Consider the following 72,089-nt stretch of genomic DNA (forward strand, 5'->3'; position numbering starts at 1 on the left):
CAACCATGTTGCTTCTTATTTTTGCCTCATTCTTTTGGTCTTTCTCAAATAGTCAAAGCCTCTTTGGCATTTAGAGAGGCCTTCCTTTTGATTTCACCAAAGAGTAGAGAACTAACAACGTCTTCCATCTTCAAGATGACTAAAGTGCTCTCGATAGCCATGACCAAGCTATCCCACGAGACCGACAATGAACATAGCAAATCTTCACCCCAACTAAGGCCAACTAAATTGCCCACATATTGAAAGTTTTTGGATGATTAATGATTTGTTTGCCTCCATTTTCAAGGAATACATTTTCTTCCTCAAAAAAATCTTATTTACTAGAAATTTGGCTTGATATATCTTACTCCACTTTGTCCATAACTTCTTTGAAGTGGGTTTTTTTGTGGACATTTATCAAAATTGAGTTTGCAAAGCATAGTCATATTAGACCTTTAACTTTTCTATCCATTACATCATATTTTACATCCAAAGTTGGACTCATAGGCCTCTAGACATTATTATCTACCACACCTCATTGATCTTGATCAATGAATAGATCTTCTATCTTTAGCTTCCACATTTCAAATCTTGTGCCAAAAAACTTCTCTACTTCAATTCTCCTAGATGTTGTCACCATCTCTAGCATCCTACAATACAAAACATGAAATACTTTGCACAAGCTCCCACTCAAACATTGATTATCTCAAAAAACCATGTACCCAAGAAATAGTACCACAACTAGCCAAATGCTTATACCACTTGTAAGGAAGCAAAGTTGTGTAGAAACACTTTTTACATTAATCTTAAAAGCAATGTTATGCAAATTTCAATTCAACTATTATAGGGATTTGAAGAAACAAATAAAATTTAACATCGTGAAAACCTTTTGAAGGAACACCCCCACACTTGAAAACCTGCACAATGTATTATCAAATATTGTTATGGATTGCAACACCCTTACAATACAAGTTCTTATACGAATGTACACCTCAACTAAATCTAGAAAGAATTTCAAATACATACTAAACTCACTAACATTGAATGTAAGAACCTTCTAGTAGTAAGGTTCGATTATAGAAACAACTAATAAAAATATAATGAAAATCATCATAAATATCATAATTATCTTGAGCATCAACTTGTGCATATCTTCATGCAATATGCTTTACTTGTCATAGAAAAACACCTATTTTAGTTTTTACTGTTTTTATCATATGCAAGATTGAGACGTCGTCTTTTTAACACGAACAACATAGCATTCACGTTATGAAGAAAACAATCTTACGAAATTTGAATTTAACCCGATAAAGACAGCTACATGATTAACAATTATTTTTTTTACAGTATTATAAGCTACTCATAATAAAGTACCAGTTTGAGTGCAAGATTTATTCATAGCATTGAAAGTTCAGGAATTTTGATATTCCTAAGTTATTCTCTAGAATGATAATAAGAGTAGTGTTCCTTATAAACACATAACTACAATGACAACTTGATGTTCCATTGGATGTCAAACTATAATGTGATATATTGTTCAAAGCTGAACCGCACAAATGTTTGATAATAACAGATCTCAACAAACAATATCTGTTAATTCTCATAATAAACCCCACATGTTACCATCTACAAACTTGGATTTAGTGGCAACATTACTTTTAAATACTGAGTAACACCATTAACATCTTAGTCTGTGTACTTGTATCTCTAGAAAGGTTGGTAGCTCAAATAACATTTGAGAAATATATTCCAGGGCAATAGCAGATTAACAGCTCTGATCCAAGGCCAAAAGGTTACCAAGGTATTCCAGCATCTTGCCAATGTGAAATTGGCACATATCAAGTCTATATGCCTCCACCAAAAACTTCTGTAAATTAACCTAGTCGGCATTTAGCACTATAAATCCTGCAACTTCTTAAAAGAATTCAATAAAAGATAATAAGTTGTGCCTTAAATCGTCAAGGTACCAATTTATCAAGCCCTGTGTTGTACCTTCTGCTCTTATGTAGAAAAAATGTTTACTTCTCGTAGTCAATAAGAGAGGAAATATATTGCTGCTTCTATATAAATCTCTACATCACTCATAGAGTCGTGTAAAATTAATCCAAATTCGTGGGAACGTCGTTTAAGAATAACAAGTAGATACTAGGCTGCTACTGCTGTACAACAACAGATGATCAGATCTTCCAAGCAGTCGTGACTGTAATGTATACAAATGGACTGTTTCAACTTTCTCTTCAATTAATATAATAGATGTGAAAAAATTGGTCATCATTCGTATGATTTGCATCCTTTCCAATTAAGAGTGCTAATTTTATTGCTAATATTTATGGATGTGACACACACATTAAGTCTTTACATAAATTCCAAAACTATAAAAATCAGAACTAATGTTCTTTTCTACTTTTAACCTGTGTTCCATGGGGACTCGTCCCTGGCCCTCAAACCCCCATCCCTTGGCCATCTCCAAAAATCGTCAAATTCTGAGACATTTTGGAAATGTGTTGCAGGAACAGGAAATGCCATGGGGACATTTAGATGCCCCCAGGATGGCCGGGGGCGGGGACATCTGAAACGTCCCTGATGGCAAGGCAATTTTTAATAATGTTTTAAGAACAAAATCTCTCCATAACATTAAGAAAATCCTTCATGAATCTGAAGAACTTATATAACTGTCTACTGTTATATAACTATTTTAAAATTTCTTCATGACAATTAAAAAATAGTGTTAACTGTTCATATAACTTATATCATAGCTATGAATCTGAATTATAATATATTATACTGCTATTACTGTCTTAATTTTATAGCTGTCATGATTAAATTTATTGCTATTATACTGCTGTTACTGTCTTAATTTTGATGTCATTTGAAATCTCTCTCTCTCTCTCTCTCTCTCTCTATATATATATATATATATATATACAAAAATTAGCCTCTGGGCTGCCATCCCACCGTCTCTGTCTCCGAAATGCTGTGAAACATATCTTTTAACAAGCAAAACTTACTATCTATTGATGGGCCTTAGATTTTCTATGATGAATATCTTTAATTCTAAGAGTTGCCATCTAGAATAATTTATATTTGAGCCTCAAGATCCTGCTTTTCATTTTAAATTATCCTGTCTGCTGAACCTGGTAAACAATAGTAGGTTTTTGCGTTAACATAAAGCTTGACAAAGACACTTGGTTGGCACATTAACTCATTAAAGATGACAGCAATAATTAACAGCAGATGATTAAACATGTGAGATCTATGTTAATAAACAGGATTATGATACAGATCATAAGGTAAAATCCTGGAAATAAGCTCATCAAGCAGTGATGTGCTTTAATTCAAATACCAAAAAACAATAGAAGATGAAAACTCTTAACCCAGCATAGCCTTATAGGTCTATTAATTTCAATTCAGTAACAATGAGCCAACAATTGCCAATCGATGCATTCATGATGGTTAAACTGAACCCTTACCATCATGCTGTAATAAAGATACCTCTTGACATCCCAGTGAACAAACAGTTATGCAGCATATAAAGCTTGAAGATCTTCCTTGAATACTAACCAAATATAAAGATCTCCTAGTGGATGATGCATTGTGTATTTTCTGTATCATTTAACACATGTCCTATGCATGCTGCACTGGTAAATGCTCTAAACATTACAAATTTGATGGTCAGAAACACCTATGTCTGAACTATGCTTTCATCAAGCACTAGCTTTACTAGTCAAACTGTTGTCGTAAATGCATCTCAGTTTCACTCTTCCATGTGGCATGACTCGACTGGCCTTTCATACGCTTATTTTTTTCTTTGTCTTTAATTGTTGAACCTTTTTTCTTTTCTTTGTTAGGATCCCCAAGAGGTCGGTCACCACAAACTGGGCATACTACACCTTCTCGTGCATTAGAATAGGTCTTTGGCACACCACACTGAAGACACATCCTTTATTTACAAAAGATAAAAGTCAATCATTATTCATTATTCATTGTTAAATTATCTGCTTCAAATGAACTGCAAGTTCAAAAAAAATGAAACAACTGACCCCAGTAGCTTTGCAGCATCTTCTGGAGGTGGCATGGTTGCTCCAGGAGTTCGCCGGCTATCAGTAGGACTTGATGCTGGAATAGTCTTGGGTGGTGGCATTTCTGTGGTGGATCCCTGTGATACAGTCCCTTCTACATCACTTCGCACACGTTCACGAATACCCACCAACTGAGCTTTAGCCTCCATAACAACACCTATAAAGCTCACTTGGATCATAATTAGTTAAATGCAAGGAATACCTCTTTCATTTTGTACAGTGTACATATCAAACAGGCAAAAATCATGAAATAGAAACTTCCAGATATTCAAAAATTACAAAAAATGAAAACAAAATCAAAACCACCTGCCATTTCAAGAACATCTAACATGACAACCTCATAGTGAAGTCTCCAAAAATTAGTCTAGTTGCCTCAGCTATTAATCAATAAATAATCTTTTATCACGTCTTTCGCACCAATTCTTTTGCTAATAGCAGTTTAACTTTTTTCAACTAAATAAATTGCTAAAATTTATCTCCAAAGCAGTTCACGATCCCATTTCAACAAATATTCTAAAATTCTTAACTAACCATCATCCCAAAAGATATAAGATCTTCTACAGTTTTCCCTCTAGCACATTTGCAGTTCATGACCTAACCTAAACACCTTTCAGGATACCTTAAAAAGACTAAGGCCAACATCCTCAGATGACATAAAAATACAGAGAAAACTGTTAAAAAGGAAATTGACAAAGATCTCTGGTTGATTCCAGCAAAGCCCAGCATACAAAATAAGCATGCAATTCATGCAATGAAAGTCAGTCCAGCATATAACCATTGGCCTGAAGTAGGTGCATGTAGACGAATAAAGCATGCGTATATCAAGGCATGGATAGATTGTTAGAGTACAGTGTATTAATTATGAACTTTGAGCATGAAGTTGTTAGTCATAATTTATCCAATTCATGTATAAATATATGTTATGTCTAATAAGAAAATCAGAGAACACGAGAAAATTTGAGAAGTGTATGTTTATTATAACTTATCCTCAGCTTATGCTTTTACTGCACAAACTCCAACTGTTACATATTTCATACGGTATCAGAGCTGTACGTCTCATTTTTTTAATCAACGAGCACACTTATAAGATTCCGAAGCTACAAGAACAAAGAGATGGCAGTATATGGTATGGGAGAATCACAAAGGGTTGTAGAGTAGTTTGATGTTAAAGGGTGTAAGCTTTGGAAGGTTAGAATGAAGATGTTCTTGCTGAATAAGGAATTGTTTGGGTTAGTTGATGGAAAAGAGGCCAAGCTTGCATGAGATGCAGATGCTATCCGCAAGTGGAAAATAAGAGATGCGGAGGCTTGCTCTTGGATGCTCTTGATAATATTATTCTACATGTCAGCGAGTTATATATAATAAACAGAGCTTGGGATCAGTTGACTCAAGTGTATGAATCGAAAGATGTCAGTCCTAGCACTCAAGCCATTCTGAATTTGCAGAATGTAATAGCATCACCACTCCATGGAGAAGTAAAAAGGAAGGATGTCGGATTGAGTGCTGAGATTTCTACAGCACTTTTTTCAGCAAAATACAAGGGCAAGGCAAAGAAGAAGATAGAAAATAAGTCTCAAAGTGCCTCTGAGAACAGTCAAGGCAGAAAAGTGGAGAAAAAGAAGCCCAGAAAATGTTCCCATTGTGGTCCTCAAAAGAATTTTATTAGCAATGCAAGAAATGGTTAGCATGGGTTGAAGAGGTATAAGATGAAAGAAGCAGAAGTCATTGTAGCTCATGTAGTGAGTAAGAGTAATTTTTGTAGGCACTACACCCACAAGCTCTTACTCGATGGAATGTTGGTATTTGGACTCAGGAGAGACACATCATGACGCCCATATAAGGTTGGTTACCAATATACAATGAGGTTTCCAAGGTAAGAATGTTATTCTTGGTGAAAAAAGTAGCATGAAATGAGTGGAGTAGAAAACATTTCCTTAATAACACCTAATAAATGGTGCATATCAAGAAGTCCATAATATATGGCATGTTCCAGCATTAGCTATTAATCTTCTAACAATTAATAAGATTGCAGCAGTTGTGTTCTAAAAGACACAAAGGAAAAGGTCATTGCAAAACCTAATCAAAAGGGTATGTACAAAAATTACAGAAGTGGCAAAATAGTGGCAATAAGTGATGATCAACGAGCCAATTTTGTGCTTTATCATTGCAAATTTGGAAATGTATATGTATTGGCAATAAGTGATGATCAAAGAACATTGTGCTTTGTCATTGCAAATTTGGAAATGTATATGTATAGCTGCTGGAAGTTCTGAGTAAAGAACATCTCAAAGAAGGCTTGGATCTTCAGTTGTCATTCAAGATGTCAATGCACGAACATTGTAACCTAGGTAAGCAACACAACCTTCCATACTCTACAAAGTTTACATGTAATGCCCCCTTCCTAAGCACTGACAACTTGGTGACTAATAGCCTATTCAGCGGGTTCACGTAGGCTAACGAGTTGTGGTTAGGGAACTTTTGGGGTCTTGGAGGTCGTTCAGTCTAGCTAATCCAGCATTAATAGGTGTTGCTTTGAGCTTAGTTTGGTAAGATTCGCTTTTTGACATTTTTGGAGTGGTTTCAGACACTTAGTCTGTTTTTACTATTTTTAGTGACAGCTTGGGCGCCCTGTTTTTACTATTTTTAGTGACAGCTTGGGCGCCAACTTGGTCAGTTGGCAGTTATCTCATTTTGGGTTAGTTGATGATTATGTTTAATGATGATATTCCAGCATTTGGCGTCCAAGGGAATTATTCTAAAATAACGTTAGTGTATTAAGTTAAATTAAATATTTAACATAACGTTATTTTAAATTATAAAGTGACTTTATAATGTGGCATCTAGGGAACATGATTTAATATTTCCTTAGTGTCTTTAATTTGCCTAATGTGGGGGACGCCTACATGGGGAGTCATAAGAAGGATTAAAAATTACATAGAATAAATTGTTTTATCAGGAATTACATTTCAAGACATATTGTTGATATTAATTAGGGAAGGGCGGATTCATATTGCCTTGGGCAACATTGGAATCCGCCCAAATAAGGTCTGGCCCCTCTTCCCTCCAACGTGGCCCTATCCCCCACGCTATATCAAATAAACACTCAGCGTGCTATCAAATAGGGCCGACCCTATTAACAAGGCAGTTAAAAGGAAATAATTAAAAGTTTAATTATTGAAAAGCCGACCTAGTTAAGGAGTTTGCTCCATATAAATAAAAGATCAAGATTCATTTGTTATTCACTCAAGTCAATTAGCTCCTTCATCTTATGCGAAAATCTTCATACTTGCCTAAGTGCGAACTTCAGTCATCTGCAACTACAGCAACCTTCATCTACCATTAGGAGGTGCGAAATTCATCTTGAGGTGTTGGCAAAATTCAGTGAATGCACAGCGAACTGATTGGAGGTCTGCCATTAATACACACACAGCGAAATTCATCTTGAGGTGTTGGCAAAATTCAGTGAATGCACAGCGAACTGATTGGAGGTCTGCCATTAATACACACACAGCGAATTATTGGAAGGACTACCATTTATGTATACCAAGCGAACTGCTTGAAGGACTGCCATCTAGGTTATAAACAGCGAATTCCTTGAAGGCCTACAATCTAGGGTAAGGGAGCAGCAGCATCTATCCTTCATATGACAGCAAGTGATTGTTGAAGGCAGTCACCTCATACCTCTTGTGACAGCAACATCTGAACCTGCAAATACATGAGATAAGCGTTGTAATGATTACATAACTATAATCCATAATCAGATCTAAGGATCTTTTCTGGCTGGGTTTTTACTCCTAGGAGGTTTTCCCAGGGTAACTGTGTCTTGCTGTTAATTTGTTTATTTCTATGTTGTCATTTTCTTTCAGTTAAACAAACTCATTCAAAACTAAATCTAAATTCTAAGTTATGTCAATCTGAAAGTGTTAAAATTAACATGGTATCAGAGCTATAGGCTAGATCAACTTTCAGATTTTAGAATTCAGTACTCCTTTATTTCCAGATTGTTGTCTCATTTTCAGGTTAGGTCAATGGGGTTGAAAGTTGAAGATAGGCTTGATGGGAATCTAAACTTTACTGCCTGGAAAGTTCGAATCAAGTTGGCTCTAGAGGAAGAAGATCTTCTCCAATTCATAGAAGCAAAAGAGCTAACTGAACCTACGGATGCAGCCGAGCTAAAACAATTCAAAAAGGATGTTGTCAAGGCCAGGAAGATTCTCATTGATTCAGTCAAAGACCACCTAGTCACCTCTATTGCCTCATTTACCACTGCAAGAGAAATGTTCAGCCATTTACAAGGTACATATGAAATTAACAATCTCAGTAGAGCAATTACTTTAAGGCAACAACTACTTAATATCAAAATGGCAAAAGAAGATTCTATTATTTCCTACTTTATGAGAATTTCAGAACTAAAGAATCAGCTAGATTTAATTGGCCATAACATGGAAGATAAAGACCTTGTCATGATTGCCCTAAATGGTCTACCTCACTCATGGGAGTTATTTATCCAAACCATAAGTGGTAGGACTGAGTTACCCACCCTTGATCGCCTTAAAAATGACTGTATCCAAGAAGAGTCTCGCCTCATCACAAGAGGACAAACCAAAAGCCCCCATATAGATGATCATCGCATGCTTGCAGCTCAATGCAATAAAGGGGGAAATTGGAAAAAACCTTATCATAAAAGAAATAGGGAATTCAGACCATTTAGTTCCCAACACCCTTGGAAGAAACCAAGAGATACCTCGCGTGTCCGTTGCTTTAGATGTGACAAATTTGGTCACTATGCTAAAGAATGTCAGCATAACCCTAACCAAAGTGAAGCCAACCTAAATGAAGTATCAGAACAAAATGATGATTTTTTATTCATCTTCGCTCTGTCTAGCAATGTTCCTTCAGATAGCAATACTTGGTTGATTGACAATGGTGCCTCCAGACACATCACAGGCTACTGTGATCATCTTTCAAACTTAGTAGAAAAGGATACCAGCCTTCATGTAGTAATTGGTGATGACTCTCGTTATTCGGTAAGAGGTTCTGGCTCTACCTCTCTAAATTTAGTTTCTGGTATTTCCTTGCACCTCAGTGATATCTTGTTTGTTCCTGGAATTAAAAGAAACCTAATTTCCATTTCTGCTCTAGAAGATAAAGGTTATCAAATTGCATTTTCTGATGGAAAAGTTCTTGCATGGCCTAAGAAATCTTGTTTTAAATCTGCTCGTATAATTGGTCATAGATATGATAGTCTTTATAAACTCTCTACTAACCCTATCCAAGCACTCATTAATGAGGTTCCTGAATCCTGTGAGTTATGGCATAGAAGGCTTGGACACTTGCATTATCAAGCTCTTCCATCCCTTGAAAAGTTAGTCAAAGGTATGCCTAAACTCAGTCAAATCCATGATAACACTTGTAAAGGTTGTGCTATAGGTAAAAATGTTAAAAGTCCATTTCATAAAAGTGAAAATAGAGCTAAAGACAAACTAGAACTTGTTCACTCTGATTTATGTGGTCCTATGTCTATAGCTTCTCCTAGTGGATTTCTTTATTATGTAATCTTCATAGATGATCTCTCTAGGAAAACTTGGATCTACTTCTTGAAATCTAAAGAATCCGATGAAGTCCTAAGTAAATTCAAAGAGTTCAAAGCATTAACTGAAAACTCCTTTGGTAAAAGAATTAAATGTTTAAGATCTGATAATGGAGGTGAGTACACCTCCGGTAGCTTTTATGATTTTTGTGTTGAGTCAGGAATTAAGAGGGAGTTTTGTGTTCCATACAATCCTCAACAAAATGGTGTTGCCGAAAGAAAGAATAGGACTATTGTGGAGGCTGCAAAGGCTATGATTCACGATCAAGACTTGCAGACCTCCCTATGAGCAAAGGCCTCCAGAACAACAGTATATATTCAGAATAGATGCCCTCACCGTGTTCTAAAGAACATGACCCCTGAAGAAGCCTTCACAGGATCCAAACCAGACATCTGTCCCCTCAGAATCTTTGGAAGTCCTGTTTATGTTCATGTGCCCAAAGAAAAGCGAACCAAGCTGGAACCCTCCGGAAAGAAAGGCATTCTAGTCAGTTACAGTGAATCCTCCAAAGCATTCAGAATATACATCCCAGGTCAAAGATATGTTGAGGTAAGTAGGGATGTTACATTTGAAGAAGATATTGCTTTTAAGAAATCAAAAGGTTCTTGTGTTATTGATGAAACTAATGACAATCAAGATATAAATGTTGATTCTAACCCTGAGATTCAGAGAGAGCAAGTAGAACCTCCACCTCAAGATGATCATGATGATCCACCAGAGCCCATGAATCCCACTGATATTCTTAGTGACATCGTCGTTACCAAAAAGAGGCCTCTTTGGGTAAGGAACACCATTCAAGAAGCTGAAAGATTTGCTACTCCCAGTGGCACCTTCCGTCAAACTAAGAGACCTCAAGTATTCTCCAACTACGTTGATTTGATGTGCAATCTCATTGAAACTGAACCTTGCAATGTTGAAGAAGCCTTGATTCATCATGCCTGGAAGCTTGCTATGGATGAAGAATATCAGTCAATCATCAAGAATGATGTGTGGGACATTGTGCCCAGACCCCAAAGTAAATCTGTTGTTTCCTCTATATGGTTATTTAAAATTAAACATAATGCTGATGGTAGTATTGAAAAATATAAGGCTAGATTTGTAGCTCGTGGTTTTTCTCAAAAGGAAGGCATAGACTATGAAGAAACATTTGCTCCTGTTGCTAGATATACCTCTATTAGAACTATAATAGTCATTGCTGCTACTAGGGGTTGGAAACTACATCAGATGGATGTTAAGACTGCCTTCCTCAATGGTGTCATTGAGGAAGAAGTCTATATTGAGCAACCTGAGGGTTATGAGATTCAGGATAGATTAACTCATATGTGCAGGTTAAAGAAAGCTCTATATGGCCTTAAACAAGCTCCTCGTACTTGGTATGAAAGAATTGATAAATACTTGCAAGTCTAGGCTTTTGTAAAAATGATGTTGACTCTAACATATACTTTAAAGTAGCCAATGATGAAATGCTAATTCTAGTTCTTTATGTGGATGACTTATTCCTTACTGGTAAAGATGAACTTATTATGCAAGGAAGAATTAGCTTCAGAATTTGAAATGAAAGACTTAGGTCTAATGCATTATTTTCTAGGTCTAGAAGTATGGCAAAGATCTAACGAAATTTTTCTAAGTCAAGGAAAGTATACTATTGACATTTTGAAAATATTTAAAATGATGGATTGTAAACCCATGTCTACTCCTATGGAATCTAACTTAAAGAAGTTAAGTGTTTCTGCAGCTAACTCTAAATTTGCAGATCCATCCGAGTACCGGCAGTTGATTGGATCACTGATGTATCTAGTTAACACTAGACCAGACATATGTTTTGCTGTAAATGCTCTCAGCCAGTTCATGAGCATGCCCAAACATGTTCATCTTGTTGCAGCCAAGCATATCCTAAGATACTTGCGAGGCACAGTTGGTTTTGGGCTGAAGTATCCACTTAACACTCCAATAACCTTGGAAGGTTATTCAGATGCAGACTGGGTTGGAAGTGTCAAAGACAGGAAAAGCACCTCCGGTATTTGTTTTAGCTTGGGATTCGCAGTAATCTCTTGGGCTTGCAGGAAACAATCTTCAGTGGCATTGAGTACTGCTGAAGCTGAGTATATTGCAGCAAGTGTAGCTTCTAGAGAAGCAGTGTGGCTTCGTAAGCTTCTTGCAGGGCTGTTTGGTCAGGCTTGGGATCCTACAGTTATTCACTGTGATAACCAGAGTTGTATTAAGATGTCCATCAACCCAGTGTTTCATGACAGGTCAAAACATGTGGAAACTCACTATCATTTCATTCGGGACATGGTGCAAAGAGGTGCTATTCAGCTGAAGTATGTCAGCACTGATGAGCAGGTTGCAAATATTCTTACCAAGCCTCTATCCAAAGTGAAGTTTGCGTACTTCAGGGACAAACTTGGTATTATGGAAAATTAAACCCTAATTGAAAGGGAATCTCAATCTCAGTAATACGTTGTGTTGTATCAAACCACCCTCTGCGGGCAATGTAAGGTGGTATTGCAAAAAAAAAACTTCTCAGGGAGAAGTATAATTATTAACCATCCTTTGCGAGCAATGTAAGATGGTATTGTAAATGTTAAACCACCCTCTGCGGGCAATGTAAGGTGGTATTGTAAACTTCTCAGGGAGAAGTGTAATTAGTAACCATCCTCTGCGGGCAATGTAAGATGGTATTGTAAAATGTTAAACCATCCTCTGCGGGCAATGTAAGATGGTATTAGTGTAATTGATTGACCATCCTCTGCGGGCAATGTAAGATGGTCGAAAAGATCCTCTCCACCCTCTGCGGGCAATGTAAGGTGGATCCAGTCTATGCTTGTGTGCAAGCTGGAAGATTGTATTATGTAATTCCATTCCTTGCTTGTGTATGCAAGATGGAAGATTATAGTTATGTTCTCCTCCCTAATTAAGAGGGAGTGTTGATATTAATTAGGGAAGGGCGGATTCATATTGCCTTGGGCAACATTGGAATCCGCCCAAATAAGGTCTGGCCCCTCTTCCCTCCAACGTGGCCCTATCCCCCACGCTATATCAAATAAACACTCAGCGTGCTATCCAATAGGGCCGACCCTATTAACAAGGCAGTTAAAAGGAAATAATTAAAAGTTTAATTATTGAAAAGCCGAACTAGTTAAGGAGTTCGCTCCATATAAATAAAAGATCAAGATTCATTTGTTATTCACTCAAGTCAATTAGCTCCTTCATCTTATGCGAAAATCTTCATACTTGCCTAAGTGCGAACTTCAGTCATCTGCAACTACAACAACCTTCATCTACCATTAGGAGGTGCGAAATTCATCTTGAGGTGTTGGCAAAATTCAGTGAATGCACAGCGAACTGATTGGAGCTCTGCCATTAATACACACACAGCGAATTACTGGAAGGACTACCATTTATGTATACCAAGCGAACTGCTTGAAAGACTGCCATCTAGGTTATACACAACGAATTCCTTGAAGGCCTACAATCTAGGGTAAGGGAGCAGCAGCATCCATCCTTCATATGACAGCGAGTGATTGTTGAAGGCAGTCACCTCATACCTCTTGTGACAGCAACATCTGAACCTGCAAATACATGAGATAAGTGTTGTAATGATTACATAACTATAATCCATAATCAGATCTAAGGATCTTTTCTAGCTGGGTTTTTCCTCCTAGGAGGTTTTCCCAGGGTAACTGTGTCTTGCTGTTAATTTGTTTATTTCTATGTTGTCATTTTCTTTCAGTTAAACAAACTCATTAAAAACTAAATCTAAATTCTAAGTTATGTCAATCTAAAAGTGTTAAAATTAACACATATCACATATAATAATTGGGTTAGATAGTTGCACCTTCAAATTTATCAGATTTCCACAGTCCATGCTATTATTGTGAAAGATTTCTGGATTAAACTGTGTAAGAATTTTTGCATCAATTCTTTCACAGTTTAATCAAGAAATCTTTCACAATAGTTGCACCTTGTTGAGTACTGTTATAATTCAACATATTGCATGTCTATCAAAATGTCACTGTTTATAGCATTGTACTAGTATGAAGCTCCAAATTTTATTAGTTTGCTCTTTGGGAATAGTAAAGTGCCTAAGGCAAGAGATTTGCTACAGGAAAGTCAGGACATCATGAAATCGCTGAAAGAAAACTTGCAACAGGCACAAAATCAACAAAAGTTGTATGTTGAACAACACCACACAGAGCATAGTTTTGAGGTGGTTGACATGTTATCTCTGAGGTTACAGCCATACAGGCAGCCCACTCTCAAGAAGAGTGGGTCAGAATAACTTAAACCAAGTTTTTAAGGCCCTTTCAAGATCTCCAAACGGATTGGAGAAGTGGCTTATGAGCTGGAATTACCAAGAAGTAGTAGAGTGCATAATGTTTTCCATGGCATTGGGGCACAATGTAGTTCATCTGAGTTGCCACCATTGGATGAAGAAGGAAAACTAATTTTGATTCCCAAGGCAATCATTGACACTAGGGAACACACTCTACGAAGAAGGACCATCAAAGAATATTTTGTTAAATGGAAGAATATGCTAGTTGAGGATGCAAAATGGGAAAGTGAACAGATTTTGCAACATCTAGAGTTGCAATTGCTTGGGGATAAGCAAATTTGGGGAGGGAGGACTGTAATGTCCCCTTCCCAAACAATGACAACTTGGTAACTGTTAGCCTATTCAGCAGGTTCTCGTACACCAATGAGTTGTGGTTAGGGAACTTTTGGGGTCTTGGAGATCATTTAGTCTAGCCAATCCAACATTAGCAAGTGTTGCTTTGAACTCAATTTGGCAAGATTCGCTTGACACTTTCTAGAGTTGTTTCAAATAGTTAGTCTGTTTTTACTATTTTTAGTAAGTGACATCTTCAGCACCAACTTGGTTAGTAGTGATCTCACTTTGGGTTAGTCAGTTATCTTGTTTAATGATGATATTCAAGCGTTTGGTGTCTAAGGGAATTATTTTAAATAACGTTAATGTATTAAGTTAAATTAAATATTTAACTTAAAGTTATTTAAATTATAAAGTGACTTCGTAATGTGGCATCTAGGGAACATAATTTAACATTTCAAAAGTGACTTTTATTTGCCTAATGAGGGGGGCCCATACAAGGGGAGTCATAAGGGATTAAAAATTAAATAAAATAAATTGTTTTCCCAAGTTGGGCATGGGACTTGGGGAGGAAATAAAAATCTGGTTTTTAATTTTTATTAATATAAATAAAAAGGAGGGGTGTCCCCAATTTCTCTAGACAGCACATCCCTTATTGTCCATGTGTCCTGTTGGTGTCTGTTTTATCATCTACCAAACATTAGGATAGGATACCCGAAGGTATTCTATTCTCTCCTGAAAAATCACTACTGATTCCAAGGTCTATATGTGCGAACAAGCGACTTTAGTGGAATAGCTTCTTGGGTAGTGTATGCTGAAATTTTCAAGGGGGACTTACGTTTGACAAGTATTCTTGAACTGCTGGACTTAGATGGATTTAGCAATTTTAGGCTCTTCTTCTTTTTTTGGGGGGGATTTTCTGGGATTTAGACTTTCAAAAGAAAGGGAAAAAGAGATAGGGTTTAGGAAGGCTAATCTAATCCTACGAATTCTAGAGACGATATCAACTGGGTGCTCTCGAGAAACCAAACCTTGCTTCACCACACTAGGGACAACTACACAAGGCCGGTGCAATCTTCAATGGGTTGTACTTATGATCGAGATGTTGGGATGCACAGGGGATGGGCTCAGACTAACTTTGCACGGTAGAATGGAAATCATCCATTTACCAAAAGTATGAGCGGAAATACACCATCAATTGATACTTATCAAATCCTTCATTCAAATTAACAACAATGAAAGCAAATCTAAATTATTTCTAACTAAGTGTTGAGGCAATTGAAACCATGCAAATCATTCAAATAATAGAGATTACAAAGCAGCACACATGCAATATATTATCTGGAAATGACCTTAAGCAACAATACATCAAAAACCTCACCCTTTTCAAATGAGAGGAGGCAACCTTATATAGTTTTCAAGAATAAATGAACGGCCGAGATCAAACAGTGATCAAGGGCCCAGATTGAAAGCTATAAACCCTAATTAGGATTTCCCAAAACTAACTACCCTCGACCAATTACATTTGGGACACTTGTCCTTCTTGCTAAATATGAACCATCAATGAAAATAGAAGGTTGTTGCATTGTGAAGTGCACCCTTCTAGAAGCTTCGGGATAAGTCAGGTTCATCGAACCTGGACATGCTGAATTGGAGCGATCTGATTGGTTGGAAAATGACGAGGCGCCACCTCAACGTGTTGGATGTCTTTCTTGAATTCTCCAATTTGTGTCAAGAAATCATCTAAGTATGGAAATTTGATTCCTTCTTGTCGCCATTTGATTCTGCTTGGGAGCTTGTCTTTTTTAATTCCTTCAGGAGGTGAAATTCTTCAAGAAGTTGGAAGTTTATCTAACTTTTCCATATTTTCACCAAGTCTGAGAACTTTTCTTTCTTGATGCCTTGAGATTCTTTCAAGTGCCTCAAATTTGGAGAACAAATCCCCTCGTGAAGTTTTTCTCATACTTAGCCAAATTTTGGCCCTCTCTATACTCGGATGAACCTTACTCGTGGTCCCGTCTTCAATTCTGAATTTGGCTTGAAACTCCATTTGTGTTTTCTGTGATGATCCTACCTTCAGTTGCCAATTTCTATTGCATGGGAGGAGGGTAAAAGCTCTAGATAACCCCTTGCAAATATGAAAGGATGTGATCAAGTTGTTCAGGCATTCGCTGTGATCATGTCCTTCTTCTCGATACCCTAGCATGCCTTCATCATGATTGAGGAAATTGGAATTTTCTTTGTGAAACATTTCCCATACTTAGCCAAATTTTGGCTATCTTCACGCTCGGATGAACCTTGCCTGTGAACTTGTCCTCAATCTTTCGTTTGGCTTGAAACTCCAACTGCGATCTCTATGATGATCCCGCTTCTATTTCCTCCTGCGACCTGTAAAACCAAAGGAAAATGAGTTAGAAATCTATCTTGGATTAAAGAAAATCAAGGCTGCGAAGGCCTAAGTGTTTGGAAAATTTCACTTCATTTTCATACTTAGCCATGAGAATGGGATTTTCACATGTAAATTCTCCAACCTTCAAGATAACTGTGATCGCAATCCAACACCAAGTGTTATAACTCCGAAAATTTCTTATACTTAGCCAAAAAAAATGATTTTCATTCTCTAGAAATTCGAACAAATTCACTAAAAATCATTTCTCAAACTCTGGAAAAACTCAGAAAATACATAAATCTGCATCATGAATTTAATTTCACCTTCAAAAATACTCAAAAATTCAGGAGAGATTCAATAATTCGTCCTTATACTGGTTGTCTTTCTCCAAAAATCTGTGAAACTTTTGTCAAAAAGTTTATCCAACTTCCAGCAATATCCAAAACTTTCTTCAGATGAACTCCAAACTGAGAGTATTTTACTATGCTCTCCTTAATATTTTCGAACTTCTTGGTGTAGAAATGAAGTTTACAACGAAGTATTTGTAAATAAAGTTAAATCCTCAATCAGAAACCCTTAAAATCTTCCAAATCATGTTTCCAATTTTAACTTCATTCTTTTGGAAAGTGTTGTCATGTTTCCAAATTCGAAGAAAATATCTTCCAAAAGTTTCCAATTTGGCTATAAGTTCGAAATATTTTTTAATCTTCCAATATTCTCTTTAAAAAAACATTCCATTTTGGATTTAAGTTCGAAATCCTTATCAATCTTCCAATATTCTCCTTTTGAAAACTTTCTATTTTGGATTTATTTCGAGGATTTTTAATAATCCTTAGATATTTTCTTCATTTTGGATTTAATTTTGAAATCTCAGTGGATTTTGTGACATCACTGGCATCTTGTTGATTTTGTTTGACTTTTCAATGCGTAGGTGGACTTTTGAAATTTATCTCCATCTTCTCCAAGGTATGGCAGACTTTGGAGACCTTTCCTCATGGCTCTCTTCAAGGCGAAATTTTTGGCTAAGGCATGGGGCGGACTTTGAAGGTCTCTCCTCATGGCTCTCCATCAAGGCAAAATTTTGGCTAAGGCATGGGGCGGACTTTGAAGGTCTCTCCTCATAGCTCTCTTTACCCTTGGCGGACTTTAAACTTGGCACCTGCTACCTTGCTCTCTTACTTTGGCGGACTTGGGAGGGCTCTCCACCTTGGCGGACTTTAGGCTAGGCTCCCACCTTGGCGGACTTCAAACCCATCCCCTAAGCGGACTTCGAGCAACCTCCCCTTGGGCAGACTTTGGTGTTAGCTCCCCCATGACCTCTCTAGCCTTGGCGGACTTTGGTGAGTGCTCCCACATGACCTCTCTAGCCTTGGGCAGACTTTAGAAGGCTCTCCACCTTGGGAGGACTTTAAGCATAGCTCCTACATAACCCTCCTAGCCTATGGCGGACTTTAGAATGTTGGCCACCTTGGCCTCTTTAGGCTGGGCGGACTTTGGAGAGTGCTCCCACATCTTCTTTTCTCACTCCACAAGGCATAGGGCGGAGTTTAAGAGGCATGACCACCAATTGACATGCTTGGGCAGAGTTTTGATGTCCTTACCATCTTCACCAACAAGTTTGGGTGGACTTTGGAGAGTCCACAAGACATGGCAGAGTTTTGAAGCCTCTCAAGGCGGACTTTAGGAAGGTCTCCTTGAGGGCGGAGTTCTATGCTCCCTCTTCATAGCCTCTCCAACATGCATGGCGGACTTTGGACACCTCTTAACATGGCGGACTTTTGGTCTACCTCCTCATGGCTCTCTAACCTATGGCGGAGTTTAGACTTGGCTTCTCATCACTTGGCATGCTTGGGCGGACTTTAGGCTACACCTCTATGCACTCTACACATACATGGCGGACTTTGGGGTGTTGGCCACCATGGCCTCTTCAACCTATGGCAAACTTTGGAGTTGCTCCATGCAAGGCGGACTTTAGGCAACACTCCCACCTTGAGCGGACTTTGGAGACACCTCCTAGGGCGGACTTTGGTGGTGTCCCCTACATGGCTCCCTAACCTATGGCGGACTTTGGTGGAGGCTCCTTCACCTTGACCCTCCTAACCTTGTCGGACTTGGCTCTTCTATCTCTCCACATGCTTGGGCGGACTTTGAAGGTGTCTCCCACATGACCTCCAAATGCATGGCGGACTTTTGGCTTGGCACCCATGTGACCTCCCAAAGGCATGGCGGACTTTAGACTGAGCACCCCCACAGCCTTCTAAGGCATGGCGGACTTCAGGCAAGGCTCCTTCATGGCCTCTCTTGCATCGTGGTGGGGTTTGAACCTGCAAAAATACTTCAAAAACCTTTGTTAGCCAGACTTAGCATAATTTTCAGAGAAACTTCAAAATTTCACAGTTTAATCTAATTTAACCGGATTAACTTGAAATTTGAAATCCATGCTTAGGTGGATCATCTGAAGCAGCAAAAAGCCTAAAATCTAGGGATTTAGCTTTTTAGATCGAAACTTGGAATTTTCAAGTTCCGGTCGAAGTTGGTAAGTGGTGCAAGTGTAAAGCCTAGGTTTGCATCCCGAAAAAGCAAAAAGCCTAAAATTTAGGGATTTAGATTTTTTAGGTCAAGACTTGAAATTTTCGAGTTCACGTCGAAGCAGGTCAGTGGTGCAAGTGTAAACCCTAGGTTCCCATTCCGAAAAAGCAAAAAGTAGGCATCCCTAAAAAATAGGGAAAACTTTCTAAAAATAGCCATACCGGGGATTGGGCTAAAAATGCCAAAAACGAAACTTCCTAAAAAATAGGAAAAAGCAAAAAAGCAAACTTTCTAAAAATAGAAAGTTGTCCAAATTCGTCCAAATCGATTGCGATCTTCATCCTTTGGCCTTTCTAAGCACTCTGGTGGTGTTCACACTTCGGAATCACATAACTTGTAAAAACTAACTTTCAATCGTCAGGGCCTGAAATGATCTGAACTGGACAAGGCTTGGTGAAACTGCAGCAAAAGGTCATAGGATACTAACAAAACCCTAGAAAGCAAGAAAAGAGAGGGTCCCCATTTGCAATGGGGCGATGTGTGAAAAAGGTCACAACATGTCCCTAGATGGCAGCAGGCATAGGGACACAAGGCTGGGAGGTGCGCATGTGCCCCCATGGAAAATAGTTTTATAGCTACGATATCGAGTTCTTCCATTGGAGGTTAGAATCTGAGCTTGATGTAGTCCAGGTTGGCACCTTCGTTCATTTCGGGTGTGTCCTTGACGCCTAGGTTCTCTATGGGTCCAGCTTAGCCAAATCCACAAAGAACCCGAGCATCAGGGACACACCTTGGACACCAGATCCATAGAGAACCTAAGTGCCAAGGATGTGCCCGGGACAAACCTAAACCAAACTCGAGTCTACTTGGGCATACCCGATCATGTGGGTGCCAAAAAACGGCCCCACCACTTTAAAAAACACATTTTTAATGCTTAAAACTGATGGCCAAACCCTAATTTCACCCATTTGATTAAATTTTGACCTTCTATTGCTCATTCATTGATTTCATTGCTCCATACTTGCATTTTTCACCATTTTTTTCTTCCAAGCTTGTTTTAAAGGTGGTTGCATTTTTAAATTTATGAAGTTTTGAATTTTTTTTACACTTTGTATACAGAATAGGGGGTTATGATGCTGAATTTTTTCCAATTTTTTTCAATAATGTTTTGAGTTTTCAATTTTAGATTCATTATTTATACATAATGGCTGCAAGTGGAAGCTCTACCTCTAGTTCAGCTGCCCAAGCTTGAATTGAAGCGAGCCCTCTAAAAATTGATGATTTGCCACTTTGGCAATATACAACAATGATCAAGTAAATGTTTGGTGGTGGGAGTTTCCTTTTGCAATGTAACCATTGTGGCACAGAGTATACCAGCTCATACTATCGAGTGAAAGGTCACTTTTGCGCCACCCTGGGCACGAAATAAAAGCTTGTAAGGGGCTAGCTAACGAAGGGCTGCCAAAAGCTCTAATCCTGCAATATATTAGACAACAAGAGGAAGCCGATAGGAGAAGCAACAAACCAAATATTGATCATCCTTTTGCCAAGGCAACCTCGAAGAGGCCTCCTAGTGGCTCCACAAGACTCGCTGGCCCACATCCTTTCATAGCAATGCCACCACCTTCTAAAGCAAAGGATGTTGTAGTTACACAAAAGAAAGGCCCATTGGATAGTGTTGTGAGGTATTCACACATCGCCCCATCGCAAATGGGGACCCCCACTTTTTTTTCTGCTCTCTAGGGTAGTGTTAGAATCCTTAGCTATTAGCCTTTGCATTAGAGGGGTATAGGTGGTCAAAAGCCAGGAGTCAAGTGGATATCCCTGTGTGAGGTGGGAAATGAGTAAGTTAGAACCTTCACTTCATGTGCATACCCTCAGGAGCGTACTTCATGACCATCACCCTTGGAGAGAATTCCCTTAAAAAGCCTTATTTGAATGTGAATTTGAGCATTTGAATGAAGATAGTGAGCATGGTTTTGATTTGAGATCACCTCTTCTTGGGAGCAAAGTTTACTTCAAGTGCTCCATGATAGGAGCAAATTTTGCATTTTAAGCCTTCATGAGGTAAATTTGACATGTTTTGAGAATGAAAGCTTGAGATATCTAAGGATTCACATTAAGGTAATGAAGGAAGGGTTCATTTTGGTTTTCACTTCATCTTCAAACCTAGGAGAAGCACCTTCATGAACTCAAGCATATGAGCGAGCTTTAAGATTCAAGGGAGATGAGCAAACTTCATGATTTGAGGTAGATGAGTGACATTCATGATGGAAGAGCAAAGGAGATTTGAAAGCATTCAATTTGAATAAACTTCACAACTTGAGCTATACGAGCGAACTTCACAATTTGAGGCACATGAGCGAATTTCACAAAATGGAGTATAAGAGCGAACTTCATGTTCTCAAGAGGATGAGCGAATTTCAAGAATGAAACTACATGGGCGAACTTCAAGATCCAAGACACATGAGCGAACTTCATGATTTGAGGTAGATGAGCGAAGTTCATGTTGGAAGTAGAGGAGTGAAAGGAATTTGAAAACATTTACCTTGAGTTGATTTAATTTGAAACAAACTTCATGAACTCAACAACAAGAGCGAACTTCAAAGATGAAGACACATGAGCGAACTTCACAAATTGGACTACATGAGCGAACTTCACAAATCAGCATAGATGAGCGAACTTCAAGGATCAGCATAGATGAGCGAATTTGCCCAAAACAAGATACAAGGCAGCTAATAGATCTTTTCCTAGAGCTAATTTGATACTTTAGCATGTCTAAGAGAGAACAATTTTGAATGATGAAAGACGAGTAAGAAGTTAACTTCATGAACTAGAAGGAATGAGCAAACTTCATGTTTTAAGGTACATGAGCGAACTTCACAACTTGAGGTAGATGAGCGAACTTCACAACTCAAGCTATATGAGCGAACTTCATGTCTTGTAGATGGAAAGTGAACTTCATGAGAATGAGTTTGAGAGAGAATTTCATGTGATGACCTCCAAGAGTGAACTTCATATGCAAAGAAATAGTGATTTTGAGTTGAAAGCGAACTTCATAAACTGAGCAGGGGGAGCAAATTTCTTCTAGTAGTCTTCCCTAAGGGCAATTCATCATATTTACATCAATAAATGGTGGAAAGGCTCAACAATGAAGATAAATGAATGAAAGTGAGTTCAAAGGCAAGTTAAGGGTAATTTCATGAACATCAGAGGGTGGAGTGAACTTCAGGAGCTCCTCTCTAGAAGCGAAAACCAACTTCAAGTGCTCCTTCACGAAGGCAAATTCTCTCTAAATCCTCATATAAAACCTGCAAAATGCATAAAATCAAGGGATATATAAAGTTAGAAGAACTATCAAGGTTATATATTATGTATTTAATATCATGTTTGTTTTGTTTTGCAGATGAGAGAGGATGGTGATTGCAAAGCAAAAGGAGAACGATTGTAAGATCTACATCACCATGCAAGGAAGAAAACTTCATTTACAAGCATAGAATGCCCAAGAGGAATCTCAACTCTCACAGCACCAGGGAGTCACAGAGAAGGAATTCCAAAGAAGAGAAGCAGTGGTGACATCAAGAGTTCATTCTAAGGCACACCAATACTTCAAAACCAAGATCTATAGGTTACACTTCCATGATTAAAGCCCTCAAGAGGATAGTTTCAGAAGAGTTAATCAAAGATTTGAAGATCATCATCATCATCGCTGAAGCTGGATAATGTCGAGTATCAAAAAATATTCCTTCATGATGATCTATCAAGCCTACAAAGTGCAAGTTAAAGGTGGAATCCTAGTCATCATCCCAGTCACTACCTCCACCAATCAGAGAAGTTCCACATCAGCACACCTAGATGCAATGAACTTGACTCATACATGAAGGCAAAAACTTCGAGGCACCTACCCTTATTATCAATTGGTCATGACAAAGTGTTGTAATTATTTCATTGGCCAATTTGAGTTTGTTGTAACAAACCCTAATTAGGGTTTTCATTGTAAAATCTTGGCCATTGATCTCAAATTGATCATAGCCATTGAATTGTACTGAGAGCATTATAAAATGCTCAAGCTCTTCATTTGTAAAGGTTAATAGTTAGTGAGTAGAGTAGTGAATAGTGAGTTAGAATTGAAGTTAGACTAGGAGAAGGCAAAGATTGTGCCAAACCTTGTTGTAAAGACCAATTGATTTCATTGAAGTCATGGTGAATTTGATTTGTCGCTTTAACAACTTGCATGATCTTTATTTCTCAATTTGCTTTCTTATTATTAGATTGAATGGAGGAATTTGTTGAATGCATTTTGTGTGGAATCTGTTTAGTCCATACCACTAGCCTCTTGCTGATTGTAAGTGTGCCTTGCGTGGTCAACTGGAGTGATATGAACTTAACTTCAAATTGTTATACATCCATTGTTTATGCATTGACTTGAATGGTGATCAATGTTTGATGGTAATGATTTGAACATCTTTGAAATGTCCTTAGAAGATTGCACTGAGCTTGTGTCAAATTGTTCAGTTTGATGGTGAGACCTCACCCAGTAGGATTCCATCTGGTCATTCACCTATCTTCTTACATTCTAGGTTTTAGAATAGAACTCTCTCAACCCTTCATCTTTTGCCATTTTTTTTATTCAAGTTAGTTTAGGAAAGAGAGCATCACAAGATTGCAACATCAAATGATCAAGTTCCATTGATTCAAGCATTCGACAATTCAATGCAAGTCCCTTTGTGATACCAGCAATCACATCAACCAACTGTGCTTATCCACACGCTGTGACCCAACATACAAGAACCTTGGAGTTGTCTCAAGTGATCCTTAAGCCAATCTTCACCATTTGAGAAACTTTGTTCAAGAGAGGATAAGATACTCTTGGGTATTTTATTCTGCGTTCGCATGTGCATAAAAAATACATCAACAGATAGGACATTAAAAATGAAAGCAGAGAGGTTGCAAATCAAAGTGTTGCTCGTTGCATTTATGGCAGTGGGCTTCCTTTCACCATCTTTAGATCACCTTATTTTCGAGAGATGGTGCATACCCTTTGCAATACAACTCTTAATTATGTTTGTCTCGAGAGAGAAAAGGTGCGAACCACCTTATTGGCAAAGGAGAATGCTTTTGTAGAGACACAATTGAAAATCATCAAAGATACATGGTCAGGAAATAGGTGTGTCATCATTTCTGGTGAATGGAAAGATTGCAAAAATAGGTTATTGATCAATGTTATAGTAGTGTCCACTAAAGGGGTGATGTTTTTTGAAAGTAGTGAATAGTGAGAGGGAAGTGAAAGATGCAAGTTTCATTGCCAATATCTTCATAGAATCCATTGACATGGCGAGGCCTCAAAATGTTGTCCAAATCATAATAGATAATGCTAAAAATTGTAAGGCGGTTGGGTCTATAGTGGAGGCTACATATAGTCACATTTTTTGGACACCATGTGAAACCCACTCATTCAATTTAATCATGCAAAAGATTGGCACACAAATTGATTGAGTCAAACAAGTTTACACGGAGAGCAAGGAGATTCAAATGTCTATGACTAATCATCACAAGCCACAAGCCATATTTAGGACCTTCTCCAAGTTGGAGTTGTTGAAGGTAATTTAAATTTTATTTTTTATAGTTGATATATGACGTGTATTTTTTTATGCCATTTTAGGTTGCCAAAACACGATTTGCATCACACACTCGTCTTAAAACAACTTGTGAAGGTGCAAGAAGCCTTGAGTGCTATGGCCATCAACACCTTGTGGAGTGTATGGAAGCAATCAAACACAAAAGGAGCCCAAAAAGTAAGAGCATTGATCCTTGATGATGATTGGTGGGATCATGTGGAATATGTTTTGAGTTTTACCAAACCCACCATGAGCATGATTAGGTATGCTGATGCTAATTGCCATGTTTGGATGAAATTTATGATGGCATGGACTCCATGGTGGAGAAAATAAGAGTAATAATAGAGGCCAAGGAACATGATCCAACAGAAACATTTTTCAAAATTGTGCAACAAATTATTGTTGACTGTTGGAACAAGATGACCACCCCCTTACATCTCTTAGCATTTACTTTGACACCAAAATTTTACAGCACAGAGATACTTGCCTTACCAAGGAGGTGCCGACATATAGAGATGCGGAGGTCGCTACTGGCTATATGGCTGCATTCAAAAAGATATATTCAGATGATGAAACTAGAAATATTGTCTTGTGGGAGTTTGGCCAATTCGTATCTTCAAAATATCATGATACTATAGTTCTTCATGCCAAATATCGGATGGATGTTGATGAGAGGTGATATGTACATGATAAAGGCCCCATTTTCTTGCAGCCTCTTGCAATTAAAATTCTCTCCCAAATATGTATCTTTTTATTCTTTATTTTTATTGTTTTCCATTGATGCTATCATATTAAACTATTTTTATTTTAGAATTTATGTTTTAAGTTTTAAACTAAATGTTGTATGCAAACTCAATAGATTGCAAGTTCTTCTTCAGCTGAGCAGAATTGGAGTACACGCTCCTTCATCCACTGGGTCAACCGTAATCGTTTGGATACAAAAAAAGCAAAGGATTTGGTCTACATACACTCCAACCTTGTCTATTGTTACATAAGAAACCTAAATATAATGCGGGTGTGACAAGAAATTGGGATCTAGCCCTTGAGTGTGCTGATTTAGATGCTACAGTTGCATGGCTTACCCAAGTATCTATAGACGAGGCAGCTCTGGAACTTGACACAGACATAGCTAGTGGGAGTGGCAATCCAATGGATTGTAGCTCAAATGATGACCTTGTGCTTGATGCTTCTGATGAAGATGAATATGTAGATTAAATCTCATATGGCTTGCAACTGAATTTTCATTGTGTCATGACATTTTGAGACTTGAGAATTAAATATTATCATTTTTCCAAATTATGAATAAGATATTATATATATTTATTGGTAATTATGAATTTATGTATGGGAAATTTACATTGTATGGATTGTAATAATCATAATTTTAATGCTTTCACACACACACACACACACACACACACACGTACAGACATACCTGTACCTGTACCCAAGGAAAAAAAATTGCCGTACCCCTGAATCCGTACCCGTATCTGTACCCAAATCGATAACGTAGATTTATAGGTTTCTGAAGTGTTCCTCCTAGAAACTTCCAAACTATTGACTGAATATTGAGAAATGATTCAAGCATTTGTCATCCCTGCACCGAAAGTTTGGAACTATAATTCCAGAATATGCCTTATGTTTCCAAGAGTTTCTAAACATTCTTAATACTATTTCTAATTATTTCTACGAACTTCTGCAGTTTCAAATACTGTTCCTGTCCTTTTCTTAAGAAGTCTACACCAAATTTTTGCACTTTCCTACTGTAGCCTTCCCTATTTAAGATGCTTCTGTTTCCTAGGTCTCTCCACACGTCCATTTCCAAATTTTCACGTAACATGAGTTAACAGTGATGTCTATGCAGATATCGTGAGTTTAATTGGGAAAGTTTGGAGATAATATAAGCAGTATAGACAGATTTTAGAAAAGAAGCACTAGGCCAGCAAACAAAAAAGGATGAATAAAAAAGCTCAGCATCTATTTGACAAAAAATAACACTGTCACTGAGGCTTTTCAAGTGTAGAAAGGCAATATCAGATTTAATTAAATGAATCTGCAAGATAGTGCAACTTTAGCTTCAGAATGACATACCAGCTGGGTGCTCTTTCTTTGCCTTGGAACCTTTTGCACCTTGCCATCTTCCAAAAGCATTTTTCCTCTGAGATGGCCTGGTTGGTATTGGCTCTAATGCACTATTATTCAGAAACTCAGGAGGCCCTGTAACCTGTCGGAACCTAGAGTTAGAAATTAAATCCAAATAATGTTCAGTAACTTTCAGTCCCCAGGGCCACAAAATTGAAGTTAAATGAAGTTACTGCAACTACTTGAGAATTGTATTTTCCACTGGGAATTGCATGGCCATGTATTAGTTACACTGAGGATTTTAGGAACCTTTTATGATAAATAGCTAATTATTCAGAAGTATAATCCATACAATAGACCCAGAAACATTAGCAGTATAGAGATGCGGCAGAGTAACTCGTAGATACAAAATGAAAAAAAGCTAAATTTTTCACAAGCGTTTCAAACATTTGAGTTGTCCAATCAGCAAATTATAATTATTATCCCATCAAAAAAATCATGGTGTAAGGGGAATGGGCGGTACTCCTAAGAGTATGAACGGAGTCCAATTTCTCCTCACCACAATAAGTAAACCCAACACTCCAGTGGACATGTAGTGAGGTTGTTGCAACAATTAAAGAGTACAATCCAGAGCGACCCAAATTCATACATCAATGCAGACAAGTTTTGGTGTATTTTCCAGAACTCAAGAGCTAAGGCTAAAGTTTGTGTTTTTTTTTCAAATATCAATTTACAATACAAATACTTCATTGTTCAAAATAGGAAAAAAATAATTGTCACATATTATATACTACCTAGGATGTTTCTGATGCTCCCTGGTTGGGTACTGCAATACTTTAGAAACTATAACGAAATCTGGAGTTGGATACCATGAAAACTTGACATGGGAAAGACAGACATTTGAAAAGGGTACAAAAACAATTACTTAAATGGGAATTTGAATTGGTTGCCCTATGATTCAATTCATTACATTTTTGTTGTGTTGTGTATCCCACAAATTTAAATTCACAAAAATGGTTAATTAAATAAACATTTGAGCTAGGCATCATTGAAAATTGAATTACTTAAGTCATAATAATATACAAAATATGTTGCATATGTTGTTAAGGGAAAACCAAACAGAATAGTTAGGTGCAGCAAGAACTGAACAAGGATTGAATAATATGCCCAAGGGCAAACTTTGTTGTGATGAGCTAAGTTCTGTGAACATATTAAACGTTGAAATTGAGTAAAATACAACATCTATTCTAAGTGTAGCGTGCCTGGTAAAAGTAACACGCGCCATAGTCGAATTTCAGCGCAGCTAAGCTCGTGCTCAAATCCACAATAAAAATATGTATACAATGAGTGATAAAAAAGGGTAATGTGTTGCACCCAACTCTAGATGCTGCATATCCAGTGGACAAACTAGGTGCCAGTACAAAATAAAATACCCAGCATGGCGAATTTTGCAGTAACAATAAATAAAAAGATAATTCATACCCTAGCTAATAATAATAATAATACAATTCGAAATTCAGTTGAGTTCTCATTTCAATTTTTTAAAAATGAATTGGATACCTCAGAAAATGCTTGAAAAGCCGAAGGCAATGAGGAGCCTGCAGATAGTTTTACAGTCAGTGGAGTGTTGTGGTTGGGGAATGCTTCTTCTTTTTCTGTTGGATTTTCGTCCTCACTATCAGACCAGATGGACTGCTGAGGCTGCTCCTCCTCTTCAGAAGAATATCCCTGCACAAGTGCCAGACTCATCTTCGCGCAATTAAAACTTATTTCAAAGTCTTACCATTTTCATACTAGTGCAAACTACACTAAGTTAATTGGATGGGGCACTTCTTTGGTTCAAAAAAATCAGTTTGATATTTGGCTATAGGTACATCAATTGTTTTGAAAATGTTTGTAATTTGAATAGGGTATAGATCGTCACGACTGAGAGTGGAACTCTCATCCTCCAGAGTATTTAGGGTTTTGACACATATTTTAACGTCCTATAATAAAAACAATCAATCAAAGCGTAACATGCACTTTTACATATTGAGAACGTCAATTTTACTAACAATGGACCCATGTGTTACAGAAAAAAAAAAACAATGGACCCATGTGTTCAATAGGCACGCTGCTGATATTCACAATCAGATTTTTTATCATATTAAAAGCAATGTAATACAAGTAGTTGATTAAATGTTTGTTTGTCTTTTTTCATTTAGGGGTGTTTCTATGATCTAGCTTGGTCTAGGTCTGTTTTAGTTTGACACTATTTTCCTTACGAATGATATTAATCATCTTAAGCCATTGTCATTTTATAAGTCTAAGCAAAGAGAATCAATCTTGAGATATATATGGGAAGAATCCAAAGCCTTTAGTTAGCTATGCACTTGTATAAAATAGAAATCAATATGAATGGATTATATCACGTCTAATTTTTTTAGAATGAATTTATATCATGTCTTTCAAATTTTGAATTTCATATAATAGTTAATCTAAACATGTACTTCAAAGAGGGTGTTGAATTGAAATACACTTCTTGATAGAATTTGAAATTTTCAATCATGAAATGACAAGTATCTTTGTCGCAGAAAATCTCACTAGCCACAAGTAAGGTTCTAAGTTTGAATGTTAGCCTATCTAATATTTTCATTAATGTTATTGTATTCCTTATAGAAAAAAATACATTCCTTATCACAAATTAGTAAAGAGATAATTAAAATGGAAATCTGTGTGAAAATCCTTGAAATTAATCAAATTACTCTTGTATGTGATGTTGTATGTGATGGTGTCCAAACACTTCAAGCTCTTAGAAATGAATCTAAACTTTTACATATTTAGTAATTTGAGCTCCTTTTGTGAAAGCTGGTTTATTCAATATTTAGGAAAGAAATGAACTTCGTTAATTACCACTTTTGGGTAAGGATGAAGTGTAAATTTGTTATTGATTATTTGACCATTTAAGAGTGTGTTGTTTAAGTAGAGTGTAGAGAGATGAAACACCTTGTGCACAAAACATCTATAAATAATCTACTATGTTTGTAACATGTTTAACATAATAACATGAAATGGCTAAATAAAATAAATGTCTCAAAAATGGTATTTTAAACTTGAGGTTCACAAATTGATAACATAAATTAAAATACTCTCATTCAATATTTTCAAAGAATATTAAATTTGAGAATATAATTAGTAAAAGTCAAAAAATCTTAAAAATGAGAATGAAAATAACATAACATCAATCAAAACATTGGTGAATATTTCCACATTTAAGAAATTGTTTGGTTGGGCACAAATACAAAAATTTAAAGAAAAGGACCTCACTCTTTTTACATTAGGCAACAAAGAATGGTGTTGTGGTTATCTCATCTTTGGTCTAATTATCTAACGTGAGAAAGGTCAATGTCACTAGGGAGATTTGTTCAAGAATGATGATCAAATCCATCACGAAAGTTTATAGAAGCTAGGATTAATACATATCCTCATGCCATCACATTGTCTTGCCTACGCAAATTAATTTCACTAGAAGATTTCAAAGTAAAATCTTGCAAAGACACTAAAGAAAGAAAAAATGAATAATTGAGGCACTCTTTCATTGGTAAAACCAAAGGCTTTATTACAATCTAATCAAAACATTAAATATATGTATCATTTTTATTATGGCTTTATGATATAGCTTAGTTGTATGAATATTTTTATTCATACTACAATATATCTCATCAAACAACAAATAATAAACAATAGCCATGCACATACTAACGTACCATAATAATAACACGTAAATCTTTGCAAGATGTGGGCTTAAGGTTGTTGACTGGAAAAATCATTAACAAAGAAGAAGACCCCATATATAGAACTATTGTCACAAAGTGGAAAAAAATAAGTTAAATTGCATGGTATTCATTGGTTGAAAGTTAATGACAAATTATAACAACAAAATAATTTTTTAAACGTTAAAGTATTAATAAAGCTTAGGGCATAAGGTTGTTGATTGATATAGACATTAACCAAAAAGAAAGATTTCATCTATAGAACCATATATATACTATTTTAAAGTAGCAAAAATTAACTTAAATGTCATGGTAACCATTGATTGTAAGTTTACTATGCGATGAGAAATGTGTGTGCTAAGGACTAAAAAGCAAGCTAATTAATCAAGCAAACACAATACATCATACACCTCAAGATTAGAATGGTAAAACTAAAACGGAGAACAAAATGATAAACAATGCAAATCATAATTTTTATTTTTATTTGATTATTCCGCGATTGGATGTGTGCTCATGACATAGCTTTGGATGCTCGATATTGCTCCATGATGTTGATGCAAAATGATGAATGATGAGTGATAAAAGATGAAGTGTGAGTTGAGTGATAATTTTGGCAGAGTGACGATACAGTTGAGTGAAAGTGGATCAGAGAGGATTTGGTCTAAAAATGGAGGGATTAAGTAGGAGATGAGAAGAAGGGAAGGGGAGGTGAAGAAGAGACACTTGTCTTCAAAAGGGACAAGTGGCTCAACTAGATGGAAAAGGAATGACATGCGTCCATGAGGACACATGTCTATTTTGGGCAAAACCACCCAAAAATAGGAAGAGTGATAGGACACATGTCCATTTTGGAAAAGGCCACCCAAAAATAGGATATTTTCCCCAAAATTAGGAATTGATTAGGATGTGCACACATGTGTGGGAGGTTAAAAGGGATAGGATAAGGTTAGTTGGGGGGATGACTAGGCTAGGGAATACGGTTGGAAGGATAGGGTTGGTTAGGATTGGATTGGAAGGAGGCTAGGGAGAAAAGTTAGGAGCCATGTGCTCAAATAGGAATTTGAACCAAATTAATTTTTTAAATTAATTCATTCATGGGCTTGGGAAGGGGATATTTAATTAATTAAAATATTAATCAAAAGGGATGGACAATAAGGATAATTAATTAATTAGGAGGAAACGGGTTGGGGAATTAATTAATTGGATTAATTAATTAGAAGAATAGGATTGGGAGATTAATTAATTAGAAGAAAGAGATAGGGAAATTAATTAATTAGATTAATTAATCAGAAGAATAGGATTGAAATTTGATTAAATTAATTAGCCAAATTTAGGTGTCTACATTTACAAAAAAATATAACAAAGCAAATTTTTAAAGGTTAAATTATTAATGTGCATGAATAAATAGGCCCACAAAGAAGGAGCCTATATGGTCTCCATGCTATAAGATTAAGGTCAATGACAAGAAGAGCAATGAACTATAACGAAAGACTCAATCTACAAAATTGGCTGCTATTTCTTGCAAAGTGATGAATAACAACTTAAATTGTATGATAAACATCATTTATAAGTCAATGACGAATTATTTGTAAACTTACAATCAATGGTTACCATGCCATTTAAGTTAATTTTTGCTACTTTGAAATAGATATATGGTTCTATAGATGAAATCTTTCTTTTTGGTTAATGTCTATATTAGTCAACAATCTTAGGCGCTAAGCTTTATTAATACTTTTATGTATAAAAAAGTATTTTGTTGTTATAATTCGTTATTCACTTTCAACCAATGAATACCATGCAATTTAAATTGGTTTTTTTACTTTGTGACAATAGTTCTATATATGGGGTCTTGTTCTCCCTCCTTATGCCCATCTATCTCCCTTATGCACTCTCTTATTCTCTCTTTCTAGTATATAGGTCATCACTTTTCCCTCCCACCCTATCTCTCTCCCCCATCTAGGTTTCTCCCTCCCTCCCTCTCCACCTCTCTACCTCTTCATCCATGTCTCATTACCCACCTCTCTCCTCTTCTATCTCTCTCACATTATTCCTCACCCTCTAGATATATCACCTCTCTCTCCTCAAGGTCATCTCTCCCCGCTCTCTCTCTCTCTCTCTCTCTCTCTCTCTCTCTCTCTCTCTCTCTCTCTCTCTCTCTCTCTCTCTCTCTCTCTCTCTCTCTCTCTCTCTCTGAACTTAGCTACCACAAGGAGTGAGTGAGAGAATTAGAAAGGGAAGGGGTAGTTAAGTAAGGGAGAAATAGAAGAAAATGAGAGAGATAAGTTCACAAAGAGAGAGAGAGAGGGGGGTAAGGAGGAAGGGAGAGAGGTGGGGAGAGAGGGAAAGAACTAGAGAGGGGAGATGTGAGATATCTAGAGGGTGAGGAATAGATGTGAGACAAATATAAGAGGAGAGAAGTGGGTAATGAGACATGGATGGAGAGGTACAGAGGTGGAGAGGGAGGGAGGGAGAAACCTAGAGTGGGGGACAAAGAGGGTGGGAGGGAAAAGTGATGACCTAGATAAGATAAGAGAGAGAGAGATGGGCATAAGGAGATAGATGGAGAAAGAGAGGGAGAGGAGAAGAAAGGTAGGGAGAGACCTAGAGAGGGAAGGGAGGGAGAGGAGGAGAGACAATTGTAATGGAGGGAATTTGCCACCTCAAGGATGATGTATCCTTGAGGACAAATTGTCCTTCCAATTATCTTTGCGAACTAGCGCTGAGATGAACCAATGGATAAAATAACAAACCAGGGCAATTACCCACGATCAGGGACTAATGGACGGCTTTGTCAAGCCTTTGTCTCGAGGACAAGCGTGCGAAACTGGGACACCATCGCGACACGTTGTCTCCTATACAGACGAAGTACATAACGTGTACGGAAAGTTTTGAATACGTGGATAATATAACGAAGTACATAAAATGAATGAACTAAGCTAAATTTTGTGAGATGCGAAATTACTGAAATAACATAAAAGGAAGGGAGAAGGATGAAAACACTCACAACCGGTCCATGATTGAAGCCTCCCACTAAATGATGATTCTCTCACCTCCACGAACCTACACACAAGCAAGAAGGGAAATGTTGGGGTTGTGTTTTGGAGTCTGCATAAGTCAAATCCCTGCTTTGGTGTTTCCACCTCCACAGACAACCAAAGAAGCCACGGGAATAATAGTATGATAAAGATACTTGACAGGATGCAACAAAAGTGATAAAAAGTATTGGAAAATGAAAGAAAGAGATTAAGGAAAGTCCCCTTTCACGGACAATTGTTGGAGATGATGGTGTAGTGTGCTTGAGGTGTTGCAACAATGGTGGAATTGATGGAATGATGTCCAAAGTGGTCTCCAAGAGCTTAACCTGCAAGAAGATTGCCAAACTTGCCAAAAGATCCCTTCAAAATGCCCCCAAAGTGAAAGATAAAGGCCCAAGAAGGAATTTGGACGTCGGTGGGCGCATGCAGAGGCGTTACGATTTCTTTCGGGCGCAAGCGTAATGCTCAAACGACCACCTACAGACTATCAGATTTGCGGAACACTAGCGCGCCGCGTGGACGTCTCTGTGTCACACATGTGTCCCCGAAGATGACAGGTTGGCAGAGTTGGTAATGCCTTGGCCAGAGCTGACATGGATGGTTTGAGTGGACAAAAGGACATGACGGTGGATCCTGACATCCGATGACATGGAGGAAAAGCGTCATTTGTCACATTAATTACAAGGGATAATATTTTTGATATTACATAAATTGCCCCCACTTTAGCGAGCATGCCTTTGACGTGGGATGTGAAGCTAAAGTAGAGGAAGATACAGAGAAAGAACAACTACGATAGGGAGACAGATTTTCGTTGATCAGATGAGATTGCCCCCAGCGAGATGATGTTGAGATTTGGTACAGATGTTGTTGTTTGGTACATCTCAAATACACTAGTTGCAGACTAGCGTGATGGACGATAAGATAAAGAAATGGATAAGATAGCGTAACATAAACAAACCTTGCTCCAGAGGAAAGCCCCTGGCTACAGAAAGATACGAGATAAGCAACCGCCATTGGTATAAGATATGTCGGTATAGGTAGCAAGATGTGTTATGGTAGATGGCCATATGATAGGGCGTGATATGCTGGTATGGATAACCATACAATAGGGAAGATAAAGATAAATTTTGACGGCATGGGTAGCGACACGCTGGACAGCCATGCGATAGCACAGAAAAAGATAGATTTTATTTGCATGGGTAGCGATGTGCTAGATAGCCATGCGATAGGGTAGATAAATTTGGTTAGTAGTAGATTGGCCCCTACAAAGGCACTTAAGGATGGTTTGGATCCCATGTAGGCGATCTTGGTAAAAGAAAAGACCAAGTGGTTTGGCCCCCACCTAGGCGATCTTGGAAAAGAAAAAGATTGAGTGGTTTGGCCTCCACCTAGGCAAACAAGGAATCGATAGAAGATACCAATGCAAAAGATGAAAAGATAAATGTAGATATGATGGCCCCCCCTTAGAATCATAGGCATGGAGGGCATGTCATTCTAAGGAGAAGAGCAATTGTGGCACGTCAACATAACGAGACGTTTTTGTGGAATGCCACCAATAGATAGTGACACATAAATTTCCACAACATCAAAAGATGCAATGCAAGAGGATAGGGGGATTCAATAGTTTGGCATCAAAACCCATAGAAGTGTCAAAAGGATATATAGTATCACTACGAGATGGGTGTATCGTCAGAGTGCCAAATTTCTCGGATCTGAAGAAGAGCACATGAAGACAAAGATAAATTAAAAATTCAGGTCAACATGGAAGAAGACAAAGAATGCCTCCAACACTTTGCATCGTTCCTGGATGTCGAAAAGCAAGATACGACAAATAGAAGGAGGTAGACAAATAGAGGACTGTATACGATAGAAAATCCCCTGTATCCAAGCACCTATGGAGTAACTTGGGTCCTTCAGGAGAGCACAACGAATAAAAATAGTCAACCTCCCGTATCCAAGTACCTACGGAGTGACTTGGGTCCTCCGAGAGGGAACAAACAGATAAAGCAAGCACGGGGGAACACAATCACACACACATGCAAGCAGATGTAGATATAAAAAAAAAGTCCTAATGATTAACCCTTAGGAGGGGATCGTACTGCAGGAGGTCATCGTCCTCAAGAAGAGCCTCGTCCTCCCAATCGAGGTCATAGGGAGAAGAGGCGCGAGATCAGAGAGGGACTATCACAAAGGTCGCACTGGGTGCCTCACCAACAACGAGAGCAAGAGACGAAGCAACAACAAGATCTTTATCTATAGGCTTAGAGGAGGCAAGGATCAACGATCACGTGAAGATCATAGATAAGGTTGGGATGTCCTCCAAAGAACCGAACATGCAGGCCTCCGTGGAGGAAGCAGGCGACTCACTTGGAGAGGATGAAACAAGAACATGACTGGAAACCTCTGGAAGAGGGGCAGTGACAAACTCAGGAGAAGGCAGGGCCTTCTCGATCATGCAAATATAAATAGTCAAACCAGTAGGCACTGAGAGAGGCAAAGGAAGGGATGAAGAACATACATGTGAAGACTTGCACCGTCGAAACTCCAAAACAAGGCCCTACTCAAATTTTCATTTACACGGGATAGGAGTGTCAGGCCTCCTATCAACCATAGCAAGCTAAAGGACCCCAGGACAACTCAGATGCTAGAGTGGTGGAAAAGCAGGCAAGGCAGACAAAGTTGCACTCAGCACCACCTATGTATGTTACATGTTAAGGGGTCGGGACAAGGGAGGCATGTTCGACAAAGAAGTGATAAGAGGCAGCTCCAAAGAAGGAGCAATGAAAACCTGCACCTGTTTAGAGGGAGGTTGATCGAAAGCCCTTGAAGCAGTAGGGAGCGAAACTGAAAAAAGTGCAGAGACGAGAGCAACTGAGGGAATAGGCTCTGAAATGGCAACGCTGGGTGTTGGAGCCACACTAGCGAACTGTAAGCCAGCGTCACGCTCTCGAGCTCGAGCCCATCGAAAGCATTTACGCTCATACACACGCTGATTTCGACGAAGGTGAGGATCACCAACCAGAGCCAAAGAGGATTCAAGAACATTGTGCTCCATAAAAGAGGCTTCCGGAATCGTGTCAAGGATAGGAGAAGGCCCAATCCATGAAACAAGAGGTGCATCCTGGAGAGGCACCACATTCACGGCAATGGGCGCCCTACCTCGTTTCACTCGAGGAGTGGTCAGATGAACAAAGGGTGCCGACACGGGCTATGAGGAAGGTGCATGAGAAGAGGATTTATTTTTCTCATAATGAGAGGGTCGAGGAATAGAGGCCATGATCGGGATCTCGAAGGGAGGGTGGGCCACGAACTTCAACGACATGGGTGCCTTTCCCTTGGCTGCGCTAGGCGCAGTCGCAGGAACAACAGACACCGCTAGAGGTTGTGTCATCCTAGGTAGACACGGAGGTCTAGTCGAGGGAGCAAGCTTAGCCTCGGCCCCCAATGATGAGGAGACATGAGGCACTACCCACTCCAAGATCGGAATTGATGGAGGAGAGGTTGATGCAAGTGGCAACGAAACACTAGGCTGCATAGATTTAGGGGTCGACTCCCCCATTTTATATTGATAATAAGCGTGGTACATTAAATCACCGCAAGGAAGCATGGGCCCCACCGTAGCAAGCCAAAAGTGGTCCAACGAAAAATCCCCACGGGCGATCAAGGGTCGGTATCTAGCACGTCCTAGATCACATGCATCGTGCCCTCATGGGAAACTTGAGACCTTTGTGCACAATCGAGGGGATTGCTTCCATAGCAATCAACCAAGGAATGTCGAGCTTAACTCGGAAGAGGTGCAACTGGGGAATGATGACGAATAGAGAGGACACTGCCTTAGGTCCTATGAGGACCGTCACAATGATACTACCCAAGGGGCAGATAGAGAACCCATCATGCATTCTCAAAGTTGCGCGACATTCATCATATGTCAGTCTATGTCATCCATTCACAAAGAGAGTCACCTCTGTGATAACATCGACTCTGCTAGATGGGTCAACCATCACACCTGTGAGAATTTGACCATTCAGCTTAGCGGGGATGTAAAGAGGAGTAGGCTCTCTACAATACGAGGCATCTAGAGGGGTAAATGAAAAGGACATATCAAATACCTTCCCCCTCTAGGTCGGAGGTGAGATAATGGGGGTGATGGTGACCATGTTCACATATGGACCATCATACGAAGAAGGATCTAATGCAGATCGCATGTAGAGGGAAAGGATCGGTATAAATCTGCAAGTCGCTATTGGTTTTATCAATAGACTTGCTTGATTTGTTCATCCACCTTGATTGAACCATTGTCAATGTGGTCTTGGACAACATGTTGAAGACGATAACATCGCTAAGTGTTGTGACCAGGCACACGATGATAATGACAAAACTTTGAACCATCATACCAACGCGGATAAGGTTGACTATTAGACAACGGTTTGATTTCTGGAAGGGTAATAAGGTTTTCTTTCAACAATCGATGCATTATGCTCAAGTAGGAGTCATTCAACTTAGTGAAGACTCTATTTTGTTGCGGGGCTTGCGTAGGAGCCATCAAAGGAATAATCGCAATATTAGCAACAACCTTATTCTTCCGGGACCCATCTATGGTCGTGCCTACAATAGACTCACTACGAGGGTTCGAAGAAGTATCTCTGAACTGCGACATAATGTACTGGTAATTGGTGAGAGTAGAGCACATGTTAGTGAAATTTTGATATCGATTAAGAAATAGTTTCTCCCTCAATGTCGGTTGCAGATTGTCGATAAACATCCTTTGCATATCACTATCTGGCAGGGCAAAGGGGATCTTGGTGGAGATAGCTTGATATCTCGTAATGAAATCAATGATCTTTTCATTAGGCTTTTGTTTACAATGAACAAGGTCAACGATAGTGACCCTGTTACCAATGTTCATCTGAACCCGCTTGAGGAAAAGATCCATAAGCTAATCAAAGGTATGAATAGAATGGTCAGGTAAGGAGCTATACCATTCTAACACTATCCCCTTGAGGGAACGCGAGAACAGTTTCAGCAACACGAAATCTAGACTATGGTAGTCTCTACACATAGTCATGAAAGAATCTATGTGCACATTCGGGTCCCCATCACCATTGAACCTATCTAACTTCAAGGATTCAGCGACAGTTGAAAGGATAGTATTCAGGATGGTAATGTCAAAGGGGAGACCAAGTACGTCAGTTGCAACTGCAACTGCCCCATGTTCTGCAAGATTGTATTCAGGACATGATTAGAAGGCAGAGGAGCTGGAGGTGGGCCAGATCGGCCGCCACCTCCACTAAAACTTCTAGAAGGACCAGTGCTACCGACAAATGTAGTGCTAGCGCTGATCATTGAAACATGAGTAGCGATGGAGGTCGAACTACTAGCCATGTCTGTGTAGCCCAAGGGAGTGAGTGAAGCACTGACACTAGGTATGGTGGAGTCCACCATGTGCACGCCCAAGCCTAGAATGCTAACACTAACCTGGGAACCGAAGGGATCATATTTATTATCCATAGTGGGTACATCTGCCAAGGGCACATGGATTTTAACAATCATGGACAAAACCCTCAACATCTCCAGGCCTCTCTTGTCGGAGATTAATATGTCTCTCAAGGTACCTACGACATTCTCGCCCTGGGGGAGAACATTCTCTCTGTTCAAGAAACCCTCAAAGTCTCTTAGATTCTACTCCAACATATTGATCTTCTCAAAGTCTACAGTGACCGCAAAATCGTGATTGACCATAGGAGGGGAAGACGGGGTAGAACTCCTAGGAGAGTTAGGTTGCGAATTAGAAGGAGAAGGCCCCCCAAGTCAAAACAAATTTCAAACTGTGAGAGGTCAAGAACTCATTGGGATCAGATGACTGCTCACCCTCAATGGTACCAGGTAGAGGAGGACTATAGCAATCAGAGAGAAAACCCTGCCTAAATGACCTCCTGACTACGACTCTTATTGCAGTCTGAGTCGTAAAGTTCATAGATAGGCCACACGACGTTCAGGACCACACTACGGGGACTCTGAATGATGAAATTGGCTTCAAAAATTAAACTAAATGTGAATGAAAGTTTTTTTTTTTTGGTTTTTCTCTTCTCTTCTTTTTATTTTTAGATTGTTTTCAGATTTTTAAACTTTTGAAAAATTAAAAGACTGAATGCACCTAAATGAAGCAGAAAGAAAGTAATGCAAAGATAATCTTGATTCACGTCGGGTTCACCAAAATGTAATGGAGGGAATTTGCCACCTCAAGGATGATGTAACCTTGAGGACAAATTGTCCTTCCGATTACCTCTGCAAACTGGCATTGAGATGAGACAGGGGATAAAATAACAAACCCAGACAATTACCCACAATCAGGGACTCACGGATGGCTCTGTCAAGCCTCTGTCCCAAGGACGAGCGTGCAGAACTGGGACACCAGCGCGACGCGTTGTCGTCATGTACAAACGAAGTACAGAGCATGTACAGAAAGTTATGAATATGTGGATAATATAATGAAGTACAAAAAATGAATGAACTAAGCTAAAAGTTGCAAGATGTGAAATGACTGAAATAACACAAAAGGAAGGGAGAAGGAAGAAAACACTCACAATAGGTCCACGATTGAAGCCTCCTGCTAAATGATGATTCTCTCACCTTCGCGAACCTACACACAAGCAAGAAGAGAAAATGTTGGGGTTGTGTTTTGGAGCCTGCCTAAGTCAGACCCCCGCTTTGGTGTTTCCACCTCCATAGACAACCCAAGAAGCCAGGGGGATAATAGTATGATAAAGATACTTGAAAGGATGCAACAAAAGATTGATAAAAAGTATTGGAAAATGAAAGAAAGAGATTAAGGAAACTCCCCTTTCACGAACAATTATTGGAGATGTTGGTGTAGTGTGCTTGAGGTGCTGCAACAATGGTGGTATTGATGGAATGTTGTCCAAAGTTGTCTCCAAGAGATTAACCTGCAAGAAGATTGCCAAACTTGCCAAAAGATCCCTTCAAAATGCATCCAAAGTGAAAGATAAAGGCCCAGGAAGGAATTTGGACGTTGGTGGGTGCATGCAGAGGCGTTACGATTTCTTCCGGGTGCAGGCATAACGCTCAAACGACCACCTGCAGACTATTAGATTCGTGGGACGCTAGCGTGCCACATGGACGTCTCTACGTCGTGCATGTGTCCCAAAAGATGACAGGTTGGCAGAGTTGGTAATGCTTTGGCCAGAGCTGACATGAATGGTTTGAGTGGACAAAAGGACATGATAGCAGATCCTGACCTCCAATGGCATGGAGGAAAAGCGTCATTTGTCACATTAATTACAAGGGACAATATTTTTGATATTACAACAATGGAGAGAGAGCATACAAGTCAATGGGTAAGAGAGAAAGAGAGATGTGGCTAAGGAGGGAAGGGAAGATAGAGAGGGAGAAAGGAAGAAAGGAATGGAGAGACCTAGAGAGGTCAGAGAGAGATAAGAGAGAGAAGAGAGAGGGAAAGAGAGAGATAGAGGGAGGTATCAACATAGACAATACCATCAAGCCTATGTACACTAAAAATTGTCCCAATAATCTTGTATCCTAAACCCTATACCAATACCCTCAAACCTAATCCCTATACCCTCAACTCTATACCATGAACCTTATATCCCACACCCAATTCTCAAAAACATATACCCCATATATTTTAGATACCCTATACCCTATACCCTATAAAGAAGAGGGAGAGGCAATGACATAGAAAGGGGAGAGAGGGAGAAAAGGAGAGACAAAAGAACAAAGAGAGGGAAGTAAGAAGGGATGGAGGGAGTGATGAACGTAGAGGAGAGGAGGGAGAGGTCAAGGGGGGAAGAGAAGAGAAGAGAAGAGAAGAAGATATTTCATAAATGCATATGGGTAAGGGGGGATTGAGAGAACTAGAGAGGGGACAAATAGAGAGGTGAGTTTCCTATAAGGGCGGAGAGAGAGAGAGAGAGAGGTGGGTAATAATAAATGGATGGAGAGGTAGAGATGTGGACAGGGAGGGAGGGAGGGAGAAACCAAGAGAGAGAAGAGGGAGGAGATAGAGAGGAAGAGATGAAGAAAGAGGAAGCTAGAGAGGGGAAAGAGAGGTGAGAGAGAGAAAAGAGAGAGGGAGAGCGAGAGACAGAGGGAAGTATCAATATGGGTGATACCCTCAACCTTATGTACCCTAAACCTTGTACTATCAATCTTGTACCCTAAACCCTATACCCTCAACCATATATCCTACACCTTATTCCCTATACTCTATACAAGGGAGAGAGAGGCGATGATCAAGAGAGTGGAGGGAGAGAAAGAACAATAAATAGAAAGAGAGGGATACAGAGGGAGGGAGGTAGAGGTAGACAAGGAGTGACTAAGAGAATTGGAGAGGGGAGAGGTAGAGAGAGAAGTTCACAAAGAGAGAAAGAGGGGTAAGGGGGTAGGGAGAGAGGTGTAGAGGGAGGGAAAGAACTATAGAGGGGAGAGATATAGAGGTAGGAGACATAAAGCCTAGGGAGAGAGGGGTAAGAGACCCAGGGGTAGAGATAGAGGGGGAGAGAGATGTGGGTAATGATATAGGAAGAGAGGTGGTGAGTTAAAGAGGGATGGAAGGATGGACCTAGAGACGGGTAGAGAGAGGGTGGGAGGGATAGGAAGTGATCAGAAGAATAGAGAGGGGAGAGAAACAATAAGGGAGGGAGAGAGAACAAGAGATAGGGAGGGAGGCGTAGATAGAGATGGGGGCAAGGAGGGATGATGAGGTAGAGAGGGTGGGGGAGATCTAGAGAGGAGAGAGAGGTAAAAGAGAGAAGAGAGGGAATGAGATAGGTCTGGAGTTTTGGAGAGATAAAGTGAGATAGAGAGAGAGAAAAAGAATTATAATAGGAGCATGTTGATTAGTGACATTTGACTAAGTTTAGGAGTTTATATGATCTTCTAAAACCTAGAATTTATATTATAACTCCTCAAGATCCAAAACAACTCTCAAACATCCTACCAATATATACATGAGATATAACTTAAAATATAACCAAGGAATATTAAAATGTGACTTATAATTAGAAATTTTTAATGCAATACATTTGGCGAGCACAAAATGGAAATTCCCATTTTTCACATTTGGCTAGCACCAAATTTGACACTCGCCACATGTAAAATGTGGATTTTTTTCAATTTGGTGAGCGCCAAATTTGGCTCTCGCAAAATGGTTTCCATTGGGAAACACCAAGCCTTTGACTTGGATTTTCCTTGGGCATCCAACCGAAAGGCTTGGACGATCATTGTAAGCCTAAGACATGTTTTTTGAAAAGATGAAACCATTTCACTTTTTGTCATTATCTCCATCAAGTTTGCACATGTTTCAACGAAAACTAAAATAAACACCTTAATGATTTTAAGCTCTCTCTTAGCTATCCAACCATATTCTTTTTTATATATATTTTGATTATGTTAAGTTTTTCATCTCTAATTTCTTTTGTGTGTCCATTTTTGTCAAAAACCAACATGTTCTATTTTGGGCATGGATTTTTACTTGTTCATCAAATTTTGAAACAAATTATATTTTTAGAAACTAGACTCCATTCTACACATATTGAAAAAAAAAAATCAATTAGTTTTCAAAAAAATTAGGGGCATGCTCAAATTTTTATTTTTAGGATGTATCCACTTGAAAAATTAGTAAAAATTCATATATTCATTAAAAAATTAGCCAAAAAATCTAGCATAAACTACATGGTGTTAGATAGCTTCTGGCTAGAGTAATTTTAGAAATTTAAAAAAGAAGTTGACATTTTAGGGGGAGCACACCGAATGCTATTGGTGCAACCACGGTGGGAGAGTCCTTAAAGAGAACAGTCTGAACCGTGCAACAAGAGTTACATAGCAGAAACGACTCAAAATGATGGAGGCAATGTAGAAATAGATTGCATTATATCATGAAAATCAATTGCAAATTGCCAACTACGTGCAAGCTTAAAAGATTCAGCTCACAAGCCTGTTCATAAACATGTGTGTTATACGATATCCGGGCTCAAGCAAGAATGTGAGCCAATTCTGAACCACCAATTCTTATGATTTATCTTCTAAGCTTTGATTACGTAATTCTAATGCTCAATTACATTGATTTATATGATCAAGAATGATCCACGTCGGCCCAAGATGGGACAAATGTCGATGAACAAGATGAAACGAGTAAAACAACAAGGTCGGCCTCCGCCAAAGAGATCCCTCCAGAAAATCCAAAGAATGAAGTGCGAACCCAATGGAAGGTTGGCCACATGCCCACCAAGGAACGTTGGAAACAATGAACTTAAGTTCTGCAAGCTACGGGAATGATCCGAAAGATTAGCCAATAGCCAAATGGGGTTCTGATGTTCTAAGCCAGAAAATTGTCTTAGATTTTGGAAGTGATAACTTGTCGGAAAAAGATCCAAATGTCATGTGGACTTAGGATAAGGCAAATGAACAAATCCACAACCAAAATCCAGCTCCGCAAGATCTAGTGGGAAAATGCCAAGAAACTCATAATGAAATGTTGAAATTGCAAAATAGGAACAAACTAAAAGAAAATGTATTTGGTTGATGCAAGATTGCCAAGAACCAGGGATGCTCCTGCATCAGACATCCGGGGTTGTTGAAAAACTGAGTCCCTCACTTTGTTGGGGTCAGAGGAAAACCAAGATGATCTACCTCTGCCTGAGAAATCCATGATGAATCTTCAACTGGTCTGTCTTTCCACTTCACAAGATACTCTATGTATTGGTTGCTCCATGTGCTACGCCCAATTCTACTATCCAAAATGTCTTCAATCTGATCTGGTTCCCTTCCTCACTGAACTCTGCCTCATGAACTGATGTAGATCAACAATGTTGAATATAGGTGAAATACCCAAACTATCTGGTAACTCCACTTCATATGCATTTCCGGAATTGAATTTCTTCAAGATCTTACAAGGTCCAAAATTTCCTCATCTGCAACTCACTATAGGTTCCAACTGGAAATATCTCTTTTCTCAGGTACACCATCACTTCATCGCCTACTTCAAATTCTTTGTCTCCTCTTTTCATCTGGTTTCTCCTTATACTTGTTTTTCATGTCTTCCAAATGATGTTTGACTTGAGTGTGTATTGTCTTCATATGTTCTGCAAATTCTTCTACTTCTGCACTCCTTTTATCTTCATTACTGGTATCTCTCAATTCTGATATGCCTCTAGGGTGTGCTCCGGTGACAATCTCAAAAGGTGTTCTTCTGGTACTCCCGTTCACTGAATTATTGTAGGAAAATTTTGCTTGTGCAAGAATCAAGTCCCAACTTCCGGTTTTCTCTCCTACTAAGCATCTCAACAAATTTCCCAAGCTCATATTCACTACCTCTGTTTGTCCATCAATATGTGGGTGAAAAGTAGAACTGAACTTCAAATTCATCTTCATCTTCTTCCTAAGTGTTCTCCAAAAATATCCAACAAACTTGGTGTCTCTGTCTGAAATAATGGTCTTAGGTAATCCATATAATTTCACCACTTCCTTGAAAAATAGCTGCAACATGTAATGCATCTGTTGTCTTTTTACAAGGTATGAAATGTGCCATCTTTGAGAATCTATCCACTACCACAAATATTGAATCATTTCCTCTTTGGGTCTTAGGCAATCCAAGTATAAAATCCATGCTTATGTCCTCCCAAGGTCTCTCCAGAACTATAAAAGGCTTATACAATCCAACATTTTGACTACTACCTTTTGTAAGTTGACAAATCCTACAGCTCTGCACAAATTTCCTGACATCTTTATGAATTTGAGGCCAAAAGTAATTCTCACTAATCAATGCTACTATCTTGTCAACACCAAAGTGTCTAACAATCCTCCATTATGCTTCTCCTTTATTAGATTCTCTCTCATAGAACTCCTAGGTATACACAATTGAACAACATCTCATCTTGAATGAAATAATCTAACCGCTTACTTATGTCCACCATAACCGGTTCCTTACAAGCTTTCCAAGGTTCTGCAAAATACGGGTCATCCTCATACAAGTTCTTCAATTCCTCAAAACGTATTACCTCCACTCTCATCTCTATTAGCAAGCTCCTTCTTTTGCTCAATGCATTAGCGACTTTATTTGACTTTCCACTTGTATGCTTCAACACAAAGGTATAACTCTGCAAGAGCTCTACCCATCTCATATGTCTCCAATTCAGCTTACTCAGACTGTTCAAATACTACAAAGCTTGATGATCAATATACAACACAAACTCCTTAGGCAATAATTTATGTCTCCACTTCTTCAATGCTTGAATTATGACATAAAATCCATGATCATACACTGAATATCTCCTCCTTGCATCATTTAGCTTCTCACTGAAATAAGCTATCGGTCTACCTTCCTGACATAACATTGGTCCAATTGCATTCCCATTGGCATCACAGTCCACTTGAAATACTTTGCTAAAATCCGGTAAAGCTAACACAAGTTGCTCTCTCACCTTCTGCTTCAACAATTCAAAGCTCCTATTTGCTCCGATTGTCCACTTGAAATCCTTTCCTATCTCCTCTCATTGTTTTTGTCATAAAGCTACAAACTGAACTAAAATTTCTGATAAACTTTTGGTAGAAACTAGCCAATCCATGAAATGATCTTACCTCTCCAATGCTCTCTGGTGTAGACCATTCAACAGTTGCTCTTAGTTTCTCAGGATCCATCTTCAATCCATCCACAGATATCACAAATCCCAAATAGACTAATTCTTCTTTCATGAAACTGCACTTCTTAATGTTTATCAACAACTTCTCTTCTCTTAACCTCTGCAAAACTTGACTCAAATGTAACAAATGTTCTTCCTTGCTTTTACTGAAAATCAAATTATCATCCAAATACACAATAACAAACTTACTCAACAATTTCTTCAATACCTCATTCATCAATCTCATGAAAGTACTAGGTGCATTAGGCAATCCAAAAGGCATCACCAACCATTCATATAGTCCTTCATTTGCCTTGAATGTTGTCTTCCACTCATCTCCTTCTCTGATTCTGATATGATGATATCCACTCTTTAAGTCTATCTTTGTGTAGTATCTAGCTCCACTCAAACAATCCATTATGTCATCCATTCTAGGCAAGAGAAATCTATGCTTCATTGTGATCTTGTTTATTGCTTTGGAATCAGTACACATCCTCCATTCTCCATTCTTCTTAGGTGCTAACATTGTTGGTACTGCACAAGGACTCAAGCTTTCTCCGATCAAACCTTTCCTCAACAATTCCTCCACTTGTCTATTCAATTCCTCATTTTCATCTGGTGTCATCCAGTGTGTTTCTTTATTAGGTAAACTAACTCCGGGAATGAGGTCAATGCAATGTCTGATACTTCTCATAGGAGGTAATCCATTAGGTACATTATCTGAAATGATGTCTCCATATTTTGCCAGCAACTCCTTTATCTCCTCCCGTTGTTCTTCTTCATTCTCCAAATTGTCAATCTTCTTAGGAACTAAGGCAAAACACATTCTCATGTCTCATCCCATCCAAGAATTTCCTTCCATCCACCAAACAAAATCTAGCACTTGTACAAACTTCACTCTTCAAAGGTTCCTCCAAGGGCAACAAGGTTTGCTTCACCCCATTTGCAACAATAGTGTATAAGTTCTTCCTTCCATCATGTATCGCATGTCTATCAAACTGCCAAGGTCTACCCAACAAGATATGACATATATCCATAGGCATAATATCACACAAAACTTCATCATGATAAGATCCAATTTTCAACTTCACCAAACATTGTTCACTTACTAGTATCTTATGATCATCCTGAATCCATGCTATCTGATAAGGCCCAGGGTGATTTAATCTCTCCAAATTCAACTTATTCACCATCTCCTCCAAAACAAGATTATTTGAACTACCACTATCAATAATGACTTTACAACACTTACCGGATACCTTACATCTGGTTTTGAACAAATTCCTCCTTTGCAAGGGCTCTTCGTCCTCTCTGACATGACACAAAGGTCTCCTCATCACCAACAATTCTTCATCTTTTGGTTTATTAGTTGATCCGGTATGGTCTTCTTCTACCAAGGCTTCTCTCCCAGTGTGCTATGTCTTCCTACATTCAAAATCACAATGTCCTTCTCCTCCACACTTAAAGCAGGTTCCTCTAAACACTCTTTTATCTTGTCTTTTGTCTTCTTTTCCATAACTCTCATTCTAGTATCCATCAAGTTGTCTTCTTTGGTAAAAAATTCTATTATCCTTCCGGTATGAACTTCCATCTCTGTTAACTTCCTTGTCTTTATTCTGATCTGTACAGGGTCCTTTTCCTCTGGAATAGCTTCTTACTCCTTGAAATCTTCCTCTGGAAAACCTCCCACCTCTACCTCTTTACTTATGCTCATGTCTTTTGTCCAACTTCTCTTATTCTTTCAGGGTATATTGATAGGCTTCCTCAACACTTTGTAACTTGATTAAATTGAGTATGTCTTGTATAGACATCTGCAACCCATTCAAATATCTAGTGACTTGTTCAATCTCATCACCGGTGTGTTTGGATTTGATGTTCAACTTGTAGAATGTTTCAGTATACTCCTTCATACTAGATTCCTTCTGCTTCAGGTTCTGCAAATTTCGGAACAGATTTAATTGATAATCGACTATCATAAAATTTGATTTCAACTTACTAACCATCTGCTGCCAAGATTTGATCTTCTCTTTATCTCTTGGCTGCCTATCTACCTACAAATGTTCCCACCAAAGAGATTCATGACCTTTCAATTTAGTGCAAGCATACCTCACCTTTCTATCTTCCGCAGTGCCCTCAAAATCAAAATACTTTTCCATCTCCTTGTTCCAATCCAATAATTCATCTGAATCCAACTTGCCATCATAATTCGGTGGGGTAAAATGCAGTCTAGTATTCACTCTTGACAATGCTCTTATAAACATTTCTTCATCAAGATCGTTCGCTGGTGGATTTGCTCCTTGTTCTCCAGCTACCACTTCTTCTTCTTCATCTTCGCTCACATCTTCAACATGTCGACCTCTTATTTGGGTCATTTGAACAACTTCTAATCGGGCTGTAATTCCTCTCAACATTTCCATCACAACAAGGTCTGCATTTCTATGCGCTCCACCATTTCTATTTACTCTTCGTGTCATCTTCACACAAGTCCTCTCCAGCTGTAGGTCGGATCCGTAATCCACCACCCTACAACAAAATCTTACAGGACAACGCAATCTCTGGAACAAAATCTCGCTCTGATACCACTTGGTGCAGCCACGATGGGAGAGTCCTCAAAGAGAACAGTTCAGACTGTGCAGCAGGAGTTACACAACAGAAACAACTCAAAATGATGGAGGAAATACAAAAACAGACTGTATTATATCATGAAAATTAATTACAAATTGCTGACAACATGCGGGCTTACAAGATAAATCTCATAGGCCTGTTCATAAACATGCGTGTTATACAATAGCCGGGCTCAAGCAAGAACTTGAGCCAATTCCAGACCACCAATTCTTATGATTTATCTTCTAAGTTCTGATTACTTAATTCTAATGCTCAATTACATTGATTTATATGATCAAGAATGATCTGTGTCGGCCCAAGATGGGACAAATGTCGATGAACAAGATGAAATGTGTAAAACAACAAGGTCGGCCTCCACCAAAGAGATCCCTCTGGAAAATCGAAAGAATGAAGTGCGGACCCAAGGGAAGGTCGGCCACAGACCAAGGAACGTTGGAAACAACGAATTGAAGTTCCACAAGCTATGGGAATGATCCACAAGATCCACTAATAGCCAAATAGGTCCAAGTGGTTTCAGTGTTGTAAGCCAGAAAACTGTCTCAGATTCCGGAAGCGATAACTTGTCGATAAAAGATCCAAATGTCCCGCGGAATTAGGATAAGGCAAATGAACATGTCCAAAATCAAAATCCATCTCCACAAGATCTGGGGAGCAAATGCCAAGAAACTCATAATGAAATGCTGAAATTGCAAAACATGAACAAATTGAAAGAAAATGTTTTTGGTTGATGCAATATTGCCATGAACCAGGGATGCTCCTGCTTCAGCTATGTTATTTTTATTTTTTTTTAAATAGGGAAACTTTGTGTGATCTCCCTTTTCTAAATCCTTAATCTCCACCATTTTCAAAACAAATTAGTAGTTTAGAAAGTAGATTCAGAGAACTACAACTTTTGTTATTGTTGCATCTTCAAATTTTGAGTGTAACTATCTTCATTTTCTCATCAAAATTTAGACTTTGCTGATTTAAAAAAAAAAGTGGCATTTTAAGACCCCGTTATGGTCCCCCGTCTTGGTGCACTTGCAAAAATATAATAAAATTTTGATGAAAGAATATGGACCACCCAATTTTTTCTATTTGTCATTTTCACAATCTCAAACGCAAAAATTTGCCGATTGGTGACAAAACAATCTTTGTCAATCATATATAGCAATATTGGCTAGGAATATTATCCTTAGTAATCAAGGCATATTTACCAAGTAAATCTAATATAAGAAAAAATATCATTTGCCCATTTCCATACCCGCATCATTCGCTGAATATATTTATACATAATATAGTCATACCCGCATCTCCCTTTACTTCCCAATATAATGGAGGGGGAAATGGCTAGACTTACGAAATCGCTCCAAAGAAAGGTTGACAAATAGATTTCGAATTTATTGTCTTGGGTAAGATGATTCCAATTTGTAATTTGTAGATGACATTATTATGCTAGGGGAGATCAAGATTAAAGATTATCTTATTATGTCAAGTCAAGAGATCATGTAAAAAAATCTAAGATCTTTTATATGGATGTGAAAATAGGAGTATTTGTGTTTTTCTACACTTCAAAAGAGCTTTAATTCCACAATATAGCATCATATTCCTCTCTCAAAGAAAAAAGTTAATAATACTAGTGGGAAGACAATTATTAAGAAAGGTTAGAAATAGGATCAATAGCTCAATCCTTAGTAATCAAACCATATTTATTAAGAAACTTCATTACAAAGAAAAGGACCATGTCTTCGAGTGATTATATTTATACATAATGTAGTCCTACCAATATTCAATCACTCATATCCCCATTTAAATGTGGTCTTTTCTCCATACCAACAGTAGTATCCCCATGTAATGTCCCCTTCCTAACCAATGGAGTTGTGGATATTGAGCCTATTTAGTTGGTTCTCGTAGGTTATTAGGTCGGGGTTAGGGAAACTTAGAGGCAATTAATCAATCAAGTTGGCAATATTTGATGGTCAGTTGAGATCTCATTGGGATTATAAGCAGGATACCTTTTTCTGGAATGATTTTGGGATAGGTTTCCAATACTTACTATCTTTTGTAAGTCAGTTTAAAGCACCAATTGGGTCAATTACTGGGGTTACTATCTTAGTATTGTTGGTGGAACCAGTTTGATGACTATCTCATCATTTTATATAGTCTGCGGATTTTAAATTAAGTAATGATAAAGTTACTAATTAATAATGTTAAATAATATTTAACTTTATTGTTATTTTAATTAAGTTAATTAAGGACTATGGGGGCAATTATAAAGTGAGAGCGACTTATGTTTAATGTATGATCCTTTATATTTAATGAGACATGGGAAAATTAAAAGAAAAGAAACTTTTATTAAATGAAGTGGGCCTGGTGAAGAGGTTTGAACCTCTTGGGGAAAGTATAAAAAGGAATTTTCAGGAGTCATTTGGATATGCTGAGTTTTAATATTGGATATTGTTATTTCTTCTAGAGAAGAATGCTTTCTTGGTTATTAAGGACAAAAACCCTCGTAGGAAACATTCTCTACATAGTTGAAAGACACTATCTCAAGAATTTCTTGGTGTTTTCATTTAGGAAACACATTGGAGCTTCATGGAGGATAATTGATGCAAAAAATTAATTTATAGCTACAAATTTTGGAGGAGTTACCATTTAGTTGCAGATCATGAGTTTGAGGGGGAGTTTTGAGTTGGATTCTCCTCGCAAGGTAAACCCATAATAATAAGTTACAAATGTTGGAAGGAATCTTTTTACAAGTGAAGAAAAAAACTTTAGGGAACACCTTCGTTCGAAAGGTCCCCCTTCAAATGAAGGTACATTAGCACATTCCAATGAAGGTAAGAACCTTCAAATGAAGGTCCTTACATTTTTTTGATTTTATGAGGTCATATTTAGGTTATAAAAAGGACCTTCAAATGAAGGCTCCTTTGTTCAAACATGATAAATATTTTTTCTCAAAGGCACCTTCACTCACAGGTACCTTTGAGTGAACCCCCTTCACTAAACCTCTCCCCTCACTATTTTCAAATTTCCTCAAAATTTTCACTTTCAAAGCTTGGGTTGGACATGTAAATAGAATCAACTTGACAAACCGACTTGCAAGATCATTGCCCTTGAAACAACATTTCAAGAAGTATAATTTTAATTTATTTTAGTTTTATTATGAATTTTAGTTTTTAGGTTTATTGAACATATATTTTTCGTCAAACATCAAGTTATTTGTTCTACATATGTGGAAAAATAGTACATTAGTGAAAAGAATAATGAAAAATATCTATGCATTAAGTATTTATGTCCTTGTTCCAACAAAAAAAATTGAATTTTGATAGATACTGTATTGTCTTAAATTGTACTCGCTTACAATTTTCTCATCACTTAGGCCTCACTTTCGTTTTTCAGCTTCTGATGCCTAATCACGGTGCTGATTCTACTCACACTTTATTCCAATCTTACATTTTCATCATTTGTCCAATTCCCTCCCCATTTTGGAGTCCTGACTTTTAGGACTAGAGATATACCCTGGTCTTAAATAAGGACCAGGGCGTACCACACCCTAGTCCTCTTAATCAGACCCTAAATTGGGACCTCACAATGATCATCTCAAATGAGCGGTAAATTGGATCCCGTGTTAGCCTATTCCAAATATTCAATTTGTTTTTTGAGCTTGGACAAGTATAAAAGGAGGTCTACCCCTATCATTTGAGATCCCAATCCTAAGATAAGCAATCACCTAATCGAATTCAAGATCTCAATCACATTCAAGTGAGAAAGCAATCAGTCCTCCATCAAGCATTAGAGCCGAAGTGAAGTTCAAGTATTGAAGATGGCATCCATGATCAATGTTTTATGAAGACATCCTACATGAAACCCTAAAATAATTGTGTGAAAGTCAAACAAAACTTCATCAAGGCATACACTATTAATTCAAGCATTTTAGCCTTTCCCTCAAAAGGAAAGTATTTCATTACAGTCTTTCATTACATTTATCAACTCAATTTCATGGTTAATTATGAAATCGAGGTTTGATTTAAGGCAAACCCCTATTCCCAACATCTTTCCCTCTCTTTAAGTGTGCAAGAAACAAGTGCACGAGTTGTACTCATGGAATCCAGCAATGTCGAAAGTGATGAACAAGTTTAGCTTTCGATGACGTAAAATTTAGAGTACCAGGGCGGATCTATACTACTTGGTCATGAGAAATCAGGCTGCACTTTTGAGAATAGGTTCTAAACATATTCTTTTCCCATATTTCAATTGGTGGCTTTGAGGGACATCTGCATCTTATTGTTTCTATCAGTTTATTTCAATTATTCAAGGTTTTGCCCTAATTTCACAATTACACAACAAATTCAACTAAGAAAGAGGATAATCAATACAAACCAGTTGAATCCAATCAGAATCTTAGAACTTTCCCCATTGGGATTGAGCCTAGATCTATTGGGATCAACCCTCTTTCAATGTAATGGTGTTAATTGGGTTATTTAGTGGATTCACTTGGTGAAACCCTAATTCCCAATTTTCCTCCCATTACAGATAAAAAAGTTATGTTGGATATCATACATCTATGCCTAAATTATAATCAATTTGACTTCAAAACTTAATTTAAAAAACATTATGAAACCAAATGCGGACGCTAGATATTGGAGTTACAAATTTAAATTCAAAAAAATTAGAATTTTATCATCTGTAGAAAAAAGTTATGTGCGACATCATACACATCACTCTTTAAAAAAGTTGTTTACTATAAAAAACTAGTTGTCAAAGGAGACACAAAAATTACAATCTAATTCCATTTATTTTTTAAAAATTCATTTACAATCTATAGAAAAAATCTTAGAATTCATTGGTTCACATCATCTTCAAATTTCTAACGGTTTGGTGTCTATAGGTGTCAAAAAGTGAAAATTTAGTTCTAAATATTGATTTCAATGTCACGTTTGGCCAAAACATATAACCCACTATTGTGGGATCACCCTACATTGTTTGGTTATACCTCTCCTATGTTGGTTGTACACTTCCAAATAGTGATATCTTTTTGTTTTGGGATATCTTGAACCTGCACACCCCTTCCTATCTCCAACATACTATTTGGAGCCAATATTGAAGGTTGACATCCATTTAAGAATGCCATTTTGGTGCATTTTGTGAGCAGTTCATGCTAGACAAGCATTACATTTTTTGGGTATGTTGGATTTAGATATGTAATGTGTATTTATGAACTAAATTGTTGTTATTTTTGAAGAAACTTATATTTTCATATCAAAAATAAAATTTGGAATTTTTCAATTGTGTAATTTTATGATTTTTATCTATTTTCTAAATTTGAAAGTTGTAATATTTCTTATTTATTTGCACTAAAATACTCCTTTGAAAACATTTTAAACATCAATCAAAATACATTCCAATACACACAAAAAGCCAAGCACAAACATGGTTGCATATCATAGTGGTATCAGAGTAGTGTTTCCTGCCAACATGGAGGGTACATAATGAAAAAGCAATGATACGTCAAGGTTTGAACAACCACCTTTGACACATCATTATAATACTCATGAAAACAAGTTAAATACAAATTTAGTTGCAAAGGAACATGGGGCAATAAAAGAACAAAGAGCAATAGGAGAACCAGGCACCAAAAATATGGATGATAGGAATGTCAGAGATCGGGGAGAAGAGAAGTTTTTGAATTTGCTAGATGCAATGGTTAGTGGCCAGCAAGCTGTAGCGCAAAGGGCACACAAAATCAACATCTTGATTTATTAACAAATATGATGGCTCGACAAATGGGGACAATTATTGGTATAAATTCTAATGGAGACAATAATGGCCAAGGTGAGATCTTAGTTCATGATGGAGTTCCAAAATCAGCAAACTAGAACCATCACTTCAAGGCCTCTTATGCCTACCTTTCCACCTAGAGTACCAACACCAACTAATAATGAGCCTTCTAAGATTATAGATTTGTAGGACCAATTTAGACATGATTGGGAGAGTGGAGGTCTTGAGTTCCAAGCTTCTATATCAATTAGGGACTACATTGATGTTAGAATGAAACATAGACCCCGCACTAGTGATAGAACACAAAACTTTGATTTATGGAAGAAGCTGGGAAAATTGACTCTCCCTCATTACGATGGTTCTAGGAAAACTACAACTAGAGATTGGTTCCACAGGGTAGATACCTATATTTAGCTTGATCCTATGCTCGAGGAAGAGGCCATTAAATACGTAGCTACACATCTTGATGGCATTGCACATGAGTAGTGGCATCATAAGATGATCACCATGGAGTGTGATAGGATTACTTCTTATGCAGATTTTATAAAGAGGATGATTAAAATATTTGATAAAAAGGATCTAGAGCTACATTTCAAATAGATGGTACAACTGAAACAAAGGGGTTCAATAGATACGTATATTACAAATTTTTAGAGACTCGTAGTGTTGGTCATTAATATTTCAGAGAATAAACTCATGGTTATTTTCATGGATGGACTGGTAGATCCATTCAGAGGTTGTATTAAAGATCTCAATCCACCTACCTTACATGAGGCCATAAAAAAGGCTAGAGATATGGAGGCTTCTACTTCTAGAAGCAAATTTCAAATTAGGGGGATCCCTCATAAGGATGACAAGGGGAAAAAAAGAAGAGAATCACGTCAACCATTGAGTGATTCAACTAATTGACCTTAAAAGGAGCAAATTATCCTTCCATTACAGGAAGCCTTGGGATCACTACATAAATGCAGTATGAAGGCAAAGGCTAAGTAGTTGGAGTATTTTTCTATTGAAAAATCTGCATTAAAAAAATCATATCAACAATCCGATTTAGAGAGTAGTGAAGAGGAGAATACATTAAAAGAAGAGTCCAAGGATGATAGGACCATTGCACAACCTCCTCGCACCTAAAAGGCAATCACTTTCAAAGTAAGAAGTGTAATACAGGGGCAACAAGTAGTTGGTTGCTTTGATACATACTAGAGCTACTCATAATTTCATCGATGAAAGGTTTGTAGCTAAGAGGGGATTGTGAACTGGAGAACATAATGGGTTAAGTGTGATGGTAGCTAGCGGGCACAACCTTCTTTATACTCATAAGATTATAAATTTGAGTATATAGTTTGGTGATTATGAGATGGATGATGAATTCCATGTGATGCACATTGGGGGCAATGATGTCATTCTTGGCATGAAATGGATGTTGTCACTATTCAACACCACCAAATATTGAGAGGGGAGGTGAATGAGCATTAACTTAAACATCCATTTGCAAATTACACATTAAATCTTATCTACCCAAATAAAAGCATGCATCACACAAGAACACCAAGATTTTTACGTGGAAAACACAATGAATGAAAAACCATGATGAGAGTTAACTCACACTATATGAACAAATGATTACAATGTTGATTTAAGGCTCACTGCCTAAGGAATATCACTACTCCCTAAAGGACTTGTTGAGAGAGATGCAATGATACAAGGGCCTTCTAAGGAGATTAACTATCTCAGAGCAGGATACTTGAAACTTTGATTGAGAAAAATATGAATTGAATTGCTATAGAAGTATTTGTCATATGTAAATGTTGTAATCTTATTTTCACACAATTACTCAGACATATTGACTTCACACACTTCATACTCAGCTGATACATCACGTTTACATTCTAATACCTTCCAAAATATTTGATCTTCTATAAATATCCTTTGAAAAACTCAAAATATCAATTAGGTCGACACCAAAAAGACCTTTCAAATGAAAGGTACATGATATATAGACTAGCCTCAAACACATGTATCATAAACAAAAATAGGTTGCAGATCAACCCAAATCATAATTGAACCCCAAACACATCACAACACATCCTCAAAAGCAATTTGGAGATGTCGGGATCAACCACAAATGAAGGAACCAATGTTGTTGGCTGAAACAATAGTAAAATCACTATAACTGCTAATATGTCTAACTTTTTACCATTAGAGAGAAACCAAAACCATAATGCGAATAAAGATGTAAACAATGTAGACCATCTGCAACATCCCTATAGCCATCTTCTGGAGAAACTAATCATTAATAGGGCATCCCAATCAGATTGTTACCCTTCAACGCATGAGAAAGAGCATTTTAGAGCACCAATTCATCTGAAACTCACATTGTTGAACCTTATACCTTACTGATCACTTCCCCGAATCTATACAAAAAAATCTTGTTGAACAAACCATAGGACTAAGAGGGGGGCTTGATTAAGATGGACCTTCAAACATTTAAACATTGATCTTCAAACTTTAAACCACAAGCATATAATCTCAACAATAATAAATTTTGAAAGTATGAAGCACAATAAACACGTGAACACCATATTTACGTGGAAAACCTATTAGGGAAAAACCATGATGATAATCACACTCACAATATAAAAAAAAAAATTGTAACAATGTTGCCTTTGGAACACCTTGCTCCTGAGAGGACTTGTAGAACTAAGGTGTGCAACCTTCGGGCACAATACAAATGACTTGCAAGACTGAAACTCATTATTTTAGGGCAAGATATACAAAGTTGCCAAGAGACTCGCTATCTTCCGACAGATAAAGGAATAGCTAAATTGGAATGAGCAATATCTCTTGATCATGAGATTGACCTTGAACCATTGTGTCAAGCAATCAATATCATAACAAACTCTTATGATCCGAAACACAATCTCTGAACTCTATCACATTGAGAATATAATCATCAAAGCTTTTCACAATAGTATTTTGAACATCTCCAATACCAAATCTTCTTGTAGGTCTTTCACACCTTTAACAAATCAATTCACACCCTTTCCACACATTCACCAATACATTCACACTCATTTATATACAATATTAATCATCAAAACCCTTAAATAGGTCGACCATAGATAGAATATACATTATTGCATAAATTCAACCACCCAAACCCAAAATATCAAATGCAGTCCACTCCAAGAGATAGAGAGGACCCCAAAAATATTACAATACAGCATTCCAAATGATTCTAATGAACCGCACACATTAGCACATCCTCCAAGGTTGGCATCAAATGGAATGTGTAGATGAACAATGAATCACAACAACTAGTTGTCCTAAAAACATTCTCCAATGCATGAAACTCAATGCAGATCTACACACACCATGGTGATGCCCATATCAACATCCAAACTCAACCACCAAGGCATATTTGGACCAAAAGAATGTGATCCAAGTAGAATGCAACATCACAGTCATTTAGAGACCACAATGACTGACATGAAACTCTAGAACATCATAACTCCACTTGTCGATCAAGTTGCCACCTAAAAACTGAACTGTAACACTGCATATAACATATGAACAAATCCTCCAAATTGTAGCACTTGAATCCACATATCCGAAAGCCACCAGGCATACTTCAAACTTATTCTGACAGATAGCTTTACCGTCAAAAGCAACAACAACCAACTAAGCAATAAAGGACCTACACAATAGATAGTGCAATGTACACAAAGAATATACATCATATGTAGAACCATGACATATAATCTTCACAGGCTAGAGGAATGCAAGACATTCTTCCACTGAGATATTAAATAGTGTTTCTTGCATATTGAGACTTCTACTATACCACCTTTCTGAAAATACATCAGCATCTGCACCAGATAATTCAATAGTACCAGAACACATAAATAGCCTTTCCTATATATTGGAACTTCCACTATATCATCTTTACTTCAACATCTATGACAACTTAAGACAAGCTTACATCAATGACAACACAACACCACAACTCAAGTTTCCAATATTCTCCCCCTTTGTCATTGATGACAACACGTGTATTACAAATAGTAAAGCCAATCGAACTCAACCTGTATATATCTCCCCCTTTGACATCAAGAATAAAGGGCACCATACTAAATATTCTCCCCCTTTGACATCAAAGACAACAAATCATAATCCTGAATAGCTCTACTCAGCAACACATTAGACAATAATTTAAAAAATATCATAAGAGACTACAATACTCCCCTTGACAGGGATGTAAAACAACTTATATCTTTCTGTCATCATGACTATTGTCTTCTTGGGAATATTATCTTTAGTGATTTCTTCCTTTGTCATACCTGCTTTGATTTTTGGACCAGCTCCAGCCTAGCAGCATCTAGGATCCCAAATAATTTCTCCATCTATATGTATGAACAATTCTCTGTAGACTTCCAGAAGCTCACAAATGAAGAGGTAAACACAAGAATCTTTGTCATTGTAAAAAACATCTTCAACAACAGTTCGCAAGGGGGGTCATAAGATTTTCATTTCATTCTCCTCCTTAGGCGGTGCATACTATGTAGTTACTAGAAAAAGAATCAGCACCACCAAAGGTTGCAGACCCATTCTCACATTTTTCCTCCACCATTTCTTCTAATTTCTTCACCTACATATTCTACATCTTCTCCTTTTCTATATTGATATCAATCTTCTTTACCAAACCATTCTTCCCATTTTTTATCGGCAAATTTTAGCAATGCTTCCAAGTTTGTTACAGTTGTAACTTACCAGACTTTGTTGATAAACACTTCTATTTGTTTTGACATTTCTATCTCCTTTGATGCTTCCGCTTCTTTTGATAACTCTTCTACACTCAATAACTTTATGACCCAAATTGTTACAAGCATAACAACATCCATTGAAAATTTGAACATTTTTACTATTTGAATTCCACATCATTCCACTTTTGCACTTATTATCCTTGTGACCAACTTTGTTATTAATGTAACACCGATTTTTACACAATTGAGATCTGATTTGATTTATGCATTCACTAGCTATATGTTCAAGCTTATTGCATGAAAAACAGTTACCATTGAAAGTTGACGAGTACCTGTTTTGAGTATGAGACCTCCTTAACACATCTTTCTTTTGGATTTGAGGGGAAACATTTTGACTAGGCTTCCTTGCTTCATTCATGACTTTTCTCTACTAGCTTCATTTTGTTTGAACTCCCAGTTGTCTTCTGCCAAATTCTTGTCAACAAGGCCAGGCAATAGTTCCACTGTCTTTCTTTCCTCTGTCTAATTCAATTCGTCTTCTACCATTTTTTACCAACTTTTATCTTTTGAGATATTCATCTTTATTAGAGTAGCAGGGTTAGCCACAACCATAGTTACATCCTTGGTTTGATTATAGACTTGTGCGAATAAACAATTACCTTTGTTATTGTTCTTACATAGTAAGCATTGCCATTAGTTCTTGCACATTCTGCAACCAATTTTCCAAATCTTCCCTTTCTAATTTCACATCCTGTCCCATGAAATATGACCTTATACACTTTTCTACACATTTGACTCTCACTCAATAGATTATATCTTAAACCTTTAACATAATAAACATCATCAGTTTTATGCTTACTATCAATAAAGATGCTTCCTTTTCTACAAATTGGTGCAACTTCCTCTGTTGCAAACTTGACTAATCCACCATGATATTTCTCAAGGTTAATAAACTTGTCTCTATCACCGATATATGATTTGAATATTTAGAGTTGACAATCCATGCCTTTGATTCCACTTTAGTATGTAGAGTAGATTTGTCTTCTGAATTTTTAGACCATCAATCATTCTTTTCTTCTAAAGCCAAGAACAAGTATTCTTCATATGTATCATCTTCTTCTTCTTCAGATGAGTAGTCCTTCATTGAATAAAAACTCCTCTTTCGCATGTCTCTATCATCTCTTGTGATATTCCTGTTAATCCCTCTATTATTTTCCTTTCCTTTGTTATCATCAATAGGTCTTCCACCGTAATCTTCCTTAAACATACATCTAGAAGCATAATGTGTTATTCTTCCACAATTGAATCATTTAGGGGTAACTTGCCTCTATACTTGTTAGTTCCTCTCCTCAATATCCTTACATAGTTTGCTTCAATCTCGTCTAAGTCTTCATTCTCTTTTGGTTCTTCTTTAGGCTTTTTTGCGACTCTGAATGTTGCTTCCTTCCTTTCCTTCTTGATGTCATTTAATTATGTAATCTCAAAGGTAGCAAGTGACCCGAGGAGCTGATTCACAATGCATTTATTCATGTCATGACTTTCCTCAATGGCATACTTCTTTGTTTAATATCTTTTGGGTAATGTTGCCATTATCTTCCTTACAACTTCACTTTTTTCTACTAATCCACCGACACTTCTAAGAGAATTTACTATTTCATTCACTTGATGAATGTATCCTTCAATATTTTCATCATCAAACATTGTCACATTCTCAAACTTGTGCTTTAGATTTGAAATCTTGGTTTGCTTTGTTTTTTCATCTCCTTCAAATAAATTCTTTAGCTTGTCGCTAATTTCTTTAGCTAACTTAGCCCCTATGATTTTTTTGAACACTGCATCATTCAAGAAAGTCACGATTGCAACAATTGCATTTGCATTACTCTTATATGATTTGATTTCATCTGAAGTTGTAGGACCATTATGTGGAGTAGTATAACCTTCCTTAAAGCTTTCCCAAATCTCAATCGGCACAGTAGCCAAATGATACTCCATCATTTCTCTCTAATAGGCATAATTTGTGCCATCAAACTTCAGAGCCTTAAATGTGTAGTCTTGTGCCATCCCACATCTTCCTCAAGTAGTTAAGCTTCAAAAGAGAAACCTTGCTCTAATACCAATTGTCGAAGACACCACAGGACTGAGACGGGGCGTGAATCAATCTAGACCATCAAACACTTAAATATTGATCTTCAAACTTTAAACCACAAGCCTATAATCTCAACAATAACAAAAACAACAATATTCTCATGTCCAATACATAATAGTAGCCAAATTAAATGGTAAAATTACACAACGTCATAAGATTCGCATTTTAATAATCATATTCTAATTAAATCATTTATTTAAGAAATATGATCAACCACAATTAATCATTTACCATAACATGACGAGAAAAATTAACATACGTAGGTTGCAAAGCTCTTCCAAAGGTAATGTAAGAAATTTAACCAATTATGAGGAATGTTCTATAAGTTGAACTTGTAAATGGATATGATAATAAATTGAAATTGTAAATGCATATGTTAAGGTCCCTCCATGCTTATTATTGGAAATTTAAAGCTAAAGTAGCTACTAGGTATTTCCCTTCTTTTTTAGTCTTGGCTTTAATGTCCCCATCCAAAAAAAGGTTGGATCCTAGAGCTCTTAGACAAGAGAGTTCAATCTACCTTTATTTCTCAATATTATGGAAGATGGATGTGGCTAGACTTATAGTATTGTCCTAGAGGAAGGTTGACAAACAAGTTTCAAATTTCCTACCTAGGGTAAGATAATTCCAAATTGCAATTCATAGATGACGTGGTTTTGTTAGGTAAAATCAAAATTCTAATTATTGAAGCCTACTTAGAAGGATTATCTAATTATTTCAAGTGAAGAGATGAAGAACATTTTGAGATCTTTTAATTAGACATGAAAATGGGAAGAAGGATTTATGGTTGTTTCGCACTTCAAAAGAGTTTTAATTTTCACAATACCTCAATATTCCTCTTTTGGAGAACAAAGTTAAGATTGCCAATGGGAAGAAAATCATTAAAAAAGGTTAGAAATAGGATCAATACCTTGACCACATATGGGTATGTTGGCTAAGAAGATTACCTTAACAATCATGCCATGGTTACCATGAAACTCCAATATAGGGAAAAGGACAATGTTGCCATTACCATACCCATATCCTTTAGTGACTATAGTTATACACAATATGGTTGAACCCTTGTTCATTTATTTGTACACCAACTTGAATGGGCTCCTCACCTCTATGCTAGCACACGTACCACCACTTTAAATGATTATGAACCAAGCACATGTTTGTAAAGCACTTCTAGAGGTGGAGTAGGAATTTAAATAGATATGGGCCAAAGTTCTCATTCACAATTACACTTCGGGAATCTAGGTGGGTGATATCCCTACATGGAAAGGTACAATCTTATCTTGATTTGAACCCATATGATTAGAAGAGGAAGCCTTAAGCTTGGTGTAAAGAAAGATAGCCTTATTGGGTTCAAAAATCATTGCTATGAAAATCAATTCTAAGATCCTCTAGACTCTACTTATTAAGAATGAGGATCTTATAAAGGCTTTGACTGGGAAGTTTAATGATATCAAATTCTACTATATGATCCATCATTCTAATAGTACAAAAATTTCATGCTTATATGGCAATTGAGTTGACCTCCAACTTAACATTTTTTATTTGATGGGGGATATATAGGTTCCTTTAGCCTTGATTATAAACTTCCATATATATATATATATATATATATATATATATATACAAACAAACCCCATAATACCATATACAAGATGTTGCTCAAGAAGATGCAACCAACCAAAACTAGCTCCATAAAACTCAAAAAATAGCTACCAAACTAAACCAACACCATAACATTATAACTACTAGAAAAAATATATGACATCATAACAAGAAGTAGCCTTAAACTATTTCCCTTCACTCCTTGAATACAAGAGAAGTATGCACTATGTCTGTCAGCTCCACCACCCATTGCTCACACATTGCATGTCTACCTCTATGATGGCCTACTACACTCAAGAATCCAAGCCCATAAAAAATCTTCCTACAATAGGTAGACCTAAGCACAAAGGGGACATAAAACAATAGTATGGTGAAGTCACTGCCAACTTAAAGCTAACCACAATGGTTGACAACAAAAAACATTGCCAATACTTTGTTCACATCTCCACAAAAAACATCAAGTATTCTAATTTTGCTCCATGGCTCCACAATTTCATTAGTAGTGTCCACATCTACAATTGAACTGGAGATAAAGCCTTCGTGCTCAACCCCTATAGACATAGACTTCTTCGCATGCCCTACCTCTACCTCAACATTGACTAGAGTTGTCCTAGAAAATTGTTCAAGTAAGAATAGTTGCAAAAGTCATAAGTGCATAGTTCCATTTAGAAGAAAATAGGCTAGATTTATGATGTTGATCTTCCTTGTAGGATACAACAAACCTTATGCAACAAAGGATACTATTATATAAGGTTGTATAGTATTATTTATTATACAACTAGCAAATGCCAACAATTGTAAATAGTTCTTATCAACTCTTGATTAATGCCTTCATTGGTAGAACAAAAAATGGCTCTCTCTAGCTTCCTCATGTGCATGTTGGTTCCAAATGCACATGTACTATCACCAATGGTCGACTCCCTCTTTTGTACACAAGGATTTGTGCATGTACCCTCGCTAGTTTCTGGTCTTGTTGACTTGGTGTTGCCTGCACCTATTGCTTCTAGAGGGAGGGCCCTTTTGCCTATCGTTTCTTATGGCTCATCCTCCTACCTCCCTGTCATTGCACTAGTTGTTGGAGATTATATTCGCCTTCTCCCATAGTGCACATATGTGTCACGGGGAGGTATTGTTGTAGGGTCCCTGTTGAGGTTGTCAAGGTAGTCGGATCCTTTATGGTTGTTGGAGTTGTTGTTCCTATTGTAAGGAAGTTAAGTAGCAGAACAACTTCCTACACTAACCTTTCGAGAGGAGGGTAATGGAAAAAATTTTACAGATCTTTACAACAATTACAAAAACAACATAAATAGACATAATAACATGCATACCACAAAATGGTGATTTATGTGGGGGAAACCCTTTCGGGAGAAAAACCCCACACTCTAAAAGCAGCTCAATATAGTATTCAACAATCAATAACAGATTACAATATACTTGCAAAGCAAGCTCTTCACAGGAGTACCACTACTCAAAGATTCAGAGGTAACTCAATAGCCCTAAGACTCTTACACACAACCTCTATCTCACACACCTCATATATAGGAGATACAATACAAGAAACCGTCAAACGGTATTACAAAACCATGGGTTAAAACCACCCAATAAAGTGGAGCTGACCTTATCTCCAATCTAGATGTCCTATGATGTGTCAAAACACACATCAACACGTGTTCCTTCCTCTTACAACTCATTTATGTGTTCGATGCATTTTATATTTCCTATTTTAGGAGGCCATAACTTGTGAAACGGGTGTTCGATTGACGAACCGTTTCAAGCATAGGAAATCTCAAGAAGTGCACTATCACCTTGTAACCCACTAGACCGGTTATGCCCACTTTTCAGGGTGTTTTGGAGGGTCTAAAGTCCTCAAAATTAAATTTAAGCCTTTCATTGCACCCTTCAAAAACAAAAATTATTATACCTTCAAAACTAGTAATAATCTCGCGATGGGAATTTACCAGTATGCTTATCTAGCGAATCTGAAGCTTTGGAGAAAATTTTGCACCATTTCATGCTCAAACGAAAACTTACTATATATAGTAACCTCATGTAAATGCAAAGTTGAGACACCATTTTCCCAACAACTATTTTGTCTTTTTCTTATGAGGTTGGGATAGTCAGGATTTCTACTTTTGTGGGTGTAATTACAGTCGTTGAAATTGTTGGTGCTTGTAGTTTTGCCCATGTTGTTGAGTCTGTTGTAGTTCGTTCTCCCAAGGAAAAAAATCTTACTCTTTTCCTTGTGCCAAACCCTCCTCAATGGTGATTTGTGGCTAAGATGTGATAGAAAATGAGGACTTCTACCAACATAGGGATCTTGTTTGTAGACTATCCAATCTATGGCCTTCTCTTCCTAGTCTTCATGGCTAGGTTTTGGATTCTTGGTGGTCCCTTCTAGTTGGTAAGATCAAACTTTTCCCCTGTGCTAAAGGTTTTTTTATTGCTTCCTTTGCTCTTCTAATAACAGAAACTTGGTTATGGGTATTGTGAGCTTGGAAAGAGATCTCTCTATCAATTAAACCCTAGTCAATTTCCTTTAATCTCCTTAATAAACCACTTAATGTGCACTCGATGTGGGTTAGACTTCCTAATCTTTCCCTCTTGTTTTGGGAGGATTCTTGTAATGAGCTCATTGGTAACTCTATCGATCAATTCTTGAAGGTTGATGATGCCACTTCCTACATGGGGTACTCTACTTATGCCCATTTTTTGGTGAATGTTGACATCTTCAAGCCTCTTCACAAAGATGTGATTCTAATGGTTGGGGATAAGCATTTGACTCATTTTCTTGATTATGAGGGCCTCCCTTTCAAATGTCGTCATTGCTTCACAACTAATCACTTGGATTTAGATTGCTCTCTTGTGTTAGAAAGGCCCTAGTACTTGGTGGAAAAATGCCAATGTGGATCACTTGACTATTCAAGATCCTAACTCTTCAACAAATGGCTCCTCTCAAGATTTTGTTGAGCATCTTGCTTCTGGTATGGCTTTGTCATGCCCTAAGGACCCTAGTAGGTTTCCTCCTCCATTCTCACAACTTGTGTTGTTGGTGGCTTATGCTCAACTCTCATCTTCTTCTCCCATTAGGGTGTCTCCTCTTGTTTCCCCTTGCAGTGGGATCTTCGATGATAGTATTGCTTGCAATGTCGTTTATAGGAGGAAAGGTTCTACTTCTTCCCTTGCTTTTTCTCATGTCTTAAGTGATAAGTCAATTGTATAAGTTGAGATCCTTGTTTCTCATCAATTCTTTGCTCTGGTCAAAAGCAAATTAGTGGTCTTTGTTTGCACTTTATTTCTCATCAATTCTTTGCTCTGGTCAAAAGCAAATTAGTGGTCTTTGTTTGTGCTCTATAGTCTCATTGCTAGTGAGACTCATCCTACTTGCCTCTATGGTTGTTATTGTATCAAGTTCAAGCCCTTCCCGCTTTATGTAATCAAAACTAAAGGAGTATGAAGAAACAATTAAGTTGGATAGGGAAAGACTTAGAAGTAGGAGTTCTTAACCAAGGCATAGAAGCAAAAGTGCTCAATTGGGGCATAGAAGTAGGGGTACTCCACTAGTTTATTTTCTAACTCGAGAATTGAATTCTATTTTGGATCTATCTAGATTGAAAGTCACCATTAGTGAAGGATTTGAAGAGTTAACCTCAACTTGAATGTGGAATATTTAATGACGTGTTAAGTAGGAGAGTAAGCCTAGAAAATGATGAGATCTTGAAAACTCTTGAATTACATGAAAGGAAGAAAAGAGGAGGAAACCAAAGTATAACAAAAAAAATTTCATGGTATGAAATTACACATTGATACAATAGAAGAAATTGAAGAAGTGTGTTACAACTCTGCCTTATTTAATGAGATTTCACCAACTAATGACGACTTAACAAAATTCGCATCTCTTCAAATGAAAATACTTATGAAGAGTTGACCCCCTTGGACCAAGAGTCATCCCTAAAGCCATTTAAATCAAGTAGGCTTTCTCCAAAAATATATATTTAGTGGATCCTTCATAATGGAGGAAGAGGAAAGGAGAAGAGGATTTGTGATTTTGTGTGAAGAGATTTTTTGTGCTAAGGTAGAGAGAGGAAGTTATTAAGTGCATCAAAAGTGTTAACAATTTTAAGGAGAAAGAATCTAAGGAACCAAGGATAAACAAAGCAAAACAAAAAGTGAAGGAGAACTCTCATCAAATAGCGACATACCTAGGACACTTGTTATTCCAACAATAAAGTAGAACTAGATTAAGTTGCCTATCTTTTGCAAAGATACCAATCCATTGAACATATATTTTTCCTTGAGTCTACATGGACAAGAAGTAGAGTAAGAGACAACTAGACATATGACTTCATGGGACCCCATGTGATGAAGTTCTTAAGTGATATGTAAAGGAATGCCACTTGCATAACAAAGAAAGAGCTGAGTTGAAACATGGATACTTTCATAATTTCCAATCTTCAAAAGTACAATCAAAGCATTAGTAAAATGAGAGAAATGATTCAAAAGAAGGGAGAAATAATAAGAGAGTTCAACTAGAGGTTTAATGGAGTCTCTCAAATATATCTTTCCTTCTCATCCTCATATATATCTCATATATCTTCCTCTTATCCAAGTTTGTATGTTCTTATCTCTCTCTTCCCTTCATTTTATAGCCTCTCAATGCTTCTTCATAATGTTTTTTCCTTATATTCTTTCATAAACAGTCTAAATTATCCTTTTCCCAAGAATTTACATTTTTCCTTTATTACATTTGTCATTCTTTTAGCTTATTTAAGCATGTTAAGTTGTGTTAAGGTTGTTGAAGGGTTATATAACCCATATGTGGGTCTAGAAATGACTGAAATGACACTTGTAGAGGTTGAGTGATCTCGTACAATCTTTATATCTCTCAAGTTAGTTTTTAATGCTTGTAGATGGTATTGTAAAGCCCTTAGTGTTGTGTGCACTATTGCATCGTCTTCTTATATGTCTTTGTTGGATGTTGAACTTCCTTGTATATTATTGTAAACCCTTTGTAACAAAAGATAATATCATGAAATGTTGTATAATACTATTTGTGGTACTAATAACACCTACTAACATCTTCTCTAGGCCTAAACCATTATCTCCTCCTCAAGAAAACCTTGTACAATCCATTTCCATTGACCCCCTTCTAACTCTTGTCGGTTTCTCCTACTTGACATGCACATCTTGGTTCCCAAGACCATCTTCCTTCTTTACTCAAAAACAACCCTTCTTTAGTATTGCACCTTTTGCAATATCTTCCCCTATTTTTTTCTAAATCTATATACCCAAAGCTCTCCAAGTTTTATTCTATAAATCTTTACATGAAAATTGGGAGAATATAAGAACAAGTTAAAACATGATGAAAATAAACTCAAATAAATGATCAAGCATAAAGGCCAATAAAACATGATGAAAATATATGCAAACCCTCTTGAATACCAACCCTTGTTGCACCAAGCCATTTCCCAATATAAGTAGCATGATTAAGTGATTTTGGGCTATAAATAGTATCAAGTGAACAGTGATAAAAAGTGGATGAATAGTGACTTTAAAAATGGATAATTAATTAGATAATTCAATCAATTATATAGACAATGGTTTGGTGATTAGGCTAATTGACGATGTGTCAATTTGAGGTGTTTGTAGTAGGTTTTCTTCATCTAAAATGTTCTTTGGCACCCTCCTTTGTATCTTCCTAATGCTTGGGACCTTGTCCTCCTTTCCGACTCATCCAACTGAAATCTTTAATTTCAATCGTAGACTCATTACCATCTACCATAATTTCTTCTTCAGATTTGAGCTCCCTATCCAATAATATGTCTTGGTATCTTCTAATGGTAAGGAATTCTCTAACTCTTCATCTTCCTCAATGTCATTTGTGGTATGTGATTCTTCTATATACAATCTTCTTATTCCTCCATTTGATGGTACATATGCAGATTATTCATTTCCTTATATAAATACGTCTTCTTGTTGCATGTCAACAATTCCATCATGATAAACAAAACATTCTAAATCCAATAGCATAGTGCAAGGATTTGGGTTTCCTTAATGCATGTCTATAACTCCAAAGTCCACTCTCCTCTTGATCCCTCTAAAATCTACCATTATATTTCTCTGTGTACCTACAAGATGTTTAGGAGTTCCATCAACAAGAACAATATCATATGGCATTTAATGTAGGTCCAACTCTATAATATAAATCTAAGCACTATGTTCAGTAGCACATCTTTCACCAATCTCCTTTTGATCTTAACATTCAATAGAATAGGTTGTTTCATCCATTTGCTTGTGGACTTTACTAAACTACATGCATGGCGTCTTGTATCATATTCTAAATGTTTATTCCAAAATTTGTTAAATCATCATAGTTTTTCAATATTTATTCTCCTTTGGCTCTCTTTATCATCTTGATGGTGGATCACGAAGTGTGATTCAAAACTTTGATGTAAAAAATTCTACACGATCTAATCTAAAAGATTTGTTGTAATGATTCTATGGATTGTGGAAACTTGATATCATTAATATTTATTATTTTGCTCAATTTTAGATCTCTTAATACATATGTTTCTTTCTCAAAGAAACAAGATTTTTAGTGATCATTTCCTTGATCTTCTCTTACGACCATCTTAGATATTTCTAATATAAGACTACGTACCCCTTGTTGGATAATTCTCCTCTTCATTATTATGGATTTTCCTTCGCTAGTGTCATTCCCTCCTTAGGTGACAATTGTTGCTCTATTTTCCTTCTATGTCTCAGTTATAGCTTTATGCATACCATCTCTATCTTCACCAAATATTCAGTTTCTAACTCCGCTTCCTCATTAAGTGAGGTATCTCCCATCTCTTTACTATCCTCAACTTCAATTCTTTGACATCTTTTAACATTGGAGAAATTTTTAGTGATTCTTATTAAGGCTTTAACCACCTTTACTGCATTTGGCCCCATATGTTCATCATTCTTTGCAAATTCTTGGTCATTTTTGTAATATTGTGCTACTCTAAGAGAGTTGAATAAATTATGTTTTGAGTCATCACGAAATCCATATTTCTTCTCCTCCTCTCTACATTTATTGGCATAGTGGCATGATTCATTGCACTTAAAGCTGGTTACGAAAAACACTCTTCAACCTTCTAAGAGGTTCAACAAATTCTACCCTTAATGTTGTAGTTCTTTTCTTTCCTTCAATAACTAGGCATTCGTTTCTCAAGTGGCTTACATTTAAACAATATGTGCAACAATTTTTCTTCCTATGGAGAGGTGCAGCCTCCTTGTGGCTTTCTCCTTTGTCTAAGATTTCTCATTTTATCTTCATTGGTTCTAACTCTAGTATAACTATTTATGTTTCTTCATTTTTATATTTCTCATTCTATCTTCTCCAAAGCTAAACATCAATTATGGATGCCAACTCTACTACCTCCATATAAGTGTTGAAAATTTTACCATCTAGAGGCATACTAATCCCAAACAATAATCCAAATACAAAACATTCCACTATTTCAACTCAACTCATTCTTTGTTATGCAAGGGGTATTGCTTTACACCACTTAAGAGCTTCATCCATTAGGGTCCTACAAAGTCATATAGCTTTGTTTGGTTGTCTCTTACTCTACTTCTTCTCCATGCATACTCAAGGACAAATGTTTAGTGGATTCCTTAGTATCTTTGTGAAAGATAGGCAACTTAATTTGGTTCTACTCCATTGTTGGAGAGACAAGTGTCTCAGGTTTGCCACTGTTTGATGAGGATTCTCCTTCACTCTTTCTTCTACCTTGTTTTTCCTTGGTTCCTTAGGTCCTTTGTCGTGTTCCCTTTTTAATGAAATTGGATTTTGGCAAACATTACCTCATTTTGTTCTCCGATAGAGAGATTAATCGATTTAATATTTAGTATTTTCCAATTATTTCCAATTTCAAGAGGACAATTAAATATTAGATCAATTATTTGGAGGGTCATTTCAGAAGTTGGATTTTATGCCATAATGGGAAGTTTAAATTATGACTTTCCCACCAAGTGTGGAGTGGTAAATTGAAATTGAAATTGAAATTTGTAACACAGTCGATAGATATAGTTTGGTTGACCACGTTCTTTATAGGGACCGGATGGTTTCTTGTAAAAAGTTTCTTGGCAAGCTCTCTATATGACTGATCTTTGTAAATGTAATACAATTGGACTCTTGAGCTTTTCAATTAAGCATATCATTCCAATATACAAAACCCAAATTTACACTACGTAATTGTGTGTTTGAAATCCTAACATGCATGAGTCAAATGCATTGCCTCCATTAAGTTGCAGACTAAAAAAATTGATATAGACAGCCTTATTAAAGCATAGAAACTTAAAACAACCGACTAGAATGAAAATAAAAGCTTAATTTGTTAGGGATTATTTCTTTGCCAAAGAATGCATTAGAACTCTTTTTCTAATGCTAGTAAAATAATACAAAAACAAATGTAAATACCAGTCCGTTGGTTTTTACTAGTATACTCTGTAGCTGATGAATGAAAAAAAAACATAGACGAGATCTTTTTTTAACAAGATCGGGATTTATTTTCCATGCAAAATTCAGTGTTTTCAAACTAAATCAGGTCTCTCCAGGCTTTGATTTCGCCAGCATCTCAGGATTGTCTTCGTTCTTCTTTACATTCTCTAGCGGAGGTATGGTCTACATGTACAAAACAAAAGAAATCAACAACTTTAATCCATTATCTTATACATTACAGTTTGAAAGCAGAATAGATATCCTATATTCAAGAAAAACAAGTTTGGAAACAGGCATGGACATATCTGGTAAGACACTCCAGATTATATTTTATCCAGAAGTCCTATATTTAACGAAGCTACAAGAAAGGGATAATGTCTTAGAATGAT

The 72,089-nt window shown here is 37.3% G+C and overlaps 1 protein-coding gene across 1 annotated transcript; it reads right to left on the reverse strand.

The window, feature by feature from the left end:
- Window positions 1-3,339: 3,339 nt before the first annotated feature.
- LOC131032016 (uncharacterized) lies at window positions 3,340-28,955 on the reverse strand. Its single transcript, XM_057962901.2, has 4 exons — window positions 28,437-28,955; window positions 26,886-27,018; window positions 4,020-4,215; window positions 3,340-3,919 (listed from the first exon to the last, which is right to left on the reverse strand). The coding sequence occupies exons 1-4, from the start codon at window positions 28,623-28,625 to the stop codon at window positions 3,700-3,702; spliced, it is 738 nt and encodes a 245-aa protein (XP_057818884.2). The 5' UTR covers window positions 28,626-28,955; the 3' UTR covers window positions 3,340-3,699.
- Window positions 28,956-72,089: the final 43,134 nt, after the last annotated feature.

The sequence above is a fragment of the Cryptomeria japonica genome, chromosome 10 (assembly GCF_030272615.1).
Source record: "Cryptomeria japonica chromosome 10, Sugi_1.0, whole genome shotgun sequence".
NCBI classification, from domain to species: Eukaryota; Viridiplantae; Streptophyta; class Pinopsida; order Cupressales; family Cupressaceae; genus Cryptomeria; species Cryptomeria japonica.

Bases quoted from the DNA above. Each gene is read 5' to 3' on its own strand.
- LOC131032016 (XM_057962901.2), bottom strand. From the start codon at position 28,625: ATGAGTCTGGCACTTGTGCAGGGATATTCTTCTGAAGAGGAGGAGCAG. The intron at 27,019-28,436 runs GTATCCAATTCA...AGGTTCCGACAG, and splicing joins CTTTTCAAGCATTTTCTGAG to GTTACAGGGCCTCCTGAGTT. The intron at 4,216-26,885 runs GTATGTCATTCT...TGAGCTTTATAG, and splicing joins AAAGAAAGAGCACCCAGCTG to GTGTTGTTATGGAGGCTAAA.